The sequence below is a fragment of the Mixophyes fleayi genome, chromosome 2 (genome assembly GCF_038048845.1).
Source record: "Mixophyes fleayi isolate aMixFle1 chromosome 2, aMixFle1.hap1, whole genome shotgun sequence".
Lineage (NCBI taxonomy): Eukaryota > Metazoa > Chordata > Amphibia > Anura > Limnodynastidae > Mixophyes > Mixophyes fleayi.
In genome coordinates, this window is record NC_134403.1 from 93,191,516 (window position 1) to 93,263,604 (window position 72,089).

Below are 72,089 nucleotides of genomic sequence, written 5' to 3' on the forward strand. Positions count from 1 at the left end.
ATTATTATTTATACAAAGCATCCATTCATCCTCTCTTTCAGTTATCTACACATACAAACAGACACAAGGTACAAAATCTTTTACTTTACAAAGATAACTTTGAGATCAAGTATACAGTATATAAAATGCTTACATACAATACAGATAATACATTATAGTTACTTATAAATAAATAGATTGCTAAATAGCAGTCTCAACTTCTATTTATAACTAAACTATAATTAAAATATTCATATTAAACATTGCATATATTCTGTCATCTATCCTGGGATTTGAAATTCTAACGTTAAGACTGTTCTCTAACCATTGTAGCTATCTGTACACCCAATTTTTTTTTTTTTACAATAAACCTATATCTAGAAATGCAAAACATGCATGACATCTTAAAATGTTTGGTAATAAAGATGACTTTTAAAAACTACTAGACTTAACTAGTTTACATTTCTATGCAACATAATCCTATGGCAGAGACTTCAAAGTGGAGACTTCAATAGAGACATTCTTTACTCTCAAATTACTTTCTTTAGTTATATTTAGAATTGGAGACTGCTGTTTAGCCGTTTATTTATTTACTAAGAATTTATGTTATACATTGTTTTATATCTGATTAATATTTAGCAATGAATGTATAGATGATTAAGAAAGCTTGTCTGTGAAAAAGAGGGTGATTTATATCCTGATACCACTAAACAGAAACCTGGGGGTAAATGTATGAAGCTCCGGGTTCTTCAACACCCGCGAGTTCGGCGTCTTCAGCGCTTAAATTTAAAGCGGCGCTGCCTTGTAAACTTCCCTTTACAAGGCAGCGCTGCTTTAAATTTAAGCGCTGAAGACACCAAACTCGCGGGTGTTGAAGAACCCGGAGCTTCATACATTTACCCCCTGGAGTAACTGATTTGTAGCTCTCAGATGTTTTCAGATGTCATATTATCTTTGTTTCCTGATTGATGCAAAGAGGCTTATAAGGAGACCTCTGCCTGTTGATTGCTATATCTGAAGAAACCACAATTCAGTGTGGAGAAACCAGTCAGATTGTTTTATCAACAAATTTTATGAAATATTGGAATCTGGAAATACTTCACTAACTGATTGATGGACTTGTAAACTAAAGTACTGCTACTATTTACCCACTCTCTGTTCCAAACGGATTAACAATTTGAGTTCTCAAGTGCCCAGAGACCACCTGGAAACAAACAGATATTTTGCTATGCAGTATGTTTGACAATTACATATGCCTGCCTGCTGGGTAATCAGATGATCACAGGTAATACAGGTCTCAATATTAATAGTGGCTTATTGGTATTGGACATACATCCAAGTTACCGGATGTATCTTGGAAATGTGTAGGTTTGAACACCTATGCAGAAAAGACACTTGTTTACAGCTGATCACTGAAAAGTTTATGAAAGATTTTGTAGAAAAACTATATTTTCAATATTGCAGTAATAAGTTGTGCTGTGCACCATCAATGATCTTATATATTATAAGAACTTGATAATCAGGTGCCTGATAAGGACAATCTAAAGGAAAATATCAAACATTTATTAGACACAAAACAGACCTATAAGCTGCTTTTTCTATTTATGTTGTATATTTTAACTCCAGATTTCATAATAATGTTTTTTAATATGGTTTATTTGATCTTCAATAAATAAAACCATTTAATATTCTGTGGAGTGGTATCTAGATGTACTGAAGAGAAAATGTTTTGCACTCCTATTTTTCTAGAAATTATAAATATTGTATTAGGAATTGGAAGCACATCAATTCTCTAGGAAGCGGCATGTGTCTTGTTCAGAACATAAAAGTGGTGGCTATACATACATATTTTTGTGTATATTTTTTTTATACACTTATGTTTACAATTATTATATATTAGTTATATTGATTTGGAAACAGTGGGTTGTTGTTGGCATTTAAATCAGCGACCAGAAGATACCCAGGAGGGTATAATGTTTGTGTTTTAGTCGTTATAGTTTCAGCAGACATGATATTAATATACATTTTACTAGGTTACTTCAGAGGTGAGTTTATAATCCAAGTCTTATTTGTTATCCTATGCTGTTGATGTGTTAACCTTATATTTCACTAATCCTCATTTGTGTATTTAAATTCAGGGATTTCTTTGTGTGTGTGTGTGTATATGCTGAAAGACAGAAATAACGTATAGGAGTATTATCAGTCTTTGCTCAAGAGCATACTTGCCAACTCTCCCGGAAAGTCCGGGAGACTCCCGAAATTCGGGTCAGTCTCCCGGGCGAGCTGGCATTTCTCCCGCATCCCAGGTTTCACCAAGAATCACGTCATTTGACGCGATTCTCTGTGATTCACGCCATTTTGGAGGGGGGCGGGGTGAGCCCAATCGCGTCATTTTGGCCCCGCCTTCATGATGGGTTCATGTGGGCGGGGCCAAAATGACGCAATTGGCCACACCCCGCCCCACAGTCACGCCCCTCTCCCGGGAGTTGGCAAGTATGCTCAAGAGAGAGTAAACAAGTGTGTGTGTGTGTGTGTGTGTGTGTGGTTACATAGAAATCTGTTATGCATGTGTGCAAAGAGGATGTGTTTAAGAGGGAGATAAAGGAGCATGCATATGAGTTTAAGTAAAGAGAGATTAAATGAGAGGGAGACAAAGAGAGATATGAAAGTATGAGTAAATAGAAAGATACATGAGAAATAAATTAGAGAAGTAAATAGAATAAATGAAAATATTAAGAAAGTGAATAGAAATAGATGGACATGCAAAGTATATTATAAAATGCATCTAGAATACATATAAGGTAACTAGATAAGGTCATACAGACAAACATTGCAGGAATATAGAGAAGTTAGTGCAGGGAATACCTTACAATGCAATGTGATGTGATATCCAGTGAATGTCCTAAGCTTCCAGGTGTATGCATGTGTGTGGACAAATAACTATTTCAGGTTGGGTTAGAGCTTATAAACCTTAACCCAGAAGGCACTGCTTCAGGTGGAGGTGGTGACACCCCCCCCCCCTTCTTTCCCAACTGGGCAGTGCATGGAATGATGAGTCACTATTCTGTGCTGAGCTGTACTTTTGTTTTCTTTGTTTGACCTAACCTTCTGTTGAACATATGCTTTCTGTGTTAAAAATGCTTCCTGCCAAATGCCACGTTATTCTGTTTGTTTGATATTCTCTGGCTTACAGCCAGCTCGTATCTTAATCTGCACATGCGTTCGGTGCATGCAGGCAGCAGTGGAATGCTAGAGGCCATTATGCGTGGCTCAAGCTCCGCCCTCCACAATTGCATCATCACGGGGACAGCAGCAGCAATATAGGGGCTCCTTCACAAATACACCAACCCAAAATTGAAATAAACCTCACTCCTCGTTGGAAACATAAAATCTATTTACAAATAAAACCCCGAATAATACTTACCAACATCTGTGTTCTTTATTTGTACATGACACCGATCTCCTAAGCTTTAATACATCCAATTCTTGTAAGTTTTAAATCAAAAACAAATTGCAAAAGACCCTGTAGCTGTACCAAATGTACTATTCTTTCAACAGAAATTAATATACATAAATGCTCACATATAACTGTAGATCAATTATCTGCATATGGAACAGGAAGCACATGATCGTTGTGGGAGTTTGTTATTTTTTCATATTTTTATTTTCAAAAGCGATAATGCACTATCCACATATCCCTCCCTTTTGGTTCTGTTAAATATGTTTGTGGATTAATAAAAGGACAAGTGAAAGGATTCTCAGATTTCCAATGTGGTTGATATACACAAGCCTGCTCCCTTTGTAAATCAAGTAAGCCTATTCACAAAAGGGGAAATCTGGAAGACTTCCTTACACCTTGGAATATTATTCACTTATAGGTGATTTACCATATTCTCTATGAGTGGGGTTATTATAACATATTGGTGCTGATATATATATTTGTAAGAGATTCTATATAGGAACATGCAATTTTCATAACACAGAAAGTGTTGTTAACTACTACACCATGTTTTTCTTTCTTATTTGCAGGTTTATGAGAGATCTTAATCAAAGCTACAAAGAGAAATCACTTGTAGTGTTCTGGATTAACATATATTGGACTCATTTTTTAAGGTGGTACCGTGTAGTGTCAGACGAGGTGTTTATATTTATTGTTGTATGAATGTTTAGATTATAGGATGATATGATAGACCCTTTTTTTCACTTTGTCAGCAGCACAGAGTGGAGCGTTCACGTTTATAGCTTATTGTTTGTGCATATATTATCGTATATAAATAAAATTTTAATGGAGAACCAGTTCAGAACATTACCAAAGCGTAGGAGGGTTTGGGAGAGACACCTTGATGGCTTAATTAAGGATATTAACTGGAATAACTTCTTTCAGATAAGCCAAAACTAGCTCATTAAGCATATTGTTACTGGATGCCCAATACAAGGTCCTATCAAGATAGTACTGGTGCCCTAGCATCTTCATTAAAATGTACATGCTGGAGATGTAACCTATCAGGACACCACTACATGTCTGGGGGGACTATCCAATATGCCTGCCATTATCAACATAACAAACAAAATGATACAAAGCAATATTTCAGAAAATCCCAGCTTCTAGTTACTAAACCTAACTAGAGCACCAGCCTCCGAGTACAAGAAATCCCTATTGACACATTTAAACAGAACTACAAAAGACAGCGATTTTCAGTTCACTAGAAATACCCCTCTGCTCCAACACTAAAGAGTGGTTTGCGCGACTTGAACGTTGTAGGAATATAGATGCTCTAAGTCTCTCATCCTCCGATAGGTTCGAAGATGATTGTTCCATTTTGACTAGGTAACTAGAACTTCGAGGAACTAAGAAGTATACCGCTTTATCCAAATATTAAAAGCTCCTCCAGGACTAGTGTCACGGTCGTTTGAATTTCTTGATCCGATTCGGGACCCTTGGGACTAGCTGGAGCAGGAGTGAAACAGAACTTAGCAGCCTGGATGATCTTCTTGCTCATGTTCTTGCTGATTGTAGAATATAGCAGGAGAATGAGCAGTCTGGCAATGTAGACAGGAACACTGCACTAGTAATACGGTCAGGAACACTGCACTTGTAATGCGGTCAGGAACACTGCACTTGTAATGCGGTCAGGAACACTGCACTTGTAATGCGGTCAGGAACACTGCACTTGTAATGCAGTCAGGAACACTGGAGCCAAGAACTATCCTCTGGAGAGAAGTGTGTTGTTCTGGCAATGAACAGATCACAGCAGCAGGTTTAAATAGGGTGTCCCAAACAACTATTGGCTGATCAGTTCATGTGATCACAGCTGCAGAATCTGGTTGGTCTGGAATGATCACCTGACTGCATCCAAGATGGCCACGCCCATGCAGCAGAACAAACAGTATGTGTTTATTTACAAACGGAGGTGTGGAGGATGGGAAAGCTGCAGACGACCAGAAGGGACCCAGGTAGCCGTGATATGACAGCGGCGGATGAGGTAAGTCCGGCTAAGATCCCGATTTGTGACAGTACCCCCTCCCTTACGAGTGGCCACTGGACACTTAGATTGGGGTTTAGTTGGAAACTTGCAGTGAAATTTTTTGATGAGAGATGGAGCATGGACATCAGAAGCTTTGATCCAGGCTCTCTCTTCTGGACCATAGCCCTTCCAGTCGACTAGATATTGTAAGGTCTTATGTCGAAACCGAGAGTCCAAGATCTCTTTAATTTCATATTCATCATCATGTTCAGTCTGAACTTCAGGAGAAACAAGTTTGGGTGTATAAAACCGATTTAGCACCAGTAGTTTTAAGAGAGAAATATGGAAGGAGTTGGGTACCTTGAGGTAAGATGGTAAATGTAATTTGTAGGACACTGGATTGATGACCCGGGAGATGTTAAACGGTCCAATAAAGCGGGGAGCGAATTTCATAGATGGAACTCTGAGGCGTAGATTGCGAGTAGACAGCAGCACCTCTTTGTCACGTACTGTCACAAATCAGGATCTTAGCCGCACTTACCTCATCCGCCGCTGTCATATCACGGCTACCTGGGTGCCTTCTGGTCGTCTGCAGCATTCCCATCCTCCACACCTCCGTTTGTAAACAAACACATACTGTTTGTTCTGCTGCATGGGCGCGGCCACTTGTAATGCAGTCAGGAACACTGCACTTGGGAATGCAGACAGGAACACTGGAGCCAAGAACTATCCTCTGGAGAGAAGTGTGTTGTTCTGGCAATGAACAGATCACAGCAGCAGGTTTAAATAGGGTGTCCCAAACAACTATTGGCTGATCAGTTCATGTGATCACAGCTGCAGAATCTGGTTGGTCTGGAATGATCACCTGACTGCATCCAAGATGGCCACACCCATGCAGCAGAACAAACAGTATGTGTTTATTTACAAACGGAGGTGTGGAGGATGGGAATGCTGCAGACGACCAGAAGGGACCCAGGTAGCCGTGATATGACAGCGGCGGATGAGGTAAGTGCGGCTAAGATCCCAATTTGTGACACCTAGTTTACAAAGGAACTATTGTACTTATACATTAAATCCCCCCACTTACATTAGAAGCACACACTCACCCTCATCACCATTTATAAAGCGCCACTAGTTCTGCAGCGCTGTACAGAGATCTCACGCACATCAGTTCCTGCCCCATTGGGGCTTACAGTCTAAACTCCCTAACACACACACACACACACACGGGTCAATTTGTTAGTAGCCAATTAACCTACCAGTATGTTTTTGGAGTGTAGGAGTAAACCGGAATACTCATAGGTAACCCATGCAAAGACGGGGAGAACATACAAACTCCTCACAGATAAGGCCTTGGTCGGGAATTGAACTCATGACCCCAGTGCTGCAAGACAGAAGTGTTAACCACTTAGCCAACGTGCTGCCCCCTCTTCATCTAATTCTGTGTCTTGTGTTCTCCTTCTGCAGACAAGACATGCAGACAGTGGGAGAAAAAGGGGCAGGGACTGACAGAAGGGGAGAGATGGCTGTGAAGGGTGCAGACTGAAAGGATGTGCATACAAGCTGCAGAGTGGTTGGTCCCTGGGGCAAGGACCAGCCACCTCAAACATACTTTACCCATGGCTGGGAGAGGGGTTTGCCTATGTCCCTCTCTGCCTATAGGTTGCATCACCTTAGACTAGGACTTCATTCCCCAAGATTCCTCATCTCCCTTTTTTCCATATCTAACATCCTCCAGTTCCTCCCCCATGGTGTGGCTTTGTTTATATTCTATAAAATCGTTAAAGTATTTTTGTGATTATATTGGAGGCAATTAGTCTTATCTTTTATTTGTAAGGTGTCCTCCGTCTGTTATGGAGGTCATCGGACCCTTATATGTTTCTGTGTTTTGTTTTTCTAAGGGTTTGATGTTTATCCAATCTGGTTGACCTTGTATGACATATTGCATTTTGTTCTAGTGCCTTTCTTTAACTAAAAGATATTGTAAAAAGAAAAAGAAAGAAACCCTGCAATTAATTGCACATATTTTGATTGAAATTTGTAGAAAATATGAAAATCAGCTACATTTATTAAACAGCCAAGAAAAACTGCTACAAAAGTATGAAAATCAGTTTTCTTTTACCATAGTACTAAAATACACCACAAAGCAAACTAAAAGATAAATACATCATAAAATACTAAAACTGGATAAAAACCAATGCTCGGGATGTAAATATTTCTTTGTGTCATTATTATGCCATAAAAAGCAATACAACACAGCTACACTAATCAAACGGTGGACAAAACAGAATTTCAGAAAAGACCCTAATATGGTAAACACATGTGTGTGTAAAGACTACCTAAATGACCTAGCTGCAGCAGGCTGTGTTTACAATTGGTGCTTCCTATTGTGAGTGACTACACTCCAAATTACATAGATCTGCGAAATTTAAGGTATTGAAAGCTTTTTTTAATAATACTTTGATATTCTTAATTATACTCCTGTATACACCAAGAAATAGTATAAAAAAATAAAAAAATTACCACATCACTTTTACCTATAAGGGGGTTATATACATTTTTCAGAAAAAAGTTTAATTGTTCTTGACATATGTATTGTGAAATCCGAAGCTGTGTAGATGATATCACTGTTTTCATGTCTTAATTACATAATAAAATATCAATAAAACCAAACATTAGAAACAAAACCATAATTGTTGAAAAAAATAGTTAATATTTTTTTTTTTTTTGTCTTCAAACTCTGTGTATGACCCAGCAGTAATCAGCCATCATGCTGACGTCCCAATGACCCTGCTAACTTCTTTCTACATCTTTAACATCTTGGTGGAACCATTCACCCTGTTCTTCACTGTAGTCTCCGATATTATTCTGGAAATGCTCAATATGGGAATTCAAAAAAATGTACCTTTAAACTCATATTGCAGCCAAGGTTTCTGTAACTATTAAGCATTTCCCTGACAATTTCTTTGTAGTCTGGATCCTTGCCATTGCATAAATCATTTTAAATTACTTGTTTGAATGAAGTCCACGCCAAAAGTTCCACAATATTCATTACATGCCCAAAATGTTCATGTTTTTATTAAATTTCTAATGTTAGGGCCTGTAAAAATGCCTTCCTCCAGTTTGCATCAAAATCCCTAACACAGGCCTGTCCAACCTGCGGCCCTCCAGGTGTTGTGAAACTACAAGCCCCAGCATGCTTTGCCAGTAGACAACCTGTTGATAGCTGGAAGGGCCACAGGTTGGACAGGCCTGCCCTAACATATCCGATGCTAAAGATATTTGAAAGTTTCTCCATCTTTAGGCAGTGCTTTTACAAACTGTTTCATCAGTCCTAATTTTATATGTAGAGGTGGAAGTAAAACTTTATTTGGATCTACTAAACTGGATTTGATGACATTATTTTTTCCAATTTCTAAACTTTTTCGAGCAGGCCAATTGTTTTTTTGCCAATGTAAATTCTTAGCTCTGCTATCCCATTCACAGAGAAAACATGGTAATTTGGTGTAACCTTGTTGCTGGCCAAGCACCATGCATAAAATTTTAAGATCTCCACCTATTAACCAGGTGTGTCTTGCATATCCAATCAGTTCCAAAACAGTTTTCAAATGTTCAAGTTTCTTTTAGACTGAATGTGCTAATGGCATTGACGCATATGTGTTGCCATTGTACAATAAAACAGCTTTTAAACTTTTTTGAAGTGTGTGTGTGTGTGTGTGTGTGTGTGTGTGTGTGTGTGTGTGTGTGTGTGTGTGTGTGTGTGTGTGTGTGTTGCAAAAAAACATGATGTGATATGCAAAATCAGGAGTCCGTTTCTTGTTCAGAAGCCAAAAATATATGAGCATCACATAAAGTCGTTAAAAAAAAAGAAGCTCTCTCATCGGACATGTGTTATCAATTGGGTCCCCACCCCACATGCTTACACCCCCATTAACAACCATCAATTATTTTTTTTACAGGGAAACATAGGTGACTGGTAAAAAGAGTAGGAAGCAAGGACAGAGACAGGGGAAAAAAAAATTAAATATAAGAAAATAGAAACAACAATCCCATTTATGTGCTGCACCACAAATGTATATACAATTCTGAACAGGACAACAATGATAAATCAGACATAAGCAGCATGGCCATATAAGTAGAGTCACCAAAGGAGGAAAAGTAAAAAAGCTATGACTTCATTGTCCTAGGGGAATAAAAGCCACAAATGACCTATGTAGTGTAATCACTTCTTATAGCTATAATTTGAATGCAAAGAGTTCTAACATATACGAGTATATTGTGTACACATAATTTTAAGCAGTACTGTAGTTCCCTTGGTTGTGACCATTTGTGATAAATGAAGAACAAGAGCAGTCTGATACACAGCCAAACATGTGGGGTCAATGGTCAACAGGATATGTGCCCTAAAATGTCCATCACCTCGTCATTTACTTTGACACTCGGTATAGCAACAGCCATCATCGGAATATGAAAGGTTATACAAACTACCTAGGGATTAGTTTCAAATGTTCAAGGTAGTGGACGTGTACTCTGTATGCTCACACTACCACACTGAGTTGCAATGTGCATGTGGGGTACTATTACATTGAACAACTCCTAAAGCATGTACAACTACTAGGCTCCCTCTTTATAACAAAACAATTGCTTACCACTATATATATTATCAGCACAAAAGGGCATTAAAATCAACTGCATGATAATACCTATAGTAATCAAGAATCTTGTAAAATATGTTTGGTGCATGACGAATACAAGATTATTTTATAGTAAAATCACACAATAAGCGATGGTTAGGTCTGATCACCACATTAGTGAGTTCGCTCTCACAATCATGTTTTATTTTACCAAAGCATATAGTATTGTTTGATTTTAGAAACGGACTAAAAATCACTATCAGCAATGGACCGATGACTGGCAAATGTGGAAGCGTGTATGCACGCACGACCAGCAGTGTAGGCAGATCTCTATAGTGTGCATAGTCACACCTTTTCAGCAGATGGTTATGAGATGACGAGCACAGATCTGGAGGTAAATTGTGTAGGTGTGTACATATAAATATGCATGATCATCGGGACTCTGTCTTTGGTACAATAGTTTCAGAAATAGTATATGCAGTAATTTTCATCTTAATACTTTATCTGTCTCATTGGTATGCACAGCAGCTATGACATAGCCAAGTGTTGCACCCTATTTGGGAAACAGGAAGTTGTAATAACGTCCACTTCTTACTTAACCGAAGGTAAAGTGTTTGTGTATGGGTCATTGTTTATTTGTAAGGCGGCACAAACTAGAGTGAGTTGGACAGTATAACAAATCATCCGTAAATACAGAACAAGTACATAATAGGATTATGAAGAAGGTGCAGAGGTCAAACAGTCCTGCTTGTGACTGTATAATGGCTATGTATAGCCATGTTCATGTATGTACAAGATGGGCACTAGAAGAAATAATGTATATGCCTACAATGTAAGGATATTAGACCTCTATATTTTATCTGTTATTAGAACACTTAAGTGACCTGTGTAGCCCTTATTTTTAAAGAGAACATCCAAAAAAAAACCCAAAAAAGGACAATGCTGCAATTTGCAAATGGCTTGCTCCAAGCAGGAGAGGGGTTTGTGGTGCTTGTTGGCCTCAGCTTGAGCCCAATAACTTGAAGCAAAGTACACTGCAATCCCCTATGTTTATGGAATGCTAGAAATACATTTAGAAAATATGACAAGAAAAACACTCCGATAACATGAATAAAACAAATTTTTAATGTACAGCAGAAATTGGACAGCTTTTTTTTATATTAACAAAAAAATTTCTATCATACAAGTATTTACATTTGCATACTGAGGAGGTAAAGTGTCTAAGTGGTTCTTTTACAGTCCTTTCCAATACAATGAAAACCTGGTAGATAAGAGCAGTACCAAACTCATCTCTTCTAGAGCCACCACTGCCAAGTTAGATTTCTGCATCTGACTACAATTCATCACGGCATTCTCCGGCTCTGGAAGGATTGCTTTAAAAACCAATAGCTCGCCACTAAATTTTATGATTGATATTGGCCACCTATACCAGAAAAGGAACATGCTTCTGAGGAAACAATCGTGTTACCTTCAACACCTCCTTCCATTTGGATTTAACTGAATTATGGACTTTAAAAAGAAATAAAAACAAACAGTACTAGCCACATATCAATAAAAACCAACAACTTCATAATCATAGGTTTGCCTAATTACGAAAGATGTTGTGCATATACATTCAGAGTAAGCAAACCTCAGTTTTAGGCTCTTAGGGATATTTACCCTTCAGCACCTCAGGTCATATTACTATCCTTAGGATACAGGGCAGAAAAAACATGGAAGATCTCTGATGGCCCCTCCAAAAAATATTAACCTAAAAACTGGCTATCAATACAGATGTAATGAAGGTCATAGAAATAACATTCAAGTGCATCAGTTAGCTAGACACACAGAAAGCAGCCATTTTTGTGGGCTGTAGCACTATTTAGCCGATTTGATTACTACCAACCCATGGCTCAGTGAGGTCACAAGTTTCTAGTGAAATGATTGGCTGCATTCGTATGAATATTGATTCAGTCCACAAAAAGGTTGTCACTAATTGTTCCACTTTTAAGATGAACATGTTCCGTTCCGTAGTACACGTGTGGAAACTTTTACCCAGAATTCTTGGAGATTGAAGTTTTTTTTGCATAATGTACTCCCACACAATTTGGAGCACCATAGCTAAAAGCTATTAAAAAAAAAACCCACACATTTTACTATTATGTTTTTTACCACAATTGCACACTTCATACCTTGTGTAATGCTTCTACCTGTGACTGTCAAACATCATCTCCAAGCAGAGCGATTACTGTGCCCCCCCCCTTTTTTGGTTTTCGTAGTTTCCTGACTAGCGGGTCACTGGATAAAAGACACCACACCTATACCGTATATGAACCTTACGATCAATCATAAAATTCAGTGTATACCCAACTGCTTCTGAAAAAGGGAAGTCTATGTGCTACACCCCTTTTGTAACAGCAGATTTGAGCAGACAATACAAATCATGAGAAGTTTTGCTGTCCCTGTTGATTATGTACCCATTTTCTGATTACTGTAAAACATTTTTTCGGACATCCTGAGAAATGATTAGAATACATGCTACAATTGAACTTAAAGGTGTGATTCTACCACCACTAAATTATGTGCTTATGGCCTAAAACTACCAATCAGCCGAAAGCTAGAAAATAGTCACCATATGTACATAAAAATAAAAAAAGGGCCATTATTTCACTGAAGGTTGAATTAGCAAATCAGCATTTTGCTTTAAAAAAATCCACAGCAGTCTGAGATGATTATTATTTCCACATTGATGTTAAATAAATAAAAAAAAAGTAGATAATTAATGTAGTGGTTATACAAGTTAATGCATGTTGTGACCAAATGAAAGCCCAAACGGATGCACACGAGATGATTAGAAACAGGTGAACAAGGCACATATCCATCGGGCAAAAAAAAAAAAAAAGAAAAAAAGGAGATAAAATACCTCAAATACTGCCCAGGAAGATAAGTGCCTATTTCTTACAACAGTGAGGAGTTTGTAGACAAAAAGGTAAAAACATCATACCTCAAAACATAGCTGGATGGTTACATTGCCCACTATGATCTAGATCCCTCTATAGGCACTCAATGAAGGTGACCAAGCAATGGAAGAAATGTTTGTGGCCTTGGCTAGGTGGCCTCCTGATTGATGGTTTAAATTTAGCATATCCACTGAGATTAAAAAGGTAAAAAAATATAAAGCTAAAGATAAGGAACTTGCCTATGGCCTAAGACACAGGTTTTCCTCTGTAATATGGTGGCTAGAACTCTTGCTGACATAGGGGTTGGCACAGAAAGTTGGCCTAGATAGGGCAAACATAAGCAGTCTTGGCTGTGCATCTAAGGCCCCCCAAGTGCAGGAAGATGTAATTAATAAAGGAATTTAGTCGGTAGAGAACATTCAGTCATCTAGTTGTGTCATTTATATAAAACAAACAAAACACTTTACTGACAACAGAAGGTACAGAATATGTGCAGTAGAATGCCAAACTGAAGCCATGACTGTATGGCCGGGCACAATTCTTTTGTCATGTAATGCATCTTTCTGTTTTACTACTGTGCAAGTGTATGGTCTATAGAGCATCTACTTTGGTTGGCATTTACCGATCTTGAGTTTGATGCCCCTGCGCTAGAGACAGAATTAGAACACTTTGCACATTACATAGTGTTATGTCATGAATGCTTTGCAGCAAAACTCCTTTTATCATGCTTATAATATGCTTCCCTAAATGGTATAAGCATCTCAATCTATATTAAGTCAACAGGCCTATTTAAGAATATGGTGCAATGTGCTGCAACTTTCAGTTACCAGTCAGGCGTTCATTTTCATTTGATAAATTGCTAGAAAAATGGTTAGAACCTGATTGGTTGCCATGAGTACCAGTATAACATGTTAATAAACAAGTCTACATGTCAGAAAAAAAGGTCAACCTTTCTTTGCTAATTAAAGAGAGCATCAAGATGTGTAACCAAATGCTTTCGTAGTGCATCTCAATTAGCGATGCCGGCCAATTACATCCTTCCCACAAGCGGAACTCAATTTTACCTAGTTAAACTGAGGAAGATGGGATGTTGCATATATGTGTGTTAATGTTAATCTAGAAATTGCACAGCAGTATTAGAATAATGGCAAATGCTTACACAAATACAACAGCTCAACCGACAGACCACACCCCACCCCAAAACACTATGTTTACATACACCCCATTAATGCACAAGCCAGCTTCACGTTAGTATGTTAGTGAGCTGTGTGAGGCTGAGAAGCACCTCGGACAAGATAACTGGGAGTTTATTAACAGTTCTGCACAGAAAGCAGAAAAAGAATATACATATATTTATAGAACTTTGGACACGTCACTAAAACCCCTGAAGGATACACACAGAAAAATGGTGTACACCTGAAGAAACAGACAATGACAACATGGCATTATAAAAACGTGACATGTGACCATGAGGACCAATCCAGCGTCTAGAAGAAAAATTTCATGTACAAGTACAAATAGTTCCAGTGTAAATATAGCTTGGCGCATTTGGTTTTGTTGTGATCTCCATACAAACAATAAACTGAGAGGTAATATTTATACTTATGTATGTGTGTATATATTTATATATAGAGATTCAGATATTTTTTTTTTGTTTGTTTCTATTTTTTACAAAGAATTAAAATACTTAAAAAAAGTTAAAATCCCTACTCTCCCTGCCCCTCCCCAAACATTGTAAAACAATAATAATTCAAAGAAAACAAAAACAAACACTCCAGTTAAAAGTTATGGCTTCAGAGTTATTGTACTGTAGATGCTGAACCAAAAAAATTCTCCCATTCAACTAAGATCCTGTATTAAAATGTGATGTGTCACTCAAATTCAAACCCTGCTTCCAACCTGCCGCTGCTGGAGCCTGGCTTGGGTGACCAGAACAGGCTCTTTCAAGTCGCTGGTCAGCACCAGAAGACAAAGCTCTCCCCTCCTGTTCAGTTCCTCCAGAAGGCAGGCACCTTCCAATGCCGGTCTATTTTATGAGCACAAACATCTAAAATCCCTGCTGTTGGCAAATGCTTGACACCTGAGATTCATTTACAAACGATGATGGATTTTTGCAGGTTGTCCTCCTTGCTTCACATCCGCTCGGACAGCGCAAGCTGAGGGTCTTTTAGTAAAACAATTCTATTGCCAATAGGTTTCGCCAGCATGAATCTACTCTTTCTGGAAAGCAGATGGTTAGTGTTATGTTCAAACAAGCTTAGATTTTAGGCTTTGTTTTTGCAAAAAACTAAAAAAAGGTGACAAGTGGCCCTGTATGCAAACTTTACACGAAGTGTCACTCAGGTGATCTACATACCGACACCTCAAAAACATGGAGCTTAACATTGGCGCATGCAGACAAGCTTACATGTACACGTGTGCACCTACAAAACACAGGTCAAAAAATAGCTACACACACTCCTGCACATGCATGGACGCAGGTCTATGTGGATAGTGTAGTGTTTGCTTTCAAGCTCCAATGTCAATTTATACAAAGCCTGAATCGTGAGAATACAATCCTTTGAATGGGAGTCTCCTTGTTTATGTTTAAGGTAAATCCAAGAGAAACCTCAGCTTGCTCACTACAACCTGAACCAGTAGATGAGCATGGTCCGGTGCACTGGGCGTTACCCCGAACCATTTTGAACAAGGTATATTAAGTGGAGTTTACCCTACACAGATGGAAAGGGGGAGCCAACATGGGAATCAGGCAATGCGGCAATCACCTGAATCGGATTCCATATCTTCATGCTAAGAAAAAGGAAAAATTGAAAGAAAAAAAAAAAAAAAAAAAAGGTATGTTTCAGACCCAAACCTAAAATTAATTTAAGTGTGCTGTTCTCTTCCATTATGACCAAAAAGGTCCCATTGTTCAACTGGCAGTTGTCTGGGAAGAAACGTTGAGGTAGGCCTCATACTTATGTACTACATCATGGCAGCTTGTATGAATTTTTCCACATTTTCTCAGGAGCATTGGTAGCGGCTTTAGATTTTCACATCTTCCTGTATACTCAGCTGTGACAGTGTTTTTTTAATGCGCAGAGCTGTCAAGCGAGCTGCTCCGTTGGAGTACCAGCATTCTCTCATCATCTTCCCCATCACCCGAAGAGCCTGGTGAGAAAAAAAACACAAAAACACCACATATAATAAATGTTTTTCTCTTTTACAATCAAATTAGCTCTGTAAACTTACATCAGAGACGTGCCACTGGGAGATATTTTTCAATAATGATTTTATTAAAGATTTTCCTTTTGGTTACATGGTACACATACAAAAACAGAAAAACATACATTGTAAATTACAAGGGAGAAAACGGGGGAGGGTCAAGGGGAGGGGAAGGAGGGGGGGGCAATACACATCAATGGAGATATTTTTCTACCCAAATGAAGAGTTGAATTCATTACAACAGAACCCTCTATAGACCAGAACTGCTATTGAATCTTAATGACCCAACAATTACAAGCACTCGTTACAACAGATATGTCAATATTACAGCACAAGGTCAATCTTCTTCAGCCCATATACACACACACACTTTCCTTTGTACTTTTCAGCTTCATACAATCTGAATAGACTGTTTTATGCATTAATGCTGCCACCCTGAGTGTGTATGGATTCAGACAAACAAACATGAGTCTTAAAGATGGCTACAAAATCTAACCAGCATTGCCAGTCATGCCCAGACAAAAGCACATATGAAACTGGTATACACAAAGTCATTTTTATAGTACAATATAAAGAAACTGGATTATATTTATCATATAGGTGTATGTTCGGCACAACAATCATCCTATGTTGGCTTGACAGGAAAACCACTCTACTATATCAGCCTGATTTTCTTCTTCCCTCCACCCCCCCCACTCACATTAGGATACTGCCCCCAAGATCTGCATATTCATCTCCTGAAGTACTCTGTGCCACTGAGAACATTACATAATCTAACTGGCTAAAGGTTTATCCATTTTGGCCCACTTTGAAACTGGAGACACCCTGGACACGCAGGAGATGAAGACTGAATATAATAAGGTATCTATTACAGACATTACAGATGTTTCTGCGGTTATATATGGAATATATAGAATACATTACACACATCTATTTGCAGCTAGCTGTGCATCAGTTTATATAAATATCCCCATTTGGTTTAAACCATGCTCATCCTTCCTATTTTTAAAGATTAAAATCTCCATTAAAGTAATATTGTGCAAGGACGTACATCAACAATCATAACCTTCAAAAAGGATAATTTATTGCCGGATTCCCAAATGATTCACTTAACTTGCAGTTGGGAGCACTGTCCACGAGCCACCAATGAACGGTACCCAAGCTATGATTGTTCAGGCACCTTTCGGTGTTTGCTAGCTCCCTTACAAGCCTGCATTCTGGCCAGGGGATTCCTTGATACAGAGCCATGCAGTTTAACATTAACATTTATTTATGTAGTGCCAGCATACTCTGTAGTGCTTTACAATAGGGTCAAATGCACAGTAATAAAACAAGTCTGGGTTATTGACAAAGCAGACAAGCTTACCTCATAACTTTGCCACCAGTTGGGTATGTTAGGCCGTAATTTCTGGTCACATACTACTTTTCGCATTTCCTCAATAGATGGATCTGATGGTACAAGATCATAGTATGGAAGCTGATATTCCTCATGGAATCCTGAAAACACAAAACCAATACAAAAGCATTAGACATAAGATCCCTGATAAAGACTTGCATGAGTAGTCACACTACCACAGACTCATGTAACCGCATGAAATCCAATACAATAATAGAGCTGAAGTTGTCAGTTATCAATAGCAAAAAAAGGATAAAATGAAAATTATATTGTAATGAGCTTGAAGTGCTAACTTTGTCATGTTTGTTGTACGTAGGTTTAGGTCAACAGTAGCTGGGCATTGCCTCTAGCTTGCTTTAATTAATATTGTCTGGTTATGGCAGACATGCAATGCAGTGAGATACTAAGAACCCATCTATCAAATACAGCTTCTGGTTCCAGTCATGTGACCAAGACCAGTTACCTTCCGCCTCTGGCCACAATCACTGAGCACAGGCCACAAAAAATGACCATGGGAACCAAACCACATGGGTTTCAGATGTGTAACCAGGGATTTCTGTGTGTTAGTAAGGTTAGGAAGCGGTCTCAGAACAGACTATGATCTCTCCTGCCAGTCAGCAAGTAACCAGGATCTAACAGCACAGCCGTCATGCCAGTCACTAAGACCCAGATAACACTATCAATGCTGGCAATAGGGGAGACCCGAGACAGATAGATAGTGTAAGACCTTTGTAGACTCGCTTGCATAGTGGATATGTCCAACCTAAGTCAGTGTCTACCCACAGAAGATAAATAAATGAATAATGTTCCTTATACTTGGGATAAATACCAAAGTTATTTTGGGGCAACCTACTATACCAATTGGGGGTACTTATACTTTTTGGAGTATTTTAGTACTGCTAGTGAGAAATCCTGATTTATACAGACAGTACTGTGTGTATGCCCTTAAGGTTTTAAGTGGAATTTTTTAAAAGAAAAAGAAAGGCTATTGTAAAAGTTTGATCTAGTTGATGTGTAAATGGAACAGAACTTACACATACTTTATAGTTAAGCTATAATAAAATGAAAATAAATGTGGTACAATAATGGGCATTCAAGACATTGTAGTTTATTTTTTCTTCTAAATTAATTGTGGATAATCAGACCAAGTATGTTAAATGCTTTCATATATTAATGTCTACAACATACCTCCAGCGCTGCATCTACGAGCAATTTCCCAGTATACCAAGCCGAGAGCATAAATGTCTGCACATTTGAAGGAGTCAAAATGCTTCATGTTTATAGTTTCATCCAATACTTCAGGAGCCATATACCTGTATTATGGAAACAAAGAAACTTTTTTAGATGGTAAACTTTGGTGAGCAGGGTCCCCTCCCTTAAGGTACTCCCACACACAATTTTAAAAAATAAATAAAAAAAATAAAAAAGAAATAAATCATAATACAGATCTTGTCACAAACTTTTTATAAATCTTTTAAAAACAAAAAACACACAGAATGATCTAAAATTGATAAACTTAATGCAGAAATCAAATTATTGCAATATTAAAATCATAATTAAGCAACCTAATCTCACAGTCAGAGATAATTATTTTCTAGTACTTGTAGATCAAAAATAATACAGGTAGTGGACAAAAACATGAACACCCCTGGGTAAATGACGGACACCAAGCATATGTTTATAAAGTAATTAACATCCCAGAGCGGACAGGATCCTGTATAAAAATGATGGTCAGCCATGATTGACTACAATTATGGCCAGCAAGGCTGCAAGAAAGTACATTTCGGGGCACAATTGGCAAGAGCTTCAGTTACTATGACAGCTTAATTTACTAAAGTTTCATAACCATGTTTAAGGTGATGTCAGCATAGAATTCCAAAATATATCAACAGCAAAGGCAACAGTGGGTGGAGACACATACTCCTGGATCACAAAATCCAAACCGCATTCATTGGAAGTGCAAGGCAAAACTGCAGACCAGTGGACTTATAATTTCAATCTGATGGGCAAGTAGCCAGTCCAGTCAAAAACAGTTAAAGGAGAACTCCACAAGCAGATTTTCAGTTAGTGTGCAGTGCACAAACCACTCATCAACCTGGCTGTGCATGAATTCACAGGCAATGAACTACCAAGCAGTGGAGGATTGTGGTATGGTCACTGAAACATATTATACCATGTGTTTGGCAACCAGACAAGTGCACACATGACTCCAACCTAAAGTGCTCTACAGCCCTAAGTGCTTGATTCCAGCAGTGAAGGGTTCGGATGGTTCTGTAATGTTGCAGGGTCCATTTTCCTGACATGGTTTGGATGTTGTCATACCCTTAGAAGGCAAGGCCCCTTCCACAGAGCATGCATGGTCACCCAATGCTTTTAAAAACATGACAGATGTAATTCATGTTATGGCCATCTCAATCTCCATTTCAGAAACCAGTTCAAGCTCCTTACCCTCACATACAAAGTCCTTACAAACACTTCTCCTCCTTACATCTCTGACCTTGTCTCGAGGTACATACTTGCCCGGCCACTCTGCTCTGCCTCATTACCTCCTCCCATGCTCGCCTCCAAGACTTCTGCCGTGCTGCACCTAATTTTTGAAATGCCCTAAAACTTCTCATTCGACTCTTCCCCAACCTTGAGTCCTCCAAACGCTCACTGAAAACGCACCTTTTCAAGCTCGCCTATTCTACCACCTTTTAACCATTCTATCCATCACCTCCTCTTCCTCGTCTGCCATCTAAATATTTCTCCTAGTTGGTCCAACTGTCTCTCACCACCCCTCCCTTTAGAATGTAAGCCCTCGCGGGCAGGGTCTGCTCTACCTATTGTTCCACGTCAGTCTCCTATTCCCTCGTACGTACTGTCGCGTCTTTTGCTGCACGCTGTGAGTCCCCATAGCACTATTCACACTCATCTGAACTACCGACATGTATTACCTCATCTATTTGTTACTTGCTTCTGTATTCGGCGCTACGGAACCTGTGGCGCCTTATAAATAATCATCACCAGATATCAACCCAATCTAGCATTTATGGGATATTCTGGATGAATGATGCGCCTTACCTTCAATTCCAGACATTAGAAGACTCAATGCCAGGGTACATAAACTTTTACCAGCTACATGTAGTAGCTCAATGTTCTATTAAGTGACTTTACATTGAGGTTTGTCATTTTATGTCCACTACATGTACACAACAATAACTGCAATGCTTCATCAACAATGAATTTATATATGGATAAAAGAAGATGCAAGTTGAGAGATTGCTCACCGTTTTGTCCCAACTCTCTGGTTTGGAGCAATGTCTATGGTGTCGGTGAGAGAGTCATGGCGTACAGCAAGTCCCAAGTCAGCGATGGCACACAACCCATTCTTCTTTACCAGTATATTTTTGGATTTAAGGTCCCTGTGTGCAATTCCAGGCTTTCCTATAAAACAAGTTTGAATCATTTTATGTCTTTGTTTCTACATGTACTTTCAACTTGGAATAATGGAAATAAATTCTTAACATACCCTGAGTTCCAACAATCTCCATATGCAAATGGGCAAGGCCACTGGCTGCTGAGAGAGCAAGCTTTATCATCCCCTCAATGGTAACGGTGTATCGGTTCAAATAGTCAAACAATGAACCATGCTCATGGTAATCGGAGACCAACCACAACTGGGTCCATGTTCCATTGTCTGCAAAATAACAATGTAATAAACCAATTAGTACTGGATCTGTAACATTGTAATTTGCTTATTAATATGATTAAACAAAACAAAAAATGAAATAAAAACCCTCACAATTAAAAGGAGATGCAAATTCAAGAGTACCTGCTCTCTACACATAGTAGAACAGTAGAAGTAGAAAAGATAGCTCAGCTGGCACCGCATAACTAAACATTACATTTACTATGTGTACAACTGTAAAGCTTCTATATTCTCCCTTTTACATGTCACCGTATAGTTATCCATCTTTTGGACATCTATGAATATTCATGAGTATTAACAAGAATGAACATCCCATGCTCAAGGTGTATGATCATCAAGCTACCTGCTGTCAGTACATTGGCTCTGAATGACCACAGGAGATCAATGGCACTGCAACATCTGCTTACACAAGTAGCTGGTTTAAGCAATACCTAAAGCATTTGGGACCATTTTATAGTAGATTTTTTTTCCTAATAATTGTGTATGTAAGTGTGCATTGTAATTAGGCTTTTCGGGCAGTACAATTACTCAAAACTGCATGACATGTCTATTTCAAGTTCTGGATTAATAATTCTATTACTATACCTTCACAAAACAAAGTTCTGCTATGTCACATACTCCTTAGGTATAGAGACAGCATATTTGTGCATCAATGCCATCAGCCAACCAGATGTACCACACTGCAACATCAAATTCAGTCTGACAGAATCAGAAATTGGCCTGGCACAAGGAGGGGACCACACACGTTCAATGATCTGACATTGTGGTTAAAAAATAAATAAATAACAAATTAGCCAATTAAATCTGAATGGCAAGTTTAAGGTTGGTAAGGAGCCAAATGTACAACGCAATCACAAAATCAGTACGTCTAAAAAGGCACTTCATAAGGACAGCATAAGTGCAGGAAATTCTCTCAAGATGGTGAATATTCTTCTGAAAATAGCAAATATTACCTCCTAACCATCTGACAAAGCTATTACTAGGTCCCAGCTCAGTAATAAGCAATAACTTCCACATTGAGAAGAAAAGAAGTGTGTGTGTGTGTGTGTGGTTACTGATATTGAGGTGGTTGGGGTAAAAAGATGTAGCTATTATGATAAAGCATGTCTGCTAGGTAGAAAGTGAGACTCCTCAATCAACATGACACATTTCTATTTATACTGTGTAAGCAGACCCACGTAACAGATAAATGCTGAACAAAAGTCACCATAACCACATGAAGACTATACCTTTGTTGTCTGCTGCAATAAATCCCAAGATGTTTTCATGACGTAGCATTACAGTCTGATAGATCTCTGCCTCTCTAAACCATGACCTCTCTTCCCGGGATGAGAAGATTTTGACAGCCACATCCCCTCCTCTCCACTTCCCACGCCACACTTCACCAAAACGTCCCTTCCCAATGATCTCCTGCAGGACGATTGTCCTTGCTACAGTGCGCTGCACGAACAGTGGAAGACCTGTGGATAAAATATATATTTTTTACTTTATTCAGAGCATCGCAAAGAGGACAAGTCCAGTAAAACACACATTTTGCTATGGCCACAAGCTTATAAACACCTCTTTATACATTAATGAATATACAAATCAAAAATATTCTTAAAATCAGTTGTTGGATTACCTCTTCTGCTTGTGTATTAAACGCCAGAGCTGCATCACTAATATACATGCTGTAGAACATGCTATGCTAAAGATTAAATGACAGCAGTACTGTTCTCTCTGTTAATACCACTGCCCTCTACAGACCAACAACTTCCAACCCAAGTCTATAGGGTACCACTGCACCTTTTTTTTTTTTTTTTTAAATATCTCAAAAACACCCAATGGTCCTCCGCAGATAAGGACAGAGACTATAGAATATATGAAGATGCAGTAACTGTGGAGAACTGAAGACTATGGGGGATATAAAACCATGGTACAAAGAAGGTTCTACAACCCAGTTGGAGGGGAATACATGTATAAAAATGATTAATCTAAACCAGTGATGCACAGCACACGGCTATCGCAAGCCCATTTTTTGGTGGCCTGCAGGAAGAACAACAGTTACATGGCGGATATCGGATACCCTAGACAGAATTACTACTATATTATTTCTCCCCTCTAACTCTAGCAACACAGGAAGGCTGGATGTGATACTACAGAGGTAATTAAAGGTGGCTTGGGGGGTAGATGTGTTTCTACAGAGGGGTGTGTGTGGTTTACTGTAGAGGTGGCCACACACCGATACACACATTTCTGTCACCACTGGTATTAATTTAAAAGATTCCACTTTTCCTGCAGTACATTTCATGTAGTTAAGCATCTTAAGTTTTATTAACAAATCCCAAAAAATAGTACACCCCTGTCCCACTATAAAGAGCAATTTATTGTAGTTTGATGAAACACAGAATTAACACTGCTCCATGTAAAGTTCAGCAAATCTCTCAGCATCCTTTCTATACACATTAGCAGCTTGGGAACTGTACAGACACATCCTGCCAATCTCTCTTCACAAAACATTATATGCCAAATGACAGAAATGCTCTACACCATTTACACCAGTGCTGACCAATGTTTAAATAAAACGTTATGAACATTTCAAAAATAGAAGTCCATAAATCGGTAACCCAGTGAAAGCAATTTCAAACAATAAAGTCTATAAATGTTCCCAAGATGTTTGCATGTGGTTCTGATAAACCTGCTCTACACCATAATTATCACATACTACGTACCCAAAAACATTATTCCAAGACAAGTAGGTTATTGCCAACAACACACCCAGATCTGGATTTGATTGCTCCATCAACAATCTTAGAATACAATTCCAGGTCAAGGTCCTCTTCTTTGAACTCACAATACAGCACTCAAAGATCTAATAGCACATATCCACACAAACACAGATACAAAATCTTGTTCCCATCTCACTCCTCCATCTATACTTCATACTGCAGCTAGCCTTATCTTCCTCTCTCGATGCTCCACATCTGCCTCCCCTCTCTGCCAAGCCTTACACTTGCTCCTCTTCCCCTACAGAATCCTCTTCAAACTCCTCACCCTCACATGCAAGGTCCCCTCCAACTCCACACTCCCTCCCGCCCTCTAAAGTCATCTTTTCTCTCCTCTGGCAACTACATCTCACTCCAGATACAAGGTTTCTCTCGTGCTGCCTCCTACCACTGGAGTGATCTTCCTCTTTCTATACCTCTCAACACTGTTATAGCCTTCAAATGATCATTGAAAAACCTCTTGTTCATAAAAGTGTACCAGTACTCAGCTTAACCATTTCACCATGTAGTATGCCTCACCCTCTTTTATCCTCCATCTCTACCACTGTTCCCTCTTGCCCACAGATCCCCATACACTGGCTCTCCCCCATGTGTCAACCATTTGTCTGCCCCTTCCCTTTAGATGGTAAGCTCTAGCGAGTAGTGCCCTCTCGCCTCCTGTTCTCATTACCTATAACTTTTGCACACTACCTACACTGCACACTTCCAGCTTGGGAAATCTACACCTTGACTCCACTCAATTGTTTTTGCACCACTTTCAGTGGTACTAAACCTGTTAGTTGCGCCCACACTAATGGGCACAGGTTTCAGCTTGCGCTGAATATATCCCTTGCACCCCATTACCCATCCAGGCTATTAGCAGCTGTGTTGAGAGTTGTAGTGTTATTCGTTTACCGTAGTGTACTGTTATACCATGTTTGCCCTCTGTATGGTGCTGTGGCCAACATGTGGTGCCCTATAAATAAAGGTTAAAAATAACACAAACACAGACATTTACCTGAGCCAGAACCTGATGTAGACAGGTCATAGATTAAGTCTGGAAGAGTTTTATCTTTTGCCAGATACATTTCGCATGATGGGTCCTCCAAGTCAAGTCTCTGGCGGTTGTGATAAACTCGCTGATGGTAATGGAACAAGACCACCACGATAAGGATAACACCAAGGAGAAACACTGGCCCAGCTATGACAGCCACAAGTTCTACAGGACCCCAACCTGATGGAGAATCATCTTTTGTGTAGCCTACAGAAAGAAAGGCATAGACGTAGTGAAGCAATCGACACTATTATTTGCGAGATTCATTAGAGGGACAACGGGAAGTTAAATACAGTACTATACATAAAGAGCAGTTAAAAATTGCAGAACGACTTCTGCTATCCACTGTAACATGACTTTATGTCAGGAGAATAAACTCTACAATCTGATGTATAATCCTATAGTCTATTCTCCGAGGATATGCAGCCCATAGCAGAGCCAAGTAGCTTTGTTTACTGAATATAAATATAATTTAATAAAAAAAAAAAAAAAATATATATATATATATATATATATATATATATATATATCTCCAATTTCTATAGCTTTTACTCTCCATATCTGAAATATCCCTTGCAACACTCCTTGGAGGAGTATGAGATTTTGGGTAATCTAGTATGTGTGTGTAGGAGAACAGATAACAGTAGTTTGCAAGTCAATACATTTGTACCACAAATATTTTGCACTGTATCCGGTGGTAATGCACTTCCAGGTTTTAATTACTGCTGAAAGAGAGGTCAGGGGTAACGAAACTGGTTGTCAAGATGCTCATTTGTGTAGATAAGCTGATGGGTAATTCAGTCAATAAGAGGCCATACATAACGCAGCTCTTTACACATCATGTTTTTAATCATTTACATTGTCAATGAAGCTTAAAGTTAAAAATTTTCAAAAACGCAAAAACACAAACTAGGGTCAATTCTTTTCAAAGCCAGTGAATCTACCATGTTTCTGGGCAGGGTAAAGAAACGCACACAAACAGTGCTGTGACCTTTTAAGAGGTGGTGAAGGACATAAAACATGTAGGTTTAAAAGACCTTGTTAAGAAATAAGTGCAGGAATTGTAAGCAGTCAAGTAAATGAAATCATTTAATTTAAGAAACTTAATGCCAGAAATAAACGGTAAAAATAACTAGCAGTGATACAAAAAAACAGCAGTGACGTCATCACCGGGATTTCCTGGGACAATCTCTAGAATACTTTCCCCATGTATTTAAAACGCAATTGTGAAAAGTTAGCTGGGGGTAAAATGCATTAAACTGTGACTGCAGTTTAATACATTTACCCCCTGATCACTTTCTAAAGCTGGGTACACATTACACTGTTTTCATCCAATAAATCGGCTCAAACAGGCGACATACGGCCGCTCGTTCAAAAGTCGGGTCAGTGTGCGCAGTAACACGATGGTCGAAAGTCTGCCCAAATGGACGATTATCGCCTCATTTGGTTGGTCGTACCGTTTAATATTTTCGTTCCAATCTGGTTTCCGCTGTGTAGTGTGTATAAACTTCCGACCGATCCACAACAGTGAGTACGAAATTACAGTCATTGTTCACGACAACATGACTATAAAAAGTCGCTAAAGGGACGTCCGCTCTTCCCTTTATCGTCCTAAACAAGGCTAGTGTGTATGCAGTCCATGGACCGAGCGATCGGAACATCAATCGCATGTAAAATCGCTCGGCATAAAAAGTTGGTCGAAATTTCTGTAGTGTGTACCCAGCTTAAGCAAGTCCGGTGGGAGCAGATATCAAGCGACAAAGACTCTGAACCCAAATATTGGAATAGGCTGTGATGCAGATTGTACCTTATTGGCAGTGCTTTATGATAATCAGCAATAACTAAATTAAAACTATAAGGATCAGACATTGTACTTGGCTGCAAACCTAAATGGATGCAACTTACCCAGGAAATTAAATGCGATAACACTTGAATAATAACATAACATTTGAAGGTCTTTTAAATTAGCCAAACTGTATGGCAGGAAGCATTTAGGTGTTGATCTTTAATACATACCAATTGGCACTGTGAGGTCTATGTTGTTGCAGTAGTCTGTATAGCAGCATTCAGTGTTACGGATGTCCTCTGAACTAAGACAGTAAAATGGCTTTCCAGCAGGAACAAGTTCAGTTTTAGTAATGCATGTCCGCGTATGATGTTTCACGCCATCTATGTTGGCAATCGAGACCATACAAGCACCATCTGTGTCACATGTGTAGTTGGTTTTAATGCAGTTAGAGCATAGACATCTAAGGGCTGGGAGAAAAAAAAAAAAGAAAGAATTAAAATAAATAAAAAATGGTGTATGCACAGAGGTACAGCACTGTATAACGCTCATCAGAAATGTCCCAACTTAGCCATGACATTTTTAGGTGTAACACTTTCTTACTAAACACAGAGAGCATTTGAAAAATAAAAAAACTGCAAATTTATGATAATCACACTAACAAAAATATATAGTTAAAAAATGTGTGTTAAAATGGCAAAACTGGAAATAAATGTGCTATTGACAGTCTTGGATTTGCTGCCCTCCCTAAATATTTTCAGTAGTGAAACTTGTATTATTATCTACTTAAAAATGTATTCATCACTTATTCACAGTGCAGTCAGGCATTCTGTGGGCTGAACCAATACTAATAAAAGCACAGCATATAAATTCAATAGGAACTAGAGATCTCATAAAGGCACAGTGACTTCATGACTCCATGATGTCAGTAGTTACTAGTATACTTATAGTCTGAATACTAGTTCAGACCACAACACATCTGTTTCCAATGTGCACAACATCAACAAATACAAAAGCAATTACCTATAGCAACTGCTTTGAGTAATAAAGTGTCCAATTCTGGACATATCATTACAGTGATCATGTTAAGGCTTCCAAACATTTACAGTTTAATTAATGCTTTAATTCAGTTTCTTGAAGTTGAAAAAAGCCAAAAGAATGATCAATGAACATAAAGGCTTGGCATTAGAACCAGCCCAGCGGGGTCACAAACTAGTTGTTTAGTCATTTTCCTAACAAATGTGGCACTTCCTATGTAACCGCACAATGAAGTAATTAAATAAAATATGTTGATAACTTTTGAAATCCCTTTATCATTACAAAAACCGATTGCATAACACTGAGTCATTTGACAGCTTGACGGGAATAAGCTTGGCTAGCTTTCCCATCCATGTGTTCAAACTTCTCTTAAAGGAGAACTCTTTATAGAAGATGCAAGCTATGGCTACTGCATAGCCAAAAGTACGTGGATACACTTTCTAGTTAGTGTGTTTGGACATTTCAGCCAGGCCCATTGTTAACAGGTCCAAGCATACAGCCATGCAATCTCCATAATCAAACATTAGCAGTAGAATGGGTTGTAATGAAGAGCTCACTGATTTTCAATGCGGCACTGTCATAAGATGCCAACAAGTCAATTTCTCACATTTCAGTCATGCTAGAGATTCCCTGGTCAACTTTAAGTACAGTTATTGTGAAGTGTACACATCTAGGAGCAATAACAGCTTAGCCGCGAAGTAGTAGGCTGCCGAAGTTTACCAATGGGACTGCAGAGAACTGAAGCACCTAAAAATCACCTGTCCACACTCACTACAGCCACTTCCAAACTGCCACTGAAAGAAATATTGACAAAAGAACTGTTTGTTGGGACCTTCATAGATTGGGTTTCCATGGCCGAGCAGCTGATGGAAAGACCACCACCACCATTAGACTCTTGAGCAGTGGAAACTCGTTCTTTGGACTAATCATGCTTCTTCATTTGAAAGTCTGATGGATGAATCAGAGTTTGGTGGATGCCAGGAGAACGCTTCCTACCTGAATGTGAATTTCCACTGATTAGTCCACAGACACATCCCTTACTACTTTAAACTCATTAGGAATGCAAAGTTTAGCACAGATCTCCATCTGTTATCTTTCTGACCAGACCTTCAGCGTCCTCAATTTCAGCTCTTCCTCATCTTACTTGTACTTTCTACATCAGTGTACCACAAGGGTTTTTTCTTGCACCCCTTCACTTCTCCATCTAGCAATATATTGCCTTGGTTTTTTTATACTGCTTCAGTATCTTTTATATTCTGAGACTTCAATCTCATCTGTACTTGATCACATTAGAGTGCCTTGCTGCTGTCTTCTCACTCACTACTTAAAAGACTGAACTTTTAGTTTTCCCCAGTTTCTAAATGTGATCCTTTTCCTGACATATCCATCACTGTGGAGAACACACCAATCACTCATTTTCTTCAAACCTGCTGCTTCAGGGTAATTTTTGACTGTATTCTCATTCATGCTTTATAATCTATTGTTCAAAAACCTCTAACATCCATCCCTTTCTCACGCATGATGCAAATAAAATATTATTATTTTTTTTTGCATGGATTAAATCATACCCCAGCTGAACTATTGCAACACTTTTCTCTGTGATCTATCACAGAACAGACTGGCTACACGCCAACTGCACTCCTCAAGTGCTATTCCTCTCTGCCAGTCTCTACTCTGGCTCTCTAACACAAACAAGACACAGTTCTAGGTTCTAGTCACAACCTAAAAAGCACTTGGTAACCTCACATTTCCTTACATCTGTAACAACCTCAAGGTAGCCCCCAAATGGAACCTTTGCTCTACACTACATCCTTCCTCTCTGACCCCCACTTCTCATTCATGCCTCGAAGGCTTCTCTTGTGCTGCAGTTATTGCACAGTGACTTAATATGGTGACACAATTTAAGTGACAAAAATGCATGTTGATTGTGAGATAGTGCCAATTACCCCTACTTTGGCTACTATATAAATTAGTGGAAGACTTATGTACTAAACTTCCTTCCTAACTTTATTTTACTTTTTGCAAGATTTTAGGATATATAAATATACAAGTTAACCCGTGCATGATACTCATGCATTCTAGTCAAATCAAGCTACTTAAGGTGTTAAAAAGGTTCTTGTCATGCATTTGGGCCATAGCCCAGGCCTCCTCAGGGGAAGAGCATTACTTCCCGACGTAAGCGCCCTTTTTTAACGTGGTTTTGTCCACATGTCACCACCTCATCATTCTTCTCCATCACCTCATCCTTCATTTTCATCGCCACATCTATCCAGACACAGGGATCTCTTACAGCGGTCCTGAGTATTACACTCCTCTCACTCTGTCACCCCCGGCAACCACCAACCACTCCCCACTGTCACCCCCGGCAACCACCAACCACTCCCCACTGTCACCCCCGGCAACCACCAACCACTCCCAACTGTCACTTCTCCTTCAAGAAATATATATATATTTTTTTTTACATCTTTATAAACACTTTTAACAATTAACAAATTAAAAACATCTTAGTATACCAAATTTCAGCCCTTTCTGAATTTTTTTTTCCACACACACACTAAGAATTTAGTAGGTCAGTGTATAACTCCGCCCAGCAGGTGGCGCTGCAGCTTGGTTTTATTTTTTCCACACACACAGACTAACACACACCACTAGACATTTATATTATAGATAGCATATACAAAATGCAAACAAAAAAAACATACATACATTTTAAATTAAACAAGCCCTAACAATTAAGCAAAGTTAGTGCGATGTTGCCTCATACAGGGTTGCAGTAAAACAAAAAAAAAACCCACACAAAAAACAAAACTAAAACTTAACTTTGAGACATTGTATACACATCCAGTATTTGTAGTAGCTTCATTGTATTCCTAGTTTGCTATAACTTTCTACTTAGTTCATATCAGTCATGCAATTTAGAAGAAAAACCTTACATTAATAGTACAGCCTGAGTAAAAGTCTAATTGTGATATAAAGTCATTAATGCACATACCATTGTTAACAAAATCCTATTATAAAATTGTCCCTCCCGCTGTGTCATAAATGCTTTAAGCATTATTTAAATTATCTGTTGGTGTAGGGAGACGTACGTAGAAGTGTAGTGAGCATGCTTCTGCTAGTATATGGGTTGTTCATATTAAAACTCATGAATGTTCTGTTCATAGCTGCCCATAAAGTTGCTAAGTTCACACTGGCAAGTAAAGCATTCCTTGACTCAGTACAGCCCAAATGTCCCATGTTGAAGGCTGCATGTCGTAAAAACACACGACTGAGCACCATTAAAAAGTAAATGATAAAATCCATTAAATTTCAAGAAATTTACACACAAAGACACTTTACAAAAACAAATATGACAGTATGAGGAACCTGGGCTCTAAATGCTGGGCCACAAAATAAATTCAAAGTTAATGTCAAGATTGGATTGAAAGACTTATTTGAAGAGGTGGTCTACCAAAGCCTTAAATTCAAGATTTCACAAGAATTCAGTTTATAACAGCCAATAAAATGGCATCAACATAACAAAGAATTAATTCCATTCAACTGAGACATTTCCTCTATATATCTGTGGTAATTTGTCTCAGAGGTGCAGTGTTTTCCTTTATAACTTGGCAATCTAACTAGGAATCTGGGGAAAAATGAAATGTGCATGCCAGGACATATTTTCTCTAAACGAGTTCTACATATTTCTTATTAGTATTTTCTTTTTTTTATTTGCGATACATAAAGTGAATATATTTATCTTCTAAGACATCTCACTTGCCTCAGTCTGGACACTTGGCTGGGAAACAAGTGTCAGAGCAGTTTCCAGTGTAATTACATAAGTAAGGATGGGACAGATTCCATTGCCTTCTACTAAACCAACTGAAATTGAAAATGACACAAGTCTGAGGATGTATTTTACATCACAGTAAGAGAAGCAAATGAATAGGAACTCCTTTCAGAAGCCAAGTGGATTCACCTTTATATAGTGTACTGCATTCGTTGTAGTGTAGGTCTTTTCCCTGTATGTATTAAACAGCAATGAAGACAGTAATTATTTGGAAATGCTATTGAGACTACTGTATCTTACCCTGGCTAGATTGCACAAAATATGGCCTGCTCATTCTAAGTTCTGTTGGCGCAACTGTGATAAAGTGGGTGACATTTTTTCCATGTATTTCAGACGTGTCCTGTTATCACATTAGGTTAGTAAGATATCATTAACTCCCATGCCGCTTGTTGCCCTCTTTCACCTGCACCCGGACTAGATCCCAAAAAAGTTTCAGTATATATGGGGCACAGCCTCATTGCTACCAGAGCAGTGACTGAACAACTTTGGATACACTTGTTCATCTACCATCCAAAGATTGTAGCTAAAATTCCATTTAGTTTAGAAATGGAGACTTCAGGCGTCCCCTACTCTATGGCGACATCCTCTCCTCTGGTTAAATGGTTTCATTGGCATGCGTTTGTTACAAACTGAAGGCTCCTAGCTTCTTCGCCCGATAGACCCTGTGGACACTCCTTTCCCCAACTTAAATCTTCTTGGTTTTATCTGTGGGCTTGTGGTGTCCAATGTAATGTAAGGATATCATCTTACGTACTCTGGTTTGTCTGATCACATTATGTACCCTCTCCTCCTTCTCATCCGCCCCCCTTTTTGTTGCCTTTTGCACCCCTTCCCTAGAAAGCAACAATCATCATCATTTATTTATATAGCGCCAGAAAATTCCGTAGCGCTTTACAATGATGATAAACAGTAATGAAGGGTGGTATTTTCAGTTAATACTTTACAAATTATCTTTGTAACATTTCCAAGGAGAGAGATATTTCATCAAACGACAAACAAATGTGTGAAATATAAAGTACAAATCTACGTTCTATTTTTTAATCATAGTGTACAACGATAAAAAGCAGAAACATGTTACTACAACATTTAAAATAACCAAATAGAATTTAAAATGAGGATGTTTTGAAGATAAGCTAATAAAAAGCTGGACTATTTATACAGATCTAAATGTAGCTGTGCAATGAGCAAGCAACAGTGCAGGCCTGCTCATTAATTCAGTGTTTGCATCATCGCTAGCATTATCACACCATCAAAGATATACTCATTCATTCACAGCACAAGGGAATCTCTCTCAGCCAATTATAAGGAGTGGAGAGAGCTTTCACACACATTGTTAATAATGCACGCTTAAGTAGATAGAAAACTGTGTACATTTGTCATAAAGCAGAACTGTAGCTGAACTACAGTGTTATTTTTTGTGTCACTAGAAAATAGCACAAGATTCATGGCACAAAGAATGCAGGCTGTTCTGGGGGCAAAGGCAGGGGGACGGTCCAACCCAGCAGTACAAAGATGAACCTAATAAAGTTTTTGTCACTCTTTAAAATAATCACATTTCAACATTAATAATGTGTTTATGCAGTACCCACGCAAATTATACTTTGTTTATACCCCTTGACAGACCAAAGCAAATCTACACAAAATGGCCCAAACAAGTGTTTATTATTTTTTTTTAATTGATATTGCAAGAAAGTGAACCAAGAGCAAATGTGTGTGTTTTGTTTTGGTTTTTTTAAATTCCAACCACTACCGAGAAATACTTTGTGTTTTTGCTTTGGCTTCAATCCACTTTTCCAAAACAAAAAGATGGGTTCTACACATAGGTTTTCATAATAATAAAATCTGCACTTCGACATATTACTACATTCTTTTTTCTGGTCTTGAATGAAATACAGAAAATATGTAGCCCAACAAGACATACCCTTTTGAAAACTAGACAACAAACAGCATAATTGAAGCCTGGATAGGGGATATCTGGGCATCATAAACTCACATATCTGCACTTCTTAACAATTTCTGTAGTTCAGTGTTATGTGGTGATCTCTGGGTGCCAGTATAGGGGATATCAGGTACTATTTCCTCCCCCCCCCCCCCCTCTCCCCCATACCACAGCTCTTGAGTTTTTTTTATGGGGTTTTTTTTTTTTTTTTTAGGCTTTCTTCACAATACCAGGATGATTCTATATCCTCTGGGTACTATGGAAAAAACCTTATTTGACATTCTAATCAGTAGTAGCAGTGTAGAAACAGAGAGAATGCATATTCACTATGCCAGGAACATCTTTTCTAAAACTACTCATACTGGGGCAGGAATTGATGTGAATGACTAAATACATCCTAGTAGGTTAAATGCTATCAAATTGACCTTAGTCTGTGCATGCATTAGGGAATTTAGAAAAAGCTCCACTTTGAGTGACAAATATTCTCTGTCCAGCGCTAGTGTGGCACTATATAAATTGATAAGAATGATAAATATTCCTTGAAAAGTGCTGCACATTATATAGGATAGAAATATATATATATATATATATATATATATATATATATATATATATATATATATATATATATATATATATAGATATATATATAGATATATATATAGATATATATACACACACACACACACACACACACATACATACATACACACACGTAATAAAGAAAGCAGACTCCACTAATGAAAGAAGAACGAAGAATTAAAAAAAGTAACAAACAAAAAGACATACAGCAAGTAAAATTAATCTGCATTAAACTAATAAACTGTGGAAAACAAGCAATATAGTCATTAACGGTGTAAAAGTCTGAAGAATCTCATGAAGGAAACCAATGCAACTAAATTAGTAAAATCAAAGTCAATCTTCCTGATTAAAGAATTAGGAGAGGACATAATATAGCTGATGCACCAACATCAAAGATGACACATCGAGTATATATTTTTCAGTATAAGCAGTTTGTTACCTTATATGAGCTGCAGATGTATAAGACTCTGAACGGAATGTTTCTGATATTTGTAATATTTTGTATGTTTTCCCTTGGTATTTGTCTAATGTAAATGTCAATGAATGTAAAGGTTTAGAAGAGTACCTATTTTTTCTGACTATACTGGTTTAGTTTATTTGCACATATAACCACTAATTAAGTAGCATCATTATTGGAGTTATGAAATTTGATTGTTTAAATTTTTTTTAAAAAAACATGTTCTATAGCAGACTACAATACCTCTTTTTCCAAATATTTGCAAATTAAATGTTGTGCATAAATGTTGTATTTTGATGATCTGTCTTTAGTGTGCTCTATATGTACAGTAGTAATTTTGGTTTGTTTGGCATTTGTACCATGATCACTGCCCAGGACAATGTTCTACAGTTAGCTGTATAAAAGCAAGTCAATCACAAGAAGATATGCCCATTAATATTATTGTAAAACTCCCCTGCTCTGAAGTTGTAGTGTAACTTGTGGCATCTTTCACTAGTCAACATTTCCACATGTTGAGTTGCCATGCTGATCCTGTGTCTACATAATACAGATCATCTCTTATGAATAGACTACTTGGAACAAGAAGAGCGAGGCTAAAGTTTAAAACATATACATTTTCACAGCACACATATTGATGGATTTATTGTCCAGCTTTAAAAAGGTCTTCAAAGTGGCAGCTGCTTTGAATGTGTCAAGTGAGTTGGCATTGTGGGCAAGAAATCTAAAGACTGGCATTAATGAACCTGCTGCTGTCAGGTAACTAGTAAGGATTGGCTAAACACGCATTGCTACTAAAACTGCTAAGAGCAGCCAACATGAATCCTCTGCCTTTCACCGCTTCCAAACACACAATATAGAATGAAGTTTGTTCAGAATTTACAGAATAGTCTTTTCAACGTTTTGGCTGGCGGAGAACATTCTTTTCTATCTACATATTGTCTGTGCATTCTTTTTTCAACCTCATCCCCATAACTTTGACGTAAGATTGCACAATGCATCTCTGCTCTGGAAAATATAATGTATTCTTTACTCAGTGAGGCATCAGCTGTAACAATAGAAGCATGTATTGAAAATTCTATGATATTAAGGTGATTCTAGCAGGCACGTATTGTAATTGTAAAACCATTAACCTGGTAAGAACTATCTAAATCTATTTCTAAACATACCCGCTTACTTTTGGGTACATCTGTGATGATACTTTGGGGAAGTTGATTTAAACAAGCAAACTGTTTGCAAGCAACAGAAGCTTCCTATGAAATTCACAAGAAACCTATTTGGTCTATTTGCATGCAAATGGTCTATGCATACGTTTGGTGTATGAGGTAAACAAAAGGGAAATGAAATTACAAGAACGCTGGCTAATAAATGTAAACCGGTACTGACCATTCTTAAAAAAGGGGACTGTCCACTTTGGACAACCCACTCACTTTTACTGGCAATCTGTACATAAGAAATAAGGAGGAGGAGGGTCTTACAAGGCAAAACGTCAAAAGGAACGCAACATACACTAAAGGTAACAAAACAAAAATACTCCCTAATCCTGGCAGAACAATGGGGAAGTGTTCAGCATGCTAAAACTTTATCAAGCAATGCTCTTTTATTCCCCCACCAGTCTAGAGCGACAAAGCAGGAACGGCAGTGGCCAGAATTAGCATACTAGTCAGGTTCATTTGCATGCTAGTCTTATTAAAGTGTTAATCGTCAGTGCTATTAAAGCCCCCCTACATGAGAAAGGATGGAGAATGAGTTCCTACTGCACTGAACGAAAGAGAACATGTTGAGCCTCTTTAAAAATACTTTTTAAACCATTTTTTTTCAAGGAACAGTCATCAAAATGGTAACATTATATCCAGTAAACTTAATGTTCAACCCTTTTACAAACACTTTCTTTGCTGAAACAAAAGCACAAGTAAACTAAAAATAAAAAGTTTAGTGTGTTCAACCAGGCTCCAGACAACCCTTTGTATCCATTATGTTTAAAGTATTTATGAAATGAGAAGTGACGAACACAAAAAGGAGCATTATGAGGAGGAACAGCTACAGCCCACTTCTCAGAGAGACATGATTCTAGAGGCTTTTAATCCTATCCTTATGGAACCCCAGACAAAACAAGATCTATGGATAACCTACAAGTAAGAACATTCTTGTAAACACCATGTACTTGCATGTTCAATTGTAGAGATAAAAAGGGGCATTAATGAAATTCGCTAATAAATGAATAGAGAAGTTCTTAATATATATGTTTTGGAACTAGAACTTAACACACCAGAGTTATTTTTTTATTATAATTTTTTTCTAAACAGCAAAATAATGTGCACAAAGCACGCAAACAAAACACTAGAGGCCTCGAACACACTGGTGTTAACATCATGCATTTTAGCAGTGTGTTTCACACTAGAACAACACATGCAAACAGGTTTGAAAATATAAAACACTTACCAATGGCCAATTAGCCACTAGAAACATTACTAGCGTTAGTGTATGCTGTCTTTCTCCTAATGCACGGTGTTTTATTCAGAACATTTACCATAGGTAAACGCAATGGGGTAACTTGACAGTGCCCTCCCAATGCTAGTAAATACATTTGTGTAGGACATGAGTTTTCAATCACATTTTTACCAGCGTTAAAAAAATGCAAATGTGATGTCAGAGGGCACCTGGCCTAAAACAGCCGAAATATTTAGGACAACTAGTTTGTTAAGCTATGAATACCATTTATGCCGATACCATTCATGGGGGCCTTGTTTCAGGTTGTGTTTACAAAATGTTGCAACAGCTTACTCTAATACAGACCGACAACTATCAATACTCTCTGCAAAACATAAATTAATAAAACACAGCACATAGCAGTGTAGGTTTAAACGGACGCTTTCTATAATCACATTGTGTTTACACAGTAATGCTGACATTGCAGCAGGCACCATGTTTAAAGGTCTGTCTATTCTGCCACAGGAAATTAGGCTGCTTTAGTTTGCATGCTCGTGTTTTTATGCTCCATCCACATATCAGCAAAACCAATACATCAGCTCTGATCAATACCTGAAATGGATACGCCAAGGGAAGAACATTCCTCTCCCTCCACTTTTATGCACTAGGGAGAAGTCTATCCAGACATGTTTGTGGGACAGGAATTAGCAGACAGAAGAATGAGGATGGTATGCAAAGAGAAGCTTATACATCTTGACGCTTTTAGAAAGCATACCACCTAAATAGAAATTGCTTTGAATTCACATTGCATCCATTGCACACTTCTATTCTTATTGTGGTAGGACAAATCACAATACATAAATAAACATCAGTCTCACAGAATCTAGCCAACTTTTAGTTAATAGATCATGGCTGCGTGTCTGCTCTGTGTATGAAACAACCTTCATAGACCTGTTTTGACACGTTTAAACATTAGGTTTCCAGACAAAGAATGGGAGCTTTGTTCTGTACAGTTGCGGTGGTATGGTATTTATGGCAAAACGAATATCGCCCTCAGCAACTGAGCGTGAAAGAAACACAGGTGCTACTTCAGTCTCAACACCAGAGATAGGCAGTTTAATTAAACCAGATGATTGCAGGTGCACCACAAATGACCCTAAAAGCTCTGTCAAATGAAAAATCTAAGCAAATGAAGAAGCAAAATGATTGTTCTGCCTTGCAGTTTAGCATTTATGTCAAATACAGAGCGCAGATGTGCTAGTCATTCATGGGCTGTATGGCTATTAAATTGCTACCTGACTTTCTGTAATATAGTCCCCACCTTTGCTTTAATAGTATGGCAGTATCATAATTATCATTCAAATAACTCACAATTCAAATCTCCAATAAAGTTTAGGCATTAGAACTAGTCCCTTAATTAATGCATACATATGTATTTGGAGTTCAGCCTCAGCTAAAGGTTTGCAGAGATTATCTGCACTATTTGGATAAACATTAAACAGTATTAAGTGTCCCGTTATATTTTGTGGATAGACTAAGCCACGCAATAGTCAATATTGGGATAGTACACACACAGTACATAATTGCACAAGGCATTGCATACATTGTTTTGTTCATAATTCTGGTCAGACGCTGCCCCCATGGAGTTAACTGTTGTACAGATTTATACTCTAACTTGGCAAACTGATCTTTGAATCAAAGTTTTTACTGTACGAAGCACAACATTTGTCTTTAATAATAAGAGTATATTGCGCAACCCCATTTTTTGTTACAACTCTATAATATAGTTAATGAAAGTACTGCAAGTACAATTCTCAGGGTTTTTGGAAAATGTCTAAATGAAAGAACTCTTAGGAAGTTACTCAAAAATGACTTTGCCCTGAACAACAAATAAGATAAGGTAGCCACCAAGCCTTAAATGTTATTACTGGCATAGTTATTTTCCTTATTGCTACATCATTATTCCCAGCCCTGTGTGAGAAACAGAAGCTATGTATAAAATACTATGGTAAACTGCTACATAGTTTAAGAAATCTAACAGAATGTTTCTTTAATGTGTTCTATCGTGCCTAACTGCTATCAAATTATTTGCTGTTAAACATTAATTACAACCTGATTATTTCAAAAGCTGATAAAATTGTGTCATGATACACAATTGCTGCATTTTACACATTAGTTTCAAGATGATAGTTAAGACTTGGATGCTTTAATTGCAAAACTGTACAATGAGTATGTATACAAGTTTTACACATTGACCTCAATCATGAAAAAGTACCACTATATCTAGTTTCAGCAGCTGAACATCTGTGCAGTAGCAGACAGTACTGTCCACTGGGAAAACCCCTTCAATATCACAGGCAAAGGTATATATGAAAACAAATAAAAAAAAAAAAGTGAAACTGTGATATCTTAAAATCCTTGTAGGACAGCTGTGAAAATGTGTCTGGCATATTCTTTAGCTGGGATCAATCATAAAAATTAAGTCTCGGATTGCTCAAGGCAACCTGACCTCATGGTCAACTAATGTAAAGCTTTGAACTGTCATTTGTGAACACTAAGTGCAGTTTAAATGGGATATTAGGTTTTTAAGACATGAAACAATAACCATATGCATTATCACTCTGAAATGTCAGCATGAAAAGTACAAGTAGTCCAAAAAGCATTAACTACAAATATTAATATATAGACTAATAAAATCAGCATGGGCACACAATATTAAAAGTAAAACTAGTATTTGAGTTGAATTATCTTGAATGTTGCAAAAAGTTTGATTACTCAAAAATTCTTCACTACATTCCTGCCATGGCATATTGCATTCAAACTAAAAGTCTCTTGTTGGCAGCAATAAACACCACAGCTCGCTGTGTGTGTGTGTGTGTATATATATATATATATATATATATATATATATATATATATATATATATATATATATATACACACACACACTTATATTTTATCCATTCATATTGTAGCACACACACAATAAAAGACAGAAGGACTTTCTATATACACACACACATAAAACACACACATAGCAGTGACTCGCTATTAAAATATACCATGATAACAATCTGTAATTGACACAAAGCTTATATTATAAAACAAGTGTAGCTGAACATAAAATACCAAGATACTACATATATGAATACATGACTTGCACATGTACATTTTATATTTGGGGTGTAGTTAGTAGTTACACTAAAATGTAAGTGCTAATACAGATCTGATTGATTATTAATAAAATTTAAAAAAAATCAGGGAAAACAAACATGTTGCTTTAAAAAGTAATGTTAGATGTAAGCTGAAAAATGATATTCTAAATGGATAAGTGTGGATTTAAGTACAGCACAGTCACAGAGAAATGTTTCTCTAGATATTTAGTTGAAGCATGAGCAACTCACTTATTGGGGGTGCATCTGATCACACCATTGTTATTTAAGGAAACATTTTCCTAATTTAAAAGTTTTCTTAACAATAACCAGCATTTAAGACTCAACAAGACTAATACACAAAGTAGATAAATTAAAATATTCTAAAATCCATCCAAACATGTTTACATGTTGACCAACAGCGATACACAACACCTGATAACTGTGCTTTTAAAGTAACAGAGAACACAAGTGTATTCCTGCATATACGAACCAATAGACACATTTGTTTTACAGGGTGTACATTATTATTATTATTATTCTGTGGGGTCGTGGCCAACTCTGCAACCATAAACAACTAACCTGTCTGACCAAGTTTCGGCAGAGCGCACGTCTCCGCTCATTACCTTACCCAGTCACTTCCTAGGTTTTATTTACCACCACTGTTTACATACAATCAGTGCACTCAGTGCTTTACTGCAGAAGGATACATTCAATGCTAGAAATTCTCTGTCCCCGTCATCCAAGCTGGAGCTCACTCCACATACACAGTGGTCCCTATGGCAGAGCCTGGAGCACTCAGCTACCTACAGTGATATACAGCCTTCCCCCTCCATGCCCTCTCCCACATCGCACCTGCCTGTACACCACAATCGGCTCCACTGTGTATGTATAACTAACCACCTCCCCTTCATCGATGCCTGCACCTTCCTCCTCCCGTTCCCCGCGGACTCAGGTCTACGCTGCCCTCCGGAGCCGCACACAATGCCCCACATGACTCACCGTTCGTCAAACTGGGGCCGCCACTGAGCAAAAAGATGTTGATGGTGACGACGAAGAAGGCCAGCACCTCCGCCATAGTAACCACCGCACAGCGACCACTAACTGCGCGACCACAAGCGATCCAGACAGGGCAGCACTACGGGAGCGCGCCGCACAGCTCGGCCTCCTTCAATCTATGGAACGCAAAGTATGCGCTCCACGCCTCTATGCCGCCGGCCCCCGCCCACGACCATAGAGGGAGAACGCGAGTAGGGATTGGTCGTCTGCCACGCCACGCCCACTGCCAGCAGTAGGTGGAACCTTTACATGTGACGTCAGATGAGGCATCTTTTGTTTCGACTCGACGAGCCGCGCGGTTTCTGGTGGAGTGTGGTGCGCGCCTTAAAGGGGCAGTATGCCCTGGCGCTGGCTGTTTGCCGGCATTCAATAAAGCGCCTGCCTGTCTGGGCCTTGCATGCAAATAGACACATGCCCGAGTCTTCTGCACAGGGGCGCCTGAGGCCACCCTCTACAGCAGCGACCGCTCTACCCACTGGGGAAATACTGAAATCAATCTGGTAGCGCTGGTCATGCAGAATTTCTTCCTTTCTGTAGCAAGTTTATGCTCTTAGACCGGCCCTTGTTCGCCTGGGGAAATAGCATAGCTGCTGTATCTGTCCATGTGTTGGGAAGAGAAAGTACTGATTTTATTAGCGAGAAGGTTAAAAAAAAGTAATGGCTGAGTGCTGCCAAGTCAGATCTCGCAAAGAGGGATTCTGAGGAGAAAAGGAGTCATTAGTTTGTGATGTTAATTAGAATTATGTATTTTCTGGAAGTTGGGGAACTGGCTCTATTGCTGTTTTGGAAGACTGTAAGCTGAGAGTTTTAGTTCTACAACAGCTTTAGAACCAGAGGTTGCTGCCATCTGGTCAGATGAATCTATTAAAGTCACCTACAGGATTAAAGATTGTCCATTCTAATGGGGCTTGAAACCTTGTAGATGGACATAAGGGGCCTGGTTCATTAAGGATCTTAACTGAGGAAACTTCTTATTTTAGTCTCCTGGACAAAATTATGTTACAATGCAAGGGGTGCAAACTAGTTTTATGTTTTGCACATAAGTTAAATACTGACTGTTTTTTTCATGTAGCCCACAAATACTTGATAGCTTATTTGTACACTGAAATTCAAAGTTGATATTTGTGTGCTACATGAAAAAATAGGCAGTATTTAACTTATGTGCAAAACAGAATACTAATTTGCACCCCTTGCATTGTAACATGGTTTTGTCCAGGAGACTGAAATAAGTTTCTTCAGTTAAGATCCTTAATGAATCAGGACCAAGGTCTTTATTACAAACATTAGGGGGTAAATGTATCATAGTGTGGGTTGTACAAGTCGCCGGAAATCAGCGAGATGACAGCTTAAATTTAAAGCGGCACTGGCATGTAAAGGCAACGCTTGCTTTTACAAGCCAGCGCCGCTTTAAATTTTAGCTATCAAGTCGCTGATTCCCGGCGAGTTGAAAAAACCGGGGTATGATACATTTACCCCTAGGTGTTGTTAATGTTAGGTAAATGCATAAAACAATTTGTGATACTAAAAATAATTATTCTGAGAGATCAAACCAATTATTTTTTTTTATTTCATTTGGCTAATATGCTGACATGGCTGCAGCCTACTGCACAAAGCTTTTTTGTGGGGGGAGTGGGGTGAAAAATTGGGCCAGATGTATAAACTGAAATTAATTTTAAAATATAAGAGGATAGTTGTTTTCCAGAGTAAAAAGAATAGAATAAAAGTGTAAGATTTTAATTTTGATGCATTCCCATGATGAGTCATCCTTTGGGTGGGCATTTGAGGATAAGTGAGTTGGAGAGATAAGGATGGTGACAGTCGAAGGCGTCCACCTTCACATCTTCGTCCTCAGTAGTGCTTGTTTATGCCTCTGTTCTGCTATACAGTTCTGATTTTAATGAAAACAAAATGAGTGACGAGTGCTGTGACCATTTTAAAAAGCCAAGTAGAGCTGATTTTAATAAACAGGAATATAAACATTGGTGGGGGTGGTGAAGGAAGCCATATTTTAATTGACGGACAAGTTCGTTTTTACTTACCACGTATTAGCCTGGCGAGGGTGCCCTATGAATGTATTAGCATAGGATGGCCTGAACTCTTAATCAGAACCTGTGTGTTTATTGTGAGAAACTCCAAACTGTTGTGTTTGACATGATTTTTTATTAGCATACATTTATTTTGCTATTGTTAAATTGTGTAGGTTATTGTGATCCCAAATAATTAAACCATTTTGCTTGTCTGACATGAACAGCTCATGCTTTGGTAAAAGATGTTGACAGCATTGATCCAACTAACAAGTGTTATTTTGTAAATTCAGAAGGGACAGAAGACTTCTGCATCACGTGATCACTTCTGCATAGCGCAGGGAGGTCAAGTGCATAACTGGAAGAGGAGTGAGTGCACTGTGCTCTTGCTCGTTTCCCTGTGCAACACATTTGAAGGCTGGAGGGCAAAAGATTTTAAGCACAATACAAAGTGGAAGGGGATCATGTGCCATTTTTGATGGAAAAGACTTCAAACTTAGAGCCCCCTGCTCTAAAACTAGCCATTGGATTGAGATAAAAAACACATTATTATTATTATTATTATTATTAACCTTTATTTATAAGGCCCCACAAGATCGCCACAGCGCTGTACAGAATACGAACAGTAGCCCATACAGGGTAAAATAGTACAGAACAATAAACGAGTAATACCAAGACTCCAATTACACCAAGCATAGTTAGTAAAGTGAAGTTGGAGTAGAAGAAAAGGAATAGAGACAGGAGGGAAGAGGGCCATGCTCATAAGAGCTTACATCCTAAAGGGAGGGTGAACAAACAGTGGGGAGTCAGTGGAGGGGATTTAGTGCACAAGGATCAAGGGGACGGGAAGAGAGTGGTGAGGATAAGCATGGAGTGATGGTTAGGTGGATTGCAGTTAGGCTTTGAGGAACAGATGAGTTTCAAGTGCCCGTTTCAAGGTGCCCACTATGTATTTGGGTGTATCGGAGCATTAGGAAGATGAAATAGACCAAAGTAATAAGAGGCCATTTTAAAAGAATTAGTCGCCATGCGTGTTCCGGCTTCCACTGGAAACTGCATAAGCTCTTATAATAGGGCGATCTGAGGTCTTCACCTTTAGCACAGGTACTCGTACGCACCCAAGTCTTGTACTCTACTTTGAAGGTGCATGCTCTACAATGCTGATCATAGAAAAAAGCAAGCAGGGAGTAAAGCAAAATGGACTTTTCTCTAAATTAACTTGAAATGTGAACGAGATTAGTGGGTGAGAGATGACATAATGATTTAGTCCTTGGATGATGTCTGAAAATACAGAAGAACGAAGAGATGTTAGAGAAATGACAGGTGCTGTAAGCATATTTAGCCCACAACAAAAGTTTTACCCAATTATTCTGAAATGTAGAAATATAGCACCGTAGATACTGCTCCAGGGATTAATTCACCCTCTCAGTCTGGACATTGGATAGAGGGTGATATTCAGAGGGTAGGCTAATATTCTCCACATAGAGTAAAGGATCTCCAGAATTGAGCCACAAATTGAGATCCTCTATCTGAGACTATATCAAAGGGCAATCAATGGAGTCTGAACAGATGTTGGATGAAAAGAGATGCTAACGATTTAGCATTGGGTAATTTGGTAAGAGGAACAAAATGAGCCATTTTTCTGAGTAAGTCAACAAAGACCCAGATAGTAATGTGACCAGGGCAATGGGTAAATTGCCAACAAAATCCATGGTGATTTGAGTCCAGGGTTTACTGGGTACAGACAGAGGCAAGAGTTGTCTAGAAGGAACATTCCTGGGGGATTTATTTCTGGCATATATCTCAAAAGACTGAGCAGATTCTTTCACATTATGAAAAACAGATGGCCACCAAACTGAACAGGATAAAACTTTTCATGTTTTAGAAATCCCAGGGTGTCCCAAGCTTTTACAGGAATGAAGTTCAGACAGTACTTTTTATCTAAGTCATTCAGAAGCAAATAGCAGTTGAGTAGGAGTTTCCGTTTAGAACTTAGTCTTGTAGTTGCAAGAGTTGTGTAGAGAGGTCGTGCATGAGGCCAGCTATAAGGGATGAGAGAGGAATTATAGGCAGATGTTCAAAAGTAGGATTATGGTTTGGAAGGAAACTTCCAGATAAAGCATCAGCTTAGAGCTGGGCCTAAATATAATAATAAAATTGAATCGAGTAAAGAACAGTGCCCAACATGCCTATCTAGAATTGAGCCTTTGAGCTGATTCAGTATTCAAGTTTTTGTGATAAGTAAAGACTGTCATGTATGAATAGCTCCTTCTAGGCAGTGTCTCCAGTCATCAAAGGTCCACTTAATGGCAACGAGTTCCCGATTATCTACATCGTTGGACTTAGTGGACGAAAACTTATGGGAGAGAAAGGCACATAGATGTAACCTTTCATCAAAGGCGTCTACTTCAGTGATCAATGCTAATTAAGGATTGGTGTGACAGCACGGAAGCCGAGATAGATGCCTGTTTCAAGGCAGTGAAACTTTCTAAGTCTTGAGACCAATTAGTGGTGTCTACCCCTTTTTTAGTTAGGGCGGTGATGGGTGCTACCACTACTGAGAATGAGCAAATAAATTTCTTATAATAGTTGGTGAATCGTAGGAATCTCTGAATAGCCTTTAGGTTGGTAGGTTGAATCCAATCTTAAATAGTCTGAAGCTTACTGGGGTCCGTGGAGAAATCCTCAGGAGATATTATGTATCCTATCAAGCGATCTTTTTCAACTTTGAATTTGCATTTCTCCAATTTAGTGAATAAGTGATGCTCCCAGATTCTCAGAAGGACCTCTTTGACATGAAGCCGATGTAACTGTAGAGGCTGAGAATAAATCAGGATATCATCGTTTACACTGGGACAAATTTGCCCTGAAAATCGCGAAGCACATCATTAATAAGGTCCTGAAAAACTGCAGGAGCGTTACATAGACCAAACGGCATGACTAAGTATTCTTAATGTCCCGATTGGGTAACACAAAATTGGTTGTATGCTCCAGAAAGATCTATTTTAGACCTGTTTTGATTACGTTGATCAAACAAAACAGATCAATGATATCGGATGAGTGTTCTTGTAAAGATACCGGGTTTGAGAACCGAAGTTCAATAGGTTACCCAGCCCCCCTTACATTCAGAAATCACATAGGCAAGGAGGAGAGCAAAAGATACAACGCTATCTTTACTTTTCTTACAGTAAAACAACAGAATATAAAGCTGGCTTCTTATATCCATGGTCAAATTCCCACTGTGCTTTTCTCTCACAAAATTCCTGTCCCTTCCTTCATACTCCCCCCATGTGTCTGCAATAAGTTCTCCCCCTGTCCACCGGGTGCAATATATGAAGTGATCCTTGGATGACAGTCTATGTTATCCCAGCAAATTTACGGGCCGATGGGAAATGTTATCCTGGCAGGGTGAACCGGTCCCATCACAGTTCTTGATAGTAATCTTTTTCAATCCTTTATAATCGACATAAGGATAAAGACTCTTTTTTTTTTTGAAGCGAAGAAAAACCCTGCACCAGCAGGTGACTTGGAAGGCCTTATAAAGCCTTTACTGAGGTTCTCTGTATTCTTTCTTGGCCTTAATTGGCTGTGAAGTGCCAGATTATTCCACTTGCTGGCTGTGGACCAGCGTCTAAATTCTGCATAGTATTCCCCTGCCATCCTGCAACCTTGCTTGAGGGAACATAGATGAGTTTTTGCAGAAGCTACTTGGTCAGGGTCGACATATAATAAACCCAGAGCATCAAAGAATCCATCCACAGTGAGTAGTGCCGGATAATTAGGGCTGAAACCAAAGGCCCATGTTTGTGGGTCCCCGTAAAGTAAGGAAAAAATAATCCGTACTCTGCATCTGAAGAGTGGGGTCTTGGTTTGAAGTACAACTTGCAGCTCTTCTTAAAATTCTGAAACAACTTTTGTTCCTCAGAGAAATGATCTGGAAGGTTGAATTGTGGTTCCGCTACCGAGCCTCAGATAGCCTGGGTCGATCTTAAGGCCTCTTCCTCAGTGGACAAATGGAGTGAAAAAACTCCAGAATGATTTGTGAGAGGGTCTGGATTTGAGTGGGACTTAGTGGCCCAGTCTCCATGGCAGCTCAATTCCCTGTGGGCCTGTTATAATGTTACAGCTCCCTCTGGAAACTGAATAAGCTCTAAGAACATACACAGCATAATCAGAATCAATGCAAGTGGTCGATGGTCAAGCCAGAAGGTCAGGGAGGGCAGCGATCCAGAATGGTCCAATAACAACGCTAAGGGGTTAAGATGGGCCACAAACAAGGAAGATTCAAGGAACAAGCAGGGTCAGGCAACAGGTAGACAAAAGGTATAGGATGCAGCAACACAGCAGACTTTACTTAATTGCAGTGCAAGAAGGCTATAAATGGCAAGGAAGCTAAGCCCTCTCTGCCATTTAAACTCATAGGGGCCAATAGGAATGCTCCATAGGAGTGAGCCCCACATACAGAGATTGGAGATTGCAGTCATGTGACTACAATCACCGAATAGCGTGTCCCGGCAGTGACAGCCACCTGGGACAGAAGAGGAAGCCCATAAAGAACATTGTCCCGGTTGCTAGGCAGCAAACAGGAATGGAAGAGAGACTGAGCAGCTGTGTGGCAGATCATAATAGTGCGATCAACAATTTTAGATACCAGGCATGATCTGTAGTATGTAAGGGAAACTGAAGAATATGTATAGCATGGCCCAAATTGGAGAAGCAGTGATCATGTTGGGATAGGGAGGAAGAAGAAAGTGGCAGAAAAGACATAACTGCTGAATTACAAAAATTGGCAAACAAAAGAGGTTAAAGACAAAGTCAAAGGGGAAAAATAAGAAAACCTGAAACTGAAAAAATAGAACAGAGACAAGGGAGAAAAGGAAAACAACATCAGGGGCCTGATTCATTAGTGATCTTATCTTGTGCAAAAGTTAAGATGCTTATTTAAGAAGAAACAGGGAGATAAGAGTGAAGTTAAGATGGATTTTCATTTTAACTTAAATTCTTCACTTGCGCAGTGGATTTTTCTTCTTATCTCCCTTTTCTGAGCATGCACAGAGTGGATTTGCTTAAGATAAGCAAAAAAGGCAGATAAGATCACTAATGAATCAGGCCCCAGATTATAAATGTCCTGTCATGCATCTAAAAGTAGGTGTCCTATCGACTATTGGCTATGTAAATAAGATAAAGGAGAAGTTTTAGCTAGGCTCACAAAGTGTGTCTGATCCGAACTAAATTATATTATAAATAGGAGATCACAGTATAATAAATGGTGCACAGCACGAAGAACCTTTTACGAAAAATATGTTAGATTACTTCTTATAGCATATAATATAACATTTTTTCCCCCAGCACACTGCAATAGCCAGCAACAGATCTGCCATTTCTACTGTAGATAAAAATGCAAAAGTCTTTGTTGCACACATTTGCAAATGTATGTTTAAGCCATCCTATGTGTAGTTTCCTTGCAGGATAACCCCACCCTTTCAAGCACCTGTTATGGCCTATAAATTGATTTGAGCAGCTCCCACTTTTGTATTGGCATATAATATAAGTCAGGCGCCGTCCACGCACATTCAGGAAGTGCTGGGGATGGGCGCCTTCCAGTGCTGGCCAATTACGTCCTGTAACCTAGCAAAAGGACCCGTCTGTATTTTTGTTTCCCCGCGTCTCCATTGCTAGGCAACGGAGCGCTCTCCACTTCTTCCCGTCAGCAGTCACCTGAATCTGACTGCCAATCCCTCTGCCACCAATGAGAGATCATCACTCTCTATTTAAAGGAGGCTCTGGTGCCAGAGTATCAAGTTCCCCTTATGCTCCAGCACATCTGTCTGTGTTCCTGTATCCTGATTGTCGTTTTGGTTACTGACCCGACTTTCCTGACTCTGCACTTGGATTCTCCTCTTGGCATATTTGGATCTCCTGGTTTGCCCTCTGATCTCCATGACGCTGTGTCAGGATTCACTGGGATGAGTGGGATCCTTCTGTTCTGCCTGGGATTGATGGTACTTCACCCAGAGGCGCGGAATCTAACAGAGTGGAAGGTTTTCACCAGAGGTTCCTGCAAGGGAATTTGGGTTCGGCAGCTTCCACCCTGCAGGTCGCGGCCCTCTAGGGGAGTTCCCAGTGAGCGGTGATGGAGAACCTAGTACAAAGAAGAATGTCGGCACTAGATAGCCACAAATGAGTAGGATTTCTAAGTGATAGTTCACAGAGAGATAGGTGATTTGCAGCAGCACACTTGGAGAGATGATAGCGATGATCTGCAGAAGTGACCACTAACAAGTGGAGCAGGTAATAGGTGATTTGCAGCAATACACTTGGAAAGGTGGTAGCGATGATCTGCAGTAATTACCACTAACGAGTGGAAGAGGTAATAGGTGAGTTGCAGCAATACACTTGGAGAGATGGTAGCAATGATCTGCAGTAGTTGCCACTAACGAGTGGAGCATGTAGTAGGTGATTGCAGCAGCACGCTTGGATAGATGACAGCGATGAACTGCAGGAGTTGCCACTAACGAGTGGAGCAGGTAATAGGTGATTGCAGAAGCAGAGTGCATGAGCTGCTTCCAGGATGGCCGCGAACTACCTTGCAGAGGTTCTGGCGAAGACCAGAGGCACGTTTAGACTCCTAGACTAGCAGCGTAAATACCAGTAGGTGGGTCTTATTTTCACGGCTATCATGATAATATTCTCTGTCCATGTCAATTGAAGGTTCCGGTGAACCATCTGCTCGTGAATTGCTCTTACACTTGGCTCACAGAGTAGAGAAACATGTGACCGAACAGACCCAACTGCTTCAGTGTATACAGGGAGTCGCTGCTAGACTAGAATCACTTCAAACTGCAGTGACGACATCTCAAGCGGTGGCCGTCCCCACTTCTGAAGGTACCCTACCTTCCTCGGTTCTCACAACAGCCTCCACTTTTCTACACCTTCCAACTCCTGAAAAGTTTGACAGGAATTCCAAGAAGTGTCTGGGTTTTTTGAACCAATGCCTTATGCACTTTGAATGTAATTCCTGATAATTTCTGTCTGAACGAGTCAAGGTTGCATTCATAATCTCCCTGCTCTCTGGATAGACCTTGGCGTGGGCCTTTCCCCTATGGGAACGCAAAGATCCCCTTTTGCAGAACGCCTCTTTTTTTTATCGAGGCTTTTCGCAAAGTATACGATGAACCAGGCCAGGTCACCTCAGCTGCCTCTAGCCTTCTGAACTTACGCTCTCAGATGGTAGGCCAATACGTGGTGCAGTTTTGTTCGCTATCTTCTGAGTTGAAGTGGAATAACAAAGCGTTAGTGACAACCTTCTGGCAAGGCCTGGCGGATCGGGCTAAAAATGAGTTGGCCTCTCGCGAACTCCCAGTGGATCTGGATGACCTCATCTCTCTGTGTATTAGAATCGGTCTACGCATTCGGGAACACTCTCACGAAAGATCCTCTGCCAGACGTTTTTCTCCTCGACTTGCTCCCCGCTTCCTGAACCCTGTTCCCCCTGATGAACCTATGCAGATAGGTAGTTCCCGTCTCTCCCCTGAAGAGAGACACTTCAAGCAAAATTTATGCCTCTACTGTGGAGAATCCAGTCATTTGTTATCCACCTCTACTAAGAGACCAAGAAAAGCCTCCTCCTAATTGGTGATAGGGAGGCCGGTTTAGGAGTTAATTTTACTACTACCTACATCTCTGCTAGTCCAGACTTCTTGATGACCATCTCACTGGATATTTCTGCTGACCCTCATGTAACATCTGCCTTTTTTGGACTCTGGCTAAGCCAGTAATTTCATCTCTGCCACTTTGGCTTTACAACTCCATAACTCCACTCGAGATCTGCCTCAGCCAATGTTCCTCACCGCCATGGATGGGAATTGAGTTTCTAGTGGTACTGTTTCCCGGGTTACTGCTCCTATTCAGCTGATGGTAGGGGTACGTCATATGGAGACTATCGAATTTCTGGTTCTTCCTCAGTCCATTAATTCTATCATTCTGGGTCTTCAGTGGCTTAAACTTCATGCACCTTAATTCGACTGGAGTTTGACTCAAGTTACCTCATGGGGGCCTTTGTGCTTCAAGAAGTGTCTTTCTAAAGTGAAGACTGTTAACACCTCTGTTCCCTGTTGTATCCTTTCATCCCAGCCTGAGCTCCCTGCTCCTTATGCTTTGTTCCAGGATGTCTTCTGCAAAGTTGCCTCGAAAGTATTTCCTCCACATCACCCTTGGGATTGCCCTATCGATTTGTTACCCGACAAATCCATTCCTAAAGGGAGGATTTACCCACTCTCGCTGCCTGAATATCAGGCCATGTCTCTTTACATCGCTGAAAATCTTTGACGAGGCTTTATCAGGAAAGTTTCGTCTCCGGCAGGTGCTGGTTTCCTTTTTGTCAATAAGAAAGATGGGACCTTGCGACGTTGCATCGATTGTCAGCAATTGAACGCCATAACCATTAAGAACAGGTACCCTCTTCTCCTCATCACAGAATTGTTCGATTGGATTAGTGGCTTCAAAGTCTTCTCAAAACTGGTCCTCAGGGGACCTTATAATCTAATCCGCATCCGAGAAGGTGACGAATGGAAGACTGCCTTTAGTACTCGTGAGGGACATTTTGAGTATCTAGTTCTGCCTTTCAGGCTCTGTAATGCCCCGGCCTTTTTTTAGTCCTTCATCATCGAAGTCTTCCAGGATCTTTTCTACAGTTCTGTAGTAGTATACTTGAATGTTATTTAGATTTTTTCTCCTGATCTCACTTCTCACCATTCTCATGTTAAAGAAGTCCTTACTCATCTCCGAGCAAACCGATTGTTCTGCAAACTCGAAAAATGTGTGTTTGAGGTTTCTCGGATACCGTTCCTTGGATACATTATCTCTTGCTCTGGCTTGCAGATGGATCTTGAGAAGTTGTCTGTAATTGTTAATTGGCCTTGACCTTTAGTCTGTTAAGTGACTACTGGTTGGGTGATCGACAACTTATATATGGAGAATGATCACAGAGTGAACACCTAGAAAATTTGCGTATCTCACCTTGTAGAATGTTCTGGTAGATTCCCATAAGCATGCGTTATGGCTAAGTTCCCTATTAATTTAGGGTATCCATTATCTCAAGTATTGTTGCCAATTCTAAAAAAATAGTTTTTGAATTCAGCAACCAAAAAATATCCTTACAACTAAAAAACGTTTTTTGCTGGGCTGTGCTTTCATTTATATAGTGCCATCATATAACACTGCGCTGTACAAAGAATACTTGTCAACCACTTCAATCCATGACCCATTGGAGCTCACATTCTAAATTCCCTAACACACACAGACTAGGGTCCATTTTAGTCAGCAGCCAATTATCCTACCAGTATGTTTTTTGACTGTGGGAGGAAACTGAGTACTTGGATAAAACCCATGCAAACATGGAGAGAACATGCTGCCCATGCTCCTAGTATTATATAAAGCAAACTTAACCGGAAAAAGAGAGAAAAGTAAACAACCTTAGACCCAAGGTTATTTGTCTGTAGATTTTTTGTAAGTTGAGTTTTGCTTACATATGGTGCTAGTGTCCGTTAATGAGTTTTCCTGTTTCAGTGCAGTCTATCTGTTGGCAGATCTACAACAATCTGCCATTTGTGAGGATTTAATTATGTAGGTGTAGAATTTTTTGAGTTTTGGAGACACTGTTGAGTAGAGGTAAGTATAAAGAATCATTCTTGGATCTTGTATTTTAATGGTGATTGGCACTATTTTGGTTATTATTATTTTGTGGCTAAAGAGTGATTGGGACGCAGTGTGGTGTGGAAAAGTTATTTTTCTCAGATATTACATTTCTTTTCTATAAATTATTTTCAGGAGGTGAAGGTACAACACCAGTTTGTCAATGGAAAAAGAAACTATATCAGCATTTTGTAGTGCGCATCCAGTATACTTTGTAAAGGAGGGCCAGTAAGCACTGTGGCTCTATCCAGGCCAAGTAACAGGTTACACTATTACTGGACTACCTACTGTATGGGTTGCATACTTCCTCGAACCTTGTGTTTTTTACTCTTTTAAAAAATGCTATAGAAGGTTTTCCAGGTTGCTAAGTTCTTAGTACTTAGTGGTAAAAAAAGAAATAAGAAAATGCTGGGAGCTTCTAAGGAGCATTTCTGAAGCACTAAATTGCTTTAAAAATGCTCAGCTCAATTTTCCAATAATGTGATCTAGTACTTCACCTACTCCTCAAAAGGTAGTCTGTTGCCCTTTTGTAATACAAAGGACGAAATGTGAGGCCTCTGAATATATTATTATGCCATTCCTCACAAAAAAACAGAAATATATAACCCTGACCCACTCATACTATGTTCATGAAAACTCCACCCATACCCACCCAACAATGTTCACATTTCTAAACCTAAAAATCTTTAGGTTTAGTAGATTAGGTGACAATTAGAATAGTGGCATATGTAAGGCTAATATAGATTTTCCATACAAATGTAATGTACATACTTTACTGTACATATAAAGCATTAATTTTCTGCATGTAGTGTAAACATGTATGGCCTAAGAGAATGTTGAAACCACTGATGAATCTTCCTGGGTCTTTAATCACTCACTAGCTAGACTCTACAACAATTCCTCCATTATCAACTTCTTTATGCTGTCTCTCCTTCCAGTCACTTTCTGATATACACAGGAATCCAGGCACAAATCTCCAGAAGGTTGGTGTTTGTATTTGATATCTTGCTCCCTTTAGGTATTTAATGGGGTTCTCTAGTCAAATGAATAATTTTACGCACCCTAACCCTTTTATGATTCCCGGTAATTTAAAAAAAATATATTTATACTTGACTAGTTGATAAATCTAGCATTGACCAGACTATGTATAGACACAGCAGACCACACAGCTGCCTTCCGCCAGCTTACATGAAAAACATTGATGTGTCCGAGGACTTACATTTCCATGCAACTCTCTTGCCCCCAATGTACTGTATTGAACCTAGCGTTATAATGAGCTATAAAATATACCACATGACAGAGTATTAGAAAGGCAGGGGTGCTGCATGGAATTAAAGTTTGCCTGAAACAAAAAAAAGAAAATTGTCAGCGCTTATGCTTTAAACTGCATATTTGTGTGTGTCTAGCAAAATGAAAATATGAGGTATTCGTTCATATTTTGATCAAAAGACTTAAGCCTGGTTTTGTTTCAAAATATTGCCTTTTTGTCATAGCAGCTGTCCATCAAGCCTATTTAAGGCACATTTGGGTGATCTGATCTGTGTTCCAAGAATAAAATTTCTCGAAATTCCCCTTCTGGGTTACTACTGCCGTTACCAGCCCCGGTCTGACCTTGGACCCACTTGTCCATGGATTTCATTGTTGATTTACCTCCGTCTTCCAGGTGCAACACCATCTGGGTAACTGTAGATCGATTCAGTAAAATGGCCCATTTTATTCCGTTGACCAAATTACCCTCAGCACGCTCTCTGGCCACCTTGTTTATGAAACATGTTTTTCGATATCATGGGTAGCCGGAGCATATAGTATCGGATCGGGGGTCACAGGTTATTTTGCAGTTTTCTGGAAGGCTTTTTGCTCCCTCTTAGGTACTAGTCTCAGCCTATAATCGGCCTACCATCCACAGTCTAACGGGCAAACCGAAAGGGTGAACCAATCCCTGGAGCAATATCTACGGCTATATATATCCAAAAATCACAACGACTGGTCTGACCTCCCATGGGCCGAATTTGCGTAAACAACGCATGCCACACTTCTTCCCTGTATTCTCCCTTTTATTGTAACCTTGGCTACCATCCCAGAGTCAACTCATTGTCCTCTCTATCTACTGATAGGCCACCCGAAACCAGGGCCACGGCCACCCGGCTTAAGAAGATCTGGAAATCAATTCATCAATCCTTACTCCGAGCATCTTTTAGGTCAAAAGTTTTTTCCGACCTACATCGCTCTGCCTGTTCCTTTAAGGTCGGAGATTCTGTGTGGCTCTCTACTCGGAACATAAGACTCCGTCAACCCTGCAAGAAATTAGGACCCAAGTTTATTGGTCCTTTTACCATCATAAAACAAGTCAACCCAGTAGCTTTCAGACTAAAGCTCTCTGAATCTCTAAAGATTCCCAGTACGTTCCACTGTTCCCTGCTGAAACCTGCCCAGTCTTCCCAGAGATTCAAACCTCAACAGTCCTCTAGGCCTCAACCAGTTTCGGTGGATGGACATCAAGAATTTAGTCGAGAAGATCCTTGATTCAAAAAAAGTTCAGGGTCAGGTTCACTACCTTGTCCATTGGAAGGGCTATGGTTCCGAGGAACGTTCTTGGGTGCCACAAAGAAATTTACATTCTGACAAATTACTTGCCGAGTTCTTTAAAAAATTTCACGGAAAACCGGGTTGTCGGGGTTCCTTGACCCCTCCTCAAGGAAGGGGTACTGTTACAAACCGCCGCGGCTCTGGGCACCGCTGTGACTCGCTCCCCACTGTCTTCCGGCGTCCCGGCTGTCATCATGATGACCGGGACGTCACTTCCGCTTTTCCCCGACCGTTACTAAGGCAATGGCTGGGACGCTATTGAGAGGCAGCGCCGCGTCCCGGCATTCAGGGTAGCCGGGCGCTCACGCTAATTAAAACTTTAGCCAGGTGGCTAATGTAGGACCTGCCCCCAGTTCCCTTTGATTGACCAGTGCACAGTTATAAGGCAGGGAGTGGCAATCCTCCCCTGCCAGTTATAGACCCTGCTTTATGCATACTTCCTGCTGTGCTACTGTTGCTATATATATATATATATATATATATATATATATATATATATTTACTCCCTGTTGCCGACCTTTGCCTGGATTCTGACTTTGATTGATCGCTTGTGACCCTTGACCTATTTCCTGGATACTGACGCTGCCGTATTGCCTGTAACCTCGGCTTGTTCTCTGGATACGTTGTCTGCTGCCGGCCCCCGACCCTTGCCTGGACTTCACTCTGCCTTCCTGAGTTCTCCCCAGCTGGTACACATCTCACGACCCTCTGTTAGTCTGCAGCCAAGTCTGTCCCCACCACTGGGGGAAACAGTGAACACCAGACTTTCAGAGTAGACTCCGGGTTTTGCTGTACTGGCTGGAGGGGTTCCTAACATGGGCATACTTCTTGTGCCGGCATCAGAAAAATTGGAGACACTAATTAAATAGTACTGAGAGCCTAAAAACAGGAGAATGCATTTACTCACATAGGCTGAAGTTGGGTACAGTGTCCAAACAGGCGTCTGGGCTGGTGGCAGTACTGGAGAGAGCAGTATCAAAAGTACAGAATACAGGCAAGTGGAAAACCAGAGAATGGTCAAGTCCAGCAAAAGGTCAGCAGGCAGCAATCCAGAGAATTATCAAGTCCAGCAAAAAGTCAGGACAGAAGGCAATCCAGAGAAGAATATCCAGGTAATGTCCAGTAACAAGAATCAGGCAGACCCCACTGTGGCAGAGCTACAGCTTTCATGGTCAGAGAACTACTAAAAAGGGGCAAGCAACATATGAAACGACTCTAAGGGCTAGATTTACTAAACTGCGGGTTTGGAAAAGTGGAGATGTTGCCTATAGCAACCAATCAGATTCTAGCTTTCATTTATTTAGTGCATTCTACAAAATGACAGCTAGAATCTGATTGGTTGTTATAGGCAACATCTCCACTTTTTCAAACCCGCAGTTTAGTAAATATACCTCCAAGAGTCAAGACCCGTTCACCAGTTTGCTGCAATGCGGATATGCACAAATTGCTCTGAAGCATTCATAACAGCTGAGCAAACAGTGGTGGAAGATGCATGGAGCAGTGGCATGCACCTGAGCTCCCGGCTCCTGACAGTGGCCTCCATGTTAAATTCAGTTAACATTTTCTTCCAATTAATACATTAGTTTGGCTGCCATGATATTTTGTTCTTTATAGTAACATTACATTTAAATAGTTTTATCCACTTGATGATGGGGATGGGGATGGTGAATTTGGAACTAGGACAGAGGTACTGGACATGGGATTGCTCGTGCCTACTAAAAAAAGAACTACATTTACACACAGTCCATGTAGGAGGTATGATGGACACCATTTTCGACCAAGCACAATAATATGATTATTTTTTAGTCTGTCGTGTGATTTTAAAGCACAGTGGAGGCATCCATTTTGTAAATAGACCCAGTATACAGCCTATCAATTAGCTAGGAACCTGTGTGATCTCTGGTGAACTGCTTGACGTACAGTATTTATGAGGCCTGAGTTATATTCGTTAAGTACGGGTTCATAGCGAATTGATTCATATTTCAGTCAGTTATATTTTGATTAATACTAGTTCACTCATCAAAATGGATGCCTCAACTGTGAGTAGGTAAAAAGCTCATATGTGGGAATAATACCTCTCTCAGTAAATTAATATTTTTTCTCCAATAATACTACATACTTATGTGAGTGAGTATGTATTATAGTATGAGCAATGATGCACTTGCAATATGCAAAATTAGGACGAGTGCAAAATTATTATAAAAAGTATATATTCAGATATGTGAAATCAATGTATTTTAGCTAGAGCGGGTTCAAAAGGGGCAACTTTTATGACAAATGCATTTTTCCTTAGACATATTAATCATGGAAATGCATAGCTTTTGAAAAAAAGCCAACGTTCGAGAATGAACATTGTAGTAATATATAGCAAAGCAGACATATGTATAATTCAGTTGACAATATAGGTATTTGTCACAGAGGGCCTGATTCATTAAGGAACTTAGGCAATAATTTGAGTAAGTTTTCTTACTTAAGTTTTGTGGACAAAACCATGTTGCAATGCAAGGGGTGTAAATTAGTTTATTATTTTGCACACAAGTTAAATTCTGGCTGTTTTTTCATGTAGCACACTAATATCAACTTTAAATTTCAGTGTACAAGTATTAATATTATTATTATTATTATTAGTATTTATTTATAGGGCGCCACTAGGTATCCGTAGCGCCGTACACGGACAGACAGAAACACGGTACAGGGTGAGACAGCACGGAACAGTTAACAAAAAGCAAAGTAAGCTATCAAGTATTTGTGTGCTACATGAAAAAATAGCCAGTGTGGTTTAGTCCACAAAACTTAAGTAAGAAAACGTAATTCCTTGCCTAAGTTCCTTAATGAATTAGGCCCAGAGTGTGCTTAATGTGCCTCCCTGCTCCATTGTGTTTTATAGGGTTTCACTGATTATTTATAACTAGTCATCATTTTTGTTGGTGTCAAAGTCAAATAATTGTATGAAAGAAACTATATTGATTAATATTGGTTTACCGTGCGATTGTCATCAGTATGCCACGTGTTGTGGCGCAATCGCACGATAAATAACGCACGCATACACTTACACTTACAGATTCACTTGCACATTTTTATAATAGTTCCAACCCACAGTCGTTTATGAACAAATGTTATTGAATTTATAGTTATATATGATAATGGTAAGAAGCACTTTATGGAGGCACTTTTTCCTCTATCCGACCACCATCTCCTCTCCTTCTCTCTCTCCTCTTCTCCTGCTCCCCTCCCCCTGCCCAAACCTACTCTGTCCATACGCAACCTCGTCGCTCTTGACCCTGCCTCTCTGTCCTCCTCTCTTGATACCCTCCTTTCTCCCCTTTCCTCCCAGGCCTGCCCCAACCAGTCGGTCTCCCTCTACAATCACACCCTCACCTCCGCTCTGGACGCGGTCGCCCCTGCCCACTCCGTCCACCCCCGCTGCTCCAAACCCCAACCCTGGCACTCCAAATTTACCCGCTTCCTCCAAAAATGCTCCCGTTCCGCCGAACGTCACTGGAGAAAATCCCGCTCCCTGGCTGACTTCCTCCACTTTAAATTCATCCTTTCATCCTACAGCTCTGCCCTCTCACTCGCTAAACAATCTTTCTTTAAATCCCTCATCTCTTCCCAGTCCTCTAACCCCCGCCGCCTCTTTGCCACCTTCAGCACTCTCCTGGCCCCCTCCCCCCTCCCTCCTCCCTGACTGCCTCCGATTTCGCCTCCTTCTTCTCCTCTAAAATCGAGGCCACCCGACTTGAAATCTCCTCCACTCTCTCTTCCACCCCTCCCATTCTTCTGTCCTCCCCAACCACCTTCCCCTCCACTCCTTCCGTCCCACCACCGGCGAGGAAGTCCACTCTCTCATTTCATCCTCCCCCCCCACTACCTGTCCCCTGGATCCCATTCCCTCCCACCTTCTTCACTCCCTTTCCCCCACCACCTGCTCCCACCTCGCTCACCTCTTTAATCTCTCCCTCTCCACTGGCATCTTCCCCTCCTCCTTCAAACATGCTCTCGTATCCCCCATTCTTAAGAAACCTAATCTCGACCCCACTTCTCTCTCGAACTATCGCCCCATATCTCTTCTACCTTTTGCCTCCAAAATTCTCGAGAGGCTTGTCTGCAGCCGTCTCACCTCCTACCTTTCTGAATACTCCCTCCTTGATCCTCTCCAGTCTGGTTTCCGCCCCCTCCACTCCACTGAAACTGCCCTGGCTAAAGTCACCAATGACCTCCACTCTGCTAAAGCCAGGGGCCACTTCTCCCTTCTCATCCTCCTTGACCTCTCTGCAGCCTTTGACACCGTTGACCACCCCCTCCTCCTTCACACCCTCCAGTCTTTAGGCCTCTCTGGCCCAGTCCTGTCCTGGTTCATCTCTTACCTTACTCACTGTTCCTTCTCTGTCACCACCTCTGGGTCTCTCTTCCCCCCCATCCACCCTTCCAGTCGGGGTCCCTCAGGGCTCTGTCCTGGGACCCTTACTCTTCTCTCTATACACCTCCTCCCTGGGTGAACTCATCAGCTCCTTCGGCTTCAGCTACCACCTTTACGCTGACGACACTCAACTATACCTCTCCTCTCCTGATCTCTCTCCCTCCCTCCTCTCTAGGGTGTCCGCCTGCCTCTCTGCCATCTCCTCCTGGATGTCCTCTCGATTCCTCAAACTTAACCTTGCCAAAACTGAGCTCATAGTTTTTCCTCCCTCTCATACCCCATCCCCTTCTGACCTCTCCATCACTGTCAACAACACCTCTATCTCCCCTGTCCCCCAACTTTGCTGCCTTGGTGTCATCCTTGACTCCTCTCTCTCCTTTGGCCCCCACATCCTCTCTCTTGCTAAATCCTGCCGCTTCCAGCTGCGCAACATCGCTCGCATCCAGCCCTTCCTCTCCCAAGATGCCACCAAATGCCTTATCCACTCTCTGATCATCTCCCGCCTGGACTACTGCAACCTCCTCCTCACTGGCCTCCCCCACTCTCATCTCGATCCCCTTCGATCCGTCCTTAACGCTGCAGCTAGGCTTATTTTCCTCTCTCGCCGCTCCTCTTTTGTCTCCCCCCTCTACCTAGCCCTTCACTGGCTCCCATTCCCCTTCAGAATGCTCTTTAAGCTCCTCACACTCACCTACAAGGCCCTCGCCAACTCCACTGCGCCCTACATCTCCACCCTCCTCTCTCTTCATGCTCCATCCCGCCCTCTCCGTTCTGCCTCTGACGTCGCCTCTCTTCTCCCCTTATAACCTCCTCCCATGCGCGTATCCAAGACTTCGCCCGCGCTGCCCCCCTCCACTGGAACAAGCTCCCTCCCTCCATCAGAACTTCCCCTAATCTGTCCAGTTTCAAATGGGCCCTAAAAACCCACCTTTTTCTTAAAGCCTTTCTGTCTCCCACTTAACTTCCTACCTTATCTTCTGCCTCTGTCCCCCTACTCTCCCTCTCTCCCCTGCGTCTCTCTGTCTGTCCACCCCTCCCCTTAGATTGTACGCTCCTCTGAGCAGGGCCATCTCTCCTCCTGTTTCCACCACTTCTAACTCTGCTCTCCAGCTACTTAGCCCTCCTCCTCGAGGGTCCTCCACCCCACGTCCACTCTCGCTCCCTCCTCCCCCCTTCTTGGGCCCCGTCGTTTGCAGATCCTCCCTCCCCCTTCCCCGCCCTCTCTAGCTGTGCATTGAGCTTACTGAGTTGCTGTGTTTACTGTACTGTGCTGTCTCCCATTGTGTTGTAATTTTGTTTGTCTCTGTACGGCGCTGCGGATGCCTTGTGGCGCCTTATAAATAAATATTAATAATAATAATAATAATGGAGAGCTAACGTTCAGGTTACAGGAAACATATCATGTTTGGTGTCATTCTAATCCCCTATTTATCCCTAGTGATTCGGTTTCATTGGCTATGAGATTGCACTTCGTGTATGCTAGTTATGGAATATAGGGAATTAGTGATCAGAATGGTATTGTGTGTATAATGTAAATAGACCAGTTTGAACTAGCTTTTGTCAGGAAGATTGGTATGCATCTGACCCCCACCCTTGGAGAGCTGACCATCACCCTTGGAGTGTGTCGTTTGAACTGACCTATGAACTACACTATACTGGGCTGTCCTGGAGCCTAAACCTATGAAAACATGCCAAGTCATCTGTATTGTATTTACTGTAACACCAAATGTATATTTGTTACTCTCTGGAATTAGCTTACAGTCTCTTTGACCACAGACTTCAGGATTGAATGACTGTATGCTGGATCCAGCAGCGCGGCGTATGTATCAGCTGTACTTATTTATTTAATTGTTATTCTTTTGCTTTTGCTAATAAATTGCTTTGTAAGTTGGAGCCACACAAATCGCATAGACAATGATTATCGGTAAACGATAAAATAACTTTAATATTGGTTACTCTGGCTAAATACTTACTGTCCACCAGGGCCGGACTGGCCATCTGGCACTTCTGGCAAATGCCAGAAGGGCCGATGGCTATATGGGCCGGCCCGACTCACCCTGTCTTCTTGGTGGCTGGTGAACCAGCCACCTTTGCTGCGCGCTCCCCAGCTCCCTCCCCCGTTATGCTGTGCAGCCAGTTACACTGGTGAGTTTCCTGTTTTTTTTTATTTGCTTTTTTTTTTACTGAAGAGGGGGGGGTGGCGCGATTTTCGGGGGGATCGCGGGGGTGCTGCGATTTTCGGGGGGGTCGCGGGGGTGCCGCGATTTTCGGGGGGGGGGTCGCGGGGTGCCGCGATTTCCGGGGGGGTCGCGGGGGTGCCGCGATTTTCGGGGGGTGCCCGCGATTTTCTAGGGGTCGCGGGGGTGCCGCGATTTTCGGGGGGGGGTCGCAATTTTCGGGGGGGGGGGGGTCGCGGGGGTGAGAGCCAGGGGGTGCTGGGAAAGGGGGTGAGAGCCAGGGGGTGCTGGGAGAGGGGGTGAGAGAGCCGAAGGGGGTGCTGGGAAAGGGGATGAGAGCCAGGGGGTGCTGGAAAAGGGGGTGAGAGCCAGGGGGTGCTGGGAGAGGGGGTGAGAGAGCCGAAGGGGGTGCTGGGAAAGGGGATGAGAGCCAGGGGGTGCTGGGAGAGGGGGTGAGAGAGCCGAAGGGGGTGCTGGGAAAGGGGATGAGAGCCAGGGGGTGCTGGGAGAGGGGGTGAGAGCCGAAGGGGGTGCTGGGAGAGGGGGTGAGAGAGCCAAAGGGGATGAGAGCCAGGGGGTGCTGGGAGAGGGGGTGAGAGAGCCGAAGGGGGTGCTGGGAGAGGGGGTGAGAGAGCCAAAGGGGATGAGAGCCAAAGGGGATGAGAGCCAGGGGGTGCTGGGAGAGGGGGTGAGAGAGCCGAAGGGGGTGCTGGGAGAGGGGGTGAGAGAGCCAAAGGGGATGACAGCCAGGGGGTGCTGGGAGAGGGGGTGAGAGAGCGGAAGGGGGGTGCTGGGAAAGGGGGTGAGAGAGCGGAAGGGGGTGCTGGGAAAGGGGTTGAGAGCCAGGGGGTGCTGGAAGAGGGGGTGAGAGAGCCGAAGGGAGTGCTGGGAAAGGAGGTGAGAGAGCCGAAGGGGGTGCTGGGAAAGGGGGTGAGAGCTGAAGGGGGTGCTGGGAGAGGGGTGAGAGAGCCGAAGGGGGTGAGAGAGCTGAAGGGGGTGCTGGGAGAGGGGGTGAGAGAGCGGAAGGGGGTGCTGGGAAAGGGGGTGAGAGCCAGGGGGTGCTGGGAAAGGGGGTGAGAGAGCCAAAGGGGGTGCTGGGAGAGGGGGTGAGAGAGCCAAAGGGGATGAGAGCCAGGGGGTGCTGGGAGAGGGGGTGAGAGAGCGGAAGGGGGTGCTGGGAAAGGGGGTGAGAGAGCCGAAGCGGGTGCTGGGAAAGGGGATGAGAGAGCCGAAGGGGGTGCTGGGAAAGGGAGTGAGAGAGCTGAAGGGGGTGCTGGGAGAGGGGGTGAGAGAGCGGAAGGGGGCGCTGGGAAAGGGGGTGAGAGCCAGAGGGTGCTGTGAAAGGGGGTGAGAGAGCCGAAGGGGGTGCTGGGAGAGGAGGTGAGAGAGTCAAAGGGAAAGGGGGTTCTGGGAGAGGGGTGAGAGAACCAGGGGGTGCTAGGAGAAGGGGTGAGAGAGCCAGGGGGTGCTGGGAGAGGGGGTGAGAGAGCCAGGGAGAAGGGGGCGCTGGGAGAGGGGGTGAGAGAGCCAGGGTGGTAGGGGGTGCAGGAAGAGGAGTGAGAGAGCCGGGGGGTAGAGGGTGCAGGAAGACGTGTGAGAGAGCCAGGGGAGTAGGTGGTACAGGAAGATGTGTGAGAGCCAGCGGAGAAGGTGGTGCAGGGGCATAGGTAAAAGAAAGTGTAAAGGGAGAGACATCTTAAGAATGGGAATGTCAGGGATGCAGCCATCATAAATAACAAGTAGTAATGAAGAATGGAAATGCACAGAGGGGACAAGTGTTAAAAAAAATAAAAAATCAAGCCTTCATACTCCATTCACCTATATTTTCTATACCCCCACTCCTAAATTTCTGCTTCGACCACTGCTCTCTATTCCTGCTCCCGACTGCCTGTGTGAGCTGACAGCTGCTGATCCCTCCTCGCCCAGCGCGCCCACTAGGAGAACAAAACACAGGATGCCATAATCAGGTAAGTTCATATATTTTCTCGTGTGCAATATGTTTTTAACCATCCTTTCTTGAACTGGGGACACTACAGCGTATCCAATAATGTTTAACACTATGTATTGCTCATTATTGCGCTGTAATGTTTTTTGCATATTTAACTGTACAGAGATTTTTAATTAAGAGGAAAAAACATTGCTTGTCATAAATTTTTTCTGTAATTGTGTCAATATATCTATTTTTGTTTGCATTGTAAATGATGTATTAAGCTGCTCTTGGGACTCACACTCAGTATCTGATATGCTGTACCAATTTTTATTTGTGAATGAGTTTTTATCTGAGCTTTACTAATGATTTGGGGGCACTACTATGCCATAATATGATTTGTGGGCACTTCTGCATGACCAAATATGAATTGAGGGTAATACTATGTGGCATAATATGACCTTGGGGCACTATGATGTGGCATAATATGAACTGGGCACACTACGGTGTGGCATCATATGAACTTCTGCCAAAGGCAAGTCTTTCATTGTTGAATATGACGGGAGCCCAAAGAAGTTGCTGTATCGGGGCCCAAAATTCCTCTTGTCAGCCCTGCCTGTGAGTCAAGGGGGTAGACGCCTCCAGGTTAATAATCTAAATGTTTCCTATCTAATCAAACTGATGGATCACATCCAATTATTTCTCACCCACCTCCTCTATCCCCCTTAATTTATATACTGTGTTATTTAAAATGAATAGAAAAAACGCATATCCAATTACTGTAATAAAACAAAAATATTTTTCTCTGACATTTTGCTGTAGATGGAAATACTTTTAATGCGGCCGTGTGGGTTCAACTGATCATTCAATAGTTATGTTTTTTTTAGATATATGTTAGTTTTATTTCATGTGGAATGATTCATGAAAATCCTTCCATTACTATTTAATTGAGGGAAAAGGATACCTGTTACCTATATGTGTGTGTAAGTATTCTGTTTTTGCTATTTTGTGGGAGATTTGAAAAAAGCAAAACATTGTTTCCTACAGTGGCGTCTGTATAATTGGTGGTATTGCTGTAGTATGGGGTGGCGTGCTGGTGGCAATGTTGTAGTGTGTTTGGGGCTTAGTATTGCTAATTAGTAGGAGAGGGTATTGCTATAATGTGGGGGGTGACGCTGGATGCTGTAATGTGGGGGGTGATGCCGGTTGTTGTAATGTGGGGGGTGATGCCGGATGCTGTAATGTGGGGGGTGATGCCGGTTGTTGTAATGTGGGGGGTGATGCTGGTTGCTGTAATGTGGGGGGTGATGCCGGTTGTTGTAATGTGGGGGGTGATGCTGGTTGCTGTAATGTGGGGGTGATTGATGTAGTATGAGTGTGTGTGGGGGGTTATTTATTGCTGTAATTTGGGTACTAATAATGTATTGTCATGGTGTTTATTGATGTAATTGGGGTGCTAATAATGTAATGTTGAGGGTCATTAGGAGAAATAAATACCCCCCCCACCCACCCACACACACACATACTACATCATGTTGTACTGCGCCAGCATCAGTGTGCAACAATATAGTGCATGGAGCCCACAACACGTGGGCCTGTGTGCTTTAAATGCCAGGGCTGATTTTTAGTCCCAGTCCGGCCCTGCTGTCCACTGACTTTGGATTAGGTCTGATAGGAAGCTGTCAGAGAGCAAAGGCAGATAACCAAGAGTAATCACTGCCCAGGTCTACTAACCAAGAGGTCCCAGGGTGCGCTCATTTAGCCAGTGTCAGAGGAGTAAGGTTCGCAAAGACAGGATCCTGTTGTACATCAGTGAAATATTATCTATTGACCGTGAAGATCTGTAGAGCTCATTGCATTTAGGTGCAGAATGTACACTATAGCTACCTTACAGACACCTGCTTTCAATGTCTGACTTACACTAGACAGAAACAAGCTAATTGCTGGTTAGTTGCTGTGGTTCAGTGCAAATTTGTAGTAAATTAGCTCTTCTTTCTCTCTGGTGAGCTGACAATGCACTATAATGTAACCTATTAACTCAGGTCATTACTGTGTACATTATCTCATTAAGGATCATATTTGCAGAATGCTTGTGTAGTGCACAGCATCCTTTAATCACATCTTCAAAGACTTCTGCAGATATTAGGATATATAGTAACATTCAGAGTTATTTATAAACTACATAAGTGGAAAACTGCAGAGCAAATGTTCTTCTGATGTCATTCACCTACTTTTTCGCATATGCATTGCGGCGCTGCGGATACCTTGTGGCGCCTAACAAATAAATGATAATAATATGCACCTTTAAAACGGTTGTATTTGCAAGGGTGCAAAATATTATGGGACAAGTTGGATGGATCAGGATATTCTAGTTTCCTGCTTCTCAGTTTAAACATATAGTTTAATTAAGACGTAAATAAGTATCAGCCAAGGAGTATTTTAGGGCCACAATTTAAACATTTAAATTAAGGAAAGGGCTGGCCCTAAAATGGAGCAAATGTTTCTACCATTTGTTTTATCAGGTGTATCTTTAAACTCACAAAGCTAGGTGTAGACTGATTTTCCAGTTCCAAGAAACTTAAAGTGGACATGCCCCATGAAATGCGTTAAACGGACAAATAAGGACACTTTTACATATAAAAAAAACATTGCAAGTCTGTGGTTTGCAAATATCTCTCATTGCAACTAGATGTAAAATTTGCAAAAAGCAAGTGATAGGTTGCAAATTTTTAGTTTTGCTCCTAAGTTCAATGTTTGGTTAGAAAAGAACTCTAGATATTTTTGGGAGTCATGGTAAAGCACATGCATTGCACAAAATGCCTCCCACTGCACCACTTTACCATCCTTATTTCACTGACTGGTGGAACGTATATATTTTTGCATAATTGTTTTTAGTCTTTGAACTTTAAGATGACAGCTTTTATTTGAATGTATAATGGATGATATATTAAATAATCAGCTGGACCAGCGGCCCATTTATTCTATTTTAACATGTTTTTTTAGATATATACCTGCCTGCTATTCAATCAGCAATATCAATAAATTTGCACTCAGCAGTTAATTCATTCTCCAGGGTGCTGAGCCCAGGGTAAATGACCATTACCTCCAGAGACACTGGTGACTTCTAATGTCTTGCTTACACCGTATCAGGATGAAAGTAAATCAACCTTCCACAAGATCAGTAATTATATTAGCTAAAAAAATCTTCTTATTTCTGCAGAGGACAACATTGGAAGGAGAATCCATTGCTAACTACATACGTTGTATGTAATTATCATTGTTGCATACAGCAATAGGTGCATTATGTGCAGCTACTCCCACCTAGAGGAACGTCATCATTTTCTCTGTCGGCCCATGCTTCCCAATCCAACACATATATGTCCAAGTGATTAACTAATACTAATGATGAACATTCAAACTGCCATAGTGGATCACTAGTTTGTTCAGGAACCAGACAAAGAGGAAGAACTACCATATAAACATCTATCTGCCATGCGAATGACAAATTGTCTTGGCCATTGTCAAGTACTTTCACAATAACCTCCTAACTCCCTCCCAGGGCTGTAACTAGGGCTGTGCGATAGGGGCGACCACCCAGGGTGCAATGCTGAAGGGGGGCGCAGTTTAAGAATATTTTAGGTTAATTTGGTTAAAATTGAGGGCTAGTGGGGCGGCATTAGTCTCTCTCGCCCCAAGCGCTAGAATTCTAAGCTACGGCTCTTCTCCCCCCCCCCCCCCCCCACACACACACACACAGACACACACACACACACACCTTGTGTACCTTATTTTTCTACCAATCCCAATACTTTAATAAGCAATGTTAATCCACCATTTGGTCAACTTATTTCAATGAACTAGTGCATCATCCACTATTTTCTGTGTAACTAATGCAGGGTACAATTGAAAGTGAAAATACTTTTTATTTCTTGCTTTATAAATCAACCCCCTTCCTGATGGCAAAATCTTTAAAACCATGCACGTTCTCAATCTTTTACAATCAAGGCATTCATTCCTGATGTGTATTACAAGTACTTAGACTTTACTGAAATGTCAACTTTCTATTATTAAAATTCATAGAGTATGGTAATTAGATCGTATTACAAAACCTGTTTACAACTTTTATGCATACTGATATTTCTGTACACAGATTTGAAAAACTATTCAATTTTGTTTATATAAATTTAATTTCAATGATTTACAATCCAGTGGTATAACATCAGTAAAGAAACTTGGTATAAAACATTGTTACAATCCTCTTAGGATAGATATATAATAAATAATTTAAGCAATATTACTACATTGTGTACATTGATTATAATTTGCTTATTTACAATGTACAGTCAACTGGAAAAGAAAGTACACTCTCTTTCAAATCTGTGCTTTTACATCATGAGAGAAAACATAAGGTATTTAAATATACTGTTTGCTGAAGGTGAATTGTCAGGTGTACTTATTTTTCACACATGGCTTTTTCATGTTGACTTATTTTGTTGGTGAATAAACATTGTAAACATTGTAAAGTAAAATTTGCTATAGGCTGTTTGTCACGAGATTAGATTTATTAAATTTTAGGATTTGTTGAAGACTGTAAGATCGTTAATTGTATCATGGTAAATCAGATTTGAACGACCATGTACTTTTTTTCTCATGACTGTATAACTATAAATATAGAATCCATTGTTTGAAATAAAAGGGTGCAGAGTTCGAATTTGTATTTAGATCTGAGGACGTTTCTTCCAGATCGGTTGTGGGTGATAATCGTCAAAAGCTGGACCTGTTGCTCAATCTGTGAGGGAAGCAACATAATCGTCATTCAGTTTGGCCATGCACTTTGTGTCCAAATGGATGAGACCTGTCCATTCTTTCCTAGGGCTGAGGAGTTGGATCTTGTCCTGCTTTTGTAGCCTGTTAGTGTGATCGGAAAATTACCTAACACAGGTTGATAGAGGTCACCTTTTGACTGCATTTCCCATCATGCCCGATAAGCTTGATTTTAATGCTCAATTTTAAAAGAAGTATTATCTGGCATTGTGGATATTTCAGAGCCACATACGCTGTGATATTGGGCCAATTGTTCAATTTCAGCTAGAATATTGCAGTGCAAAGCTAACAGAAAACAAGCTGGTGCAACTTTTCAGAGAAACCAGCCAATGCCACTGGTAGCTTAATGTTAGAGTAGACAGAAGGAAACATTTGTGACATTTTGACATATGAGTGTCACTTGAATCTGCCAGTGAACAAGTGCAGAAAATGTTGCACAATAGGTGCTATCTATTTATATGCAAAATATTACTGTTTGTGTGACTCTTGGTGGAAAATGGAGACAGAGCATAATTGTAACATTATAAAACACACTAAAAAGTTGTTCAGATAATTAGAGTAAATATAGCTAGTTATGCATACAATGGATGTTTTTTCATAGTGTGATTATTTTTTTAAAAAAAAACCTATATTTTTTTTAGAAATCTCACACAGGAGCTACACAGTAATTTTTGGGCAGAATATTGTCTACACATGTAGTTTTTCATAAATGTTTTCATAAATATCACCTTCTGACTGCTGCATCCACTAGAATCAGATACTGCAGGAGCTTATTTAATAACATTAGACCGTGAGAACAAATTTGCTATGACCATTAGGAACCAATCAGGTACTAACTGCCATTTGTCTAGTGAATTTTAGAAAATGAAAGCAATTGTTTGATTGGTCACCAAGGGTTACAGCACATTTGTACACATGGCAAGCTATTATAGCAGATACTGTATAATTTAATCCACACAGAAAGCACTACAGCACACTTTATTGATGATGCAGGTACATTATTACTAATATATATAAACATGTTTAGAATAATTTATTTTTAATTTAGGCAAACTGATTAGTGAAAAATCCCCACAGTGAATGAGATTTTCATAACAACTGAAAACTGCTGAGAATGATAATCTCTGGTGAAAAAAGGCAAATGGAAAGTGACATGTTGACAGAGGCAGAGTAGTATAATATCATTTGAATGTAATATTTAGATTGAGAGTTTCCCCTGCTCACGAGAATCAGATTTTCAGTCAGATTATAAAGTGCAATAAGCAAAATACTCAGCAGACTGAATTACGCAGGCAGGCTCAGCTGTACAGAGTGAATATTTTTAATTGTGGGCTGAAAATGTCACAAAGTGGGATTTTCAGGCATATGTAGTACAGCAAACTTCTCAGACAAGCTCATATTTTTAGAAAGTGACATTTAACAGCAATCCACACCAGACAATGATATATTATCAATTGTCTCAGATACTGCTATTCTGAATGGCTTATCATTGTATATGGCGGTCATACATTGTAATAGATGTTCAACTAGAAACATTTTACAAATATTGGCGGGTGGATTATTGTGAACTGCACCAATGTTCCTAAGTATGCAGCCTACCAATTTACAAAATGGCTACCATCAGTGTGTGCAGGAGACAGAGGAGACAGGTGCATGTTAACAAGCCACTAAGCTGTAAAAGTATCAACGTAATGTACACGCACACAGCCTTTTGGTAATGGTTTGAAAATTAGCTAAGACCATACTTGCCAACCTTATGTTGGCCGGGTCCGGGAGATTCTGGAGGGCAGGAGGGGTGTATGGGTGGAGGGGGCGGGGATTCACGATTCGCAGCATTTTGGCCCCACCCCCCGGTAACGTAATGCCTGTTTTGGGTCTTTTTACAGTGTAAAAAAACCCTAAACAAGCATTACATCACTGGGGGCGGCGGCCAAAATGACGCTAATCGTGAAGCTCCACCCGTACATTCCAGGTCTAATTTATTGAAGTGGGCAGATGGGCCAGATGTGGGAGAATCGCCAGATCTCTCGGGAGTCCGTGAGACTGACCCGAATTTCGGGAGTCTCCCGGACATTCCGGGAGAGTTGGCAAGTATGCTAAGACATGAAAACTTTTTGAAAATGTTTTTAAAATAAGTAAATGATGACATATACATTCGCAGTAGAAATTAATGAAGTACTAAAATTTGTTTATCTACTAATGCATAACAGCTCTGTACTGTTTTTAGGGACACTGCCCTACGGGGCATGCCAAGTGCTGAAGTGAGCAAAAAAATCAAACAAAGTGACTAAATATATATTTTAGTGGCAGCTTCTGTAAAAGCAAAAGGTAAATGTGAAATTGTTGACTTGTAATTGATTTATCTAGCCATTTTATCCTCAATGGCCTGGAGCTAGCTTTTTTTTATCTGTCTGCATTTCAGTTTCTAAAATCAAATTTTAGATATATTTGAAGTGAGATCGATTGTGTCTACATTATTAATGTGTGCCCCCAGACACAGACAACTTTATTTTAAAATGGGATTAACATGAACAATGTACAGACCAGCCTTAAATGAGAAAAGCGCTTGTATGTACTGAGATCACAATAGTAATATTTACAGACTGCTGTTGAATTACAACATGCAGCCGAAGTGTCTGTCTCATGAAGGAACAGTTCATCATTTGGGGCTAGATTTACTAAACTGCGGATTTGAAAAAGTGGAGATGTTTCCTATAGCAACCAATCAGATTCTAGCTCTCATTTATTTATGTACTCTACAAAATGACAGCTAGAATCTGATTGGTTGCTATAGGCAACATCTCCACTTTTTCAAACCCGCAGTTTAGTAAATATACCCCTTGGACTCAAATCCCATTTAGTTTGACTGGATTGGGGTTAGGAACTAGGGCCCAAGCCATAAGGTGAGTTTTTGTAGCTCTACAATTATTAGTAACAAACAAGTGGGTGGGTCTACATGTGACAGATGGTTTCTGCAGGAGCAATAACTGATTATTAAATTGTACATAACAGGCCTGAGTCATTAAGGAGAGCAAAGCATAAAAAAGGAGTACATGGATTTGC

General features: G+C 40.4%; 1 protein-coding gene across 1 annotated transcript; it reads right to left on the reverse strand.

Moving 5' to 3' along the window:
• Positions 1-11,180: 11,180 nt before the first annotated feature.
• Positions 11,181-41,501, reverse strand: ACVR1B (activin A receptor type 1B). Its single transcript, XM_075199685.1, has 9 exons — positions 41,319-41,501; positions 27,123-27,362; positions 25,071-25,313; positions 22,538-22,768; positions 21,129-21,296; positions 20,887-21,043; positions 18,806-18,930; positions 17,588-17,718; positions 11,181-16,167 (listed from the first exon to the last, which is right to left on the reverse strand). The coding sequence occupies exons 1-9, from the start codon at positions 41,392-41,394 to the stop codon at positions 16,042-16,044; spliced, it is 1,497 nt and encodes a 498-aa protein (XP_075055786.1). The 5' UTR covers positions 41,395-41,501; the 3' UTR covers positions 11,181-16,041.
• Positions 41,502-72,089: the final 30,588 nt, after the last annotated feature.

What these genes read in the sequence shown, in the direction of transcription:
- ACVR1B (XM_075199685.1), bottom strand. Translation starts at nt 41,394, where the DNA reads ATGGCGGAGGTGCTGGCCTTCTTCGTCGTCACCATCAACATCTTTTTG. An exon ending in TATTGCAGCAGACAACAAAG is followed by an intron (nt 21,297 to 22,537) that starts GTATAGTCTTCA and finishes GTTATTTTGCAG; the next exon opens with ACAATGGAACATGGACCCAG. An exon ending in TCGTAGATGCAGCGCTGGAG is followed by an intron (nt 17,719 to 18,805) that starts GTATGTTGTAGA and finishes TTGTGTTTTCAG; the next exon opens with GATTCCATGAGGAATATCAG.